Source organism: Brassica napus, chromosome C2 (genome assembly GCF_020379485.1).
Source record: "Brassica napus cultivar Da-Ae chromosome C2, Da-Ae, whole genome shotgun sequence".
In the NCBI taxonomy this organism is placed as follows: domain Eukaryota; kingdom Viridiplantae; phylum Streptophyta; class Magnoliopsida; order Brassicales; family Brassicaceae; genus Brassica; species Brassica napus.
Genome location: NC_063445.1, coordinates 19,653,881 through 19,725,684, shown reverse-complemented (window position 1 = coordinate 19,725,684; position 71,804 = coordinate 19,653,881). Strand labels below are relative to the sequence as shown.

At 32.1% G+C, this 71,804-nt stretch overlaps 6 protein-coding genes and 2 long non-coding RNA genes across 13 annotated transcripts; 2 read left to right on the top strand and 6 right to left on the bottom strand.

Moving 5' to 3' along the window:
- Positions 1–13,986: 13,986 nt before the first annotated feature.
- On the top strand, positions 13,987–15,006 carry LOC106435223. Its single transcript, XR_001286956.3, has 3 exons — positions 13,987–14,230; positions 14,333–14,436; positions 14,578–15,006. It is a non-coding gene; the product is annotated as an uncharacterized LOC106435223 (long non-coding RNA).
- A 44-nt stretch (positions 15,007–15,050) lies between these two features.
- Positions 15,051–17,297, bottom strand: LOC106435226 (NADH-cytochrome b5 reductase 2-like). Of its 2 annotated transcripts, XM_022696066.2 has the most exons (6): positions 16,296–17,297; positions 16,120–16,209; positions 15,942–16,029; positions 15,760–15,860; positions 15,603–15,666; positions 15,051–15,520 (listed from the first exon to the last, which is right to left on the bottom strand). In XM_022696066.2, the coding sequence occupies exons 3-6, from the start codon at positions 16,027–16,029 to the stop codon at positions 15,390–15,392; spliced, it is 384 nt and encodes a 127-aa protein (XP_022551787.1). In that variant the 5' UTR covers positions 16,120–16,209; positions 16,296–17,297; the 3' UTR covers positions 15,051–15,389. The 2 variants fall into 2 exon arrangements, with proteins under 2 accessions (XP_022551787.1, XP_048604158.1); XM_048748201.1 differs by lacking the exon at positions 16,296–17,297 and having other exon boundaries at positions 16,120–16,263.
- Positions 17,298–21,052: 3,755 nt separating this feature from the next.
- On the bottom strand, positions 21,053–23,983 carry LOC106435224. Of its 3 annotated transcripts, XR_007319992.1 has the most exons (5): positions 22,506–23,978; positions 22,293–22,393; positions 22,100–22,148; positions 21,732–22,023; positions 21,053–21,323 (listed from the first exon to the last, which is right to left on the bottom strand). It is a non-coding gene; the product is annotated as an uncharacterized LOC106435224 (long non-coding RNA). The 3 variants fall into 3 exon arrangements; XR_007319993.1 differs by having other exon boundaries at positions 22,293–22,507; XR_007319991.1 differs by having other exon boundaries at positions 21,732–22,393; positions 22,506–23,983.
- Positions 23,984–25,144: 1,161 nt separating this feature from the next.
- LOC111202579 lies at positions 25,145–28,997 on the bottom strand. Of its 2 annotated transcripts, XR_007319672.1 has the most exons (7): positions 27,319–28,997; positions 27,117–27,235; positions 26,948–27,031; positions 26,757–26,874; positions 26,523–26,683; positions 26,171–26,430; positions 25,145–26,100 (listed from the first exon to the last, which is right to left on the bottom strand). XR_007319672.1 is itself a non-coding variant. In XM_048748096.1 (6 exons), the coding sequence occupies exons 1-6, from the start codon at positions 27,379–27,381 to the stop codon at positions 26,388–26,390; spliced, it is 588 nt and encodes a 195-aa protein (XP_048604053.1). In that variant the 5' UTR covers positions 27,382–28,997; the 3' UTR covers positions 25,145–26,387. The 2 variants fall into 2 exon arrangements, 1 of the variants encoding a protein (XP_048604053.1); XM_048748096.1 differs by having other exon boundaries at positions 25,145–26,430.
- Positions 28,611–29,656, bottom strand: LOC111203079. Its single transcript, XM_048748816.1, has 6 exons — positions 29,652–29,656; positions 29,450–29,528; positions 29,199–29,376; positions 29,014–29,095; positions 28,831–28,939; positions 28,611–28,757 (listed from the first exon to the last, which is right to left on the bottom strand). The coding sequence occupies exons 1-6, from the start codon at positions 29,654–29,656 to the stop codon at positions 28,611–28,613; spliced, it is 600 nt and encodes a 199-aa protein (XP_048604773.1).
- Positions 29,657–39,134: 9,478 nt separating this feature from the next.
- On the bottom strand, positions 39,135–40,947 carry LOC106435228 (expansin-A1-like). 2 transcript variants are annotated; one of them, XM_013876096.3, is made up of 4 exons: positions 40,769–40,947; positions 40,199–40,661; positions 39,617–39,937; positions 39,135–39,389 (listed from the first exon to the last, which is right to left on the bottom strand). In XM_013876096.3, exons 2-3 carry the CDS (start codon positions 40,639–40,641, stop codon positions 39,631–39,633), a joined length of 750 nt encoding a protein of 249 aa, XP_013731550.1. In that variant the 5' UTR covers positions 40,642–40,661; positions 40,769–40,947; the 3' UTR covers positions 39,135–39,389; positions 39,617–39,630. The 2 variants fall into 2 exon arrangements, with proteins under 2 accessions (XP_013731550.1, XP_013731549.1); XM_013876095.3 differs by having other exon boundaries at positions 39,135–39,937.
- Positions 40,829–45,849, bottom strand: LOC106435225. The gene is made up of 5 exons (XM_048748557.1): positions 44,888–45,849; positions 44,573–44,787; positions 44,375–44,454; positions 44,149–44,276; positions 40,829–42,437 (listed from the first exon to the last, which is right to left on the bottom strand). The coding sequence occupies exons 2-5, from the start codon at positions 44,667–44,669 to the stop codon at positions 42,398–42,400; spliced, it is 345 nt and encodes a 114-aa protein (XP_048604514.1). The 5' UTR covers positions 44,670–44,787; positions 44,888–45,849; the 3' UTR covers positions 40,829–42,397.
- A 22,180-nt stretch (positions 45,850–68,029) lies between these two features.
- On the top strand, positions 68,030–70,628 carry LOC106435213. Its single transcript, XM_013876081.3, has 12 exons — positions 68,030–68,105; positions 68,255–68,333; positions 68,412–68,542; positions 68,621–68,704; positions 68,770–68,878; positions 68,952–69,094; positions 69,186–69,220; positions 69,313–69,465; positions 69,544–69,869; positions 69,958–70,176; positions 70,259–70,287; positions 70,375–70,628. The coding sequence occupies exons 1-11, from the start codon at positions 68,101–68,103 to the stop codon at positions 70,262–70,264; spliced, it is 1,290 nt and encodes a 429-aa protein (XP_013731535.1). The 5' UTR covers positions 68,030–68,100; the 3' UTR covers positions 70,265–70,287; positions 70,375–70,628.
- The last annotated feature ends 1,176 nt before the right edge of the window (positions 70,629–71,804 follow it).

The window sequence follows — 71,804 nt, the reverse complement described above, 5'->3', positions numbered from 1 at the left end:
CTTTAGAAAACATTTTTGCCTTAATAGCAGAGAGAATAAGGAAGTACTACTTTCTTTTTTGAAACAACAAGGAAGTACTACTTACCACAAAGGATTTAAACCAAAACATTTTTGTCAAAAGGCTTGAAACTGTAATACAACGGGTGCAACTGAATCATCAATATTTGGAATAGAATGATAATATCAGTTCCAAAAAAAAGATATCACCATTTGTTTTGAATAGAGTGGAATGATCATTCCATTAATTCTAAAAATAAACAGACAAACTACAAAAATAATTATTCCATAAAAAATGATAAAGAATGATTGGAATGAACCTATTCCATTTTTTCTCTACATTCAATTCATGGTATTCTATTAATTTTCATTCCATAAATTCCTAAACTTGTAAATCAGTTACAGCCAACATTTTACTCCTTAGGCCATGAATTTAAATATTTGTTGGAATCTCAACAACTCTTGATCTATAACAACAGAGAAGATCCATTGTTCACTGCTCCAACATCTCTATGACTTTCTGGAATATGCCTCATGGTGGACATGTTCGTTATGGTATGACTCAATACAACAGCTAGCCAGTGGTGGACCAGGATTGAATTTAACATGGGTCAAACTATGTACATGAAAAGGAAAAACAAGTAAAAAGAGTCACCATTTGATCCATGGTTTAGGGTAGGGGGGTCAAGTGCTGAACTTTACCAAGAGAGCTACTTATTTTTCTTTGTTTCTATGAACAAAATAATATTTATACAGATTTAAAGGGTGTCAGGTGACACCCCATTGCTCTACGTAGGTCCGTAATTGGGTTTTACCCTTGCTAATCGTTTGTATTTGGATATTCTTCTCATGTTAAGATCGTCTGCATAGTTTCAGTTAAGGTCTCACTTTTCCAAACTTATGCATCATATCGCAAACCACAGGGGAAGATGCTGTAACACCAGCAGCTTATGTCCACAGAATGCAAAAATCAGGCAGAGAATTAGTTTTAAAAATATCATCTTTTGGATATTTATGTGCTAAACATACGTTCATGCAGATGCAGAGTGAAATAGATGTAGATTTTGGAATGCATATGGAGCAACAGCTTGAGAATTTCTCATGGGTCCATAGAGATGAAAACATGAATGTTCCTCTAAAACAAGAAGGCCTACATATGCAGTTTGATCATACTTACAGGGACATAACTTGCTCGGCAAGTTCATCTCTTAAAAGTTACTCAGGACTCTTTGGTAAAAGCTCAAATATCAAAACACCAAAAATAGAAACAAGTAGCATCCCGGGGACATCTGCTGATCCAAGCTAGCAATTCAACAATCTCAGCTTCCTAAATGATCCAAAGCTTCAGCAGCTAGCTGAGTGGAATCTATTAGGAAGTCCTGCTGATTACTACGTTAGCCAGCATCTTATAGGCCTCAGTTTGGAGGAAACTTGGCTTCTTCTAAGACGCTAACTTATCATGTTAGCGTCTTTGATGATCCTCTGTTTTCACGGGTATAATTGCTTCGCAGATGTGTTATTGCAGGTCTTGTTTTGTTGACTGTTTCCGACATTTCTAAATATGCAGCGGCCAAATTATAAGCAGCTCGCAAAACACGAAGTGTTGATCCGAGAAGGCGGAAGAAGCTAGGGAAACGATAAAAATACTATATATATATATATATATATATACGATACTATATTAAGTTGCTTGTAACACCCGACATTCTCCAAAATGCATTATGAAAGTTTTGTTTTCTCTAAAAAAAAAAACAAATAAATCTTAACATAAAATTAATCAATATGTACTACCGATTGCAGAGTTGGAAAGCTTGAGTCCCAATACCGCTGCATAATCAATCACAGTGACTCATCAACCCCAATATATATAATAATTATAGAGATCACAGGGTAGAAAAACTTTAAAAAAATATCCAATCATGTCTTACAATTTCGGATAGGGCTCTCCATCACTATCACTATCGCTATCACTGTCGTTCATGACAGAGTCCATTTCAGCAGGAGGAAGCGTCCAGACCTTGGTCTTAACTCCACGAGCACTCACGAACGTGTCCTGCAAAAGACGATTTCAAGCATTTGGCAGAAACCAATCTTGGTTACAAAAAGGGATTTAATTAATGATAATTTTTAACCTCAATGAAGTTGAAACGAGGTTTGTTGGAGACAGGAGGAGCAATCTTCTTTCCAGATCTCATAACTCTCTTGGTGCTATCAGATCAACAAATAGAGAAACAGAGAAAACATGTCAAGCTACAACACCAACCATCTACAAACTAAAACACTCACAAAGGAGACACCATCAACCAAACTAAACATTCAGAGACAGACAGACGGAAGAAGGAGAAGGAACTAAGAGACGGAAGAAATCGTACCCCATGTTTCTCTACAAAGGAGACGATTAACGGCGAGTGGGTTATAAACCCTAAATCATTCGAACAACTTTTCGTATATATGATAATTAGGATAAGACCGGGTAAATTTATATGAAAATTATTTAAAAAATATCGTACGAAAAATAAAATTTATATTATTGATCGAATTAATATTTTTGGCCCTTCAACAATTTTTTAAAAACTTTTTTGTTAGCTACATAATTTGTTTACTAATGAACTGGTCCCATTTTTAAAATATTTTAGGTCAAAAAATTATTTATCACTTAAAAACTTAACGTTTATGCCGAACATTCTCATGCCTACTATTTGGTTACAATAAAACTATGTCAGCTCGGTTTTATATCATGATTTAGCAATTTAAAAGTTAATTATGGTTACATGTCAATCTTATCTATCTTCGATATTTTTCTCATTTTTGTGTCATTTTGGTTATTTGTTCGATATAAATACTAATTTTTGAATTTATTCTCATTTTTTTTTTTTTTTTTGGCCTGAGATTTAGAAAATGTTTAAGATTCAAAATTATTTAAGAGAAATATACTTAGGTTAAGATATGCGCCTTGTGTATTTATTTAATATTTTTGTGCATATTATGAAATAATAAAATAATAATTATATATTAAACAACTAAGAAATCAATTACTATTATGTAATAAATTGGCTTGCATATATAAATCAAATGACCACTCTTGTTTATTCGCAATCATTTTAGATTAAATAAATCAAAACAATCAATCTTATCTATCGTACATGATATATAATTAAATTTAAACGACATGAAGTATATATATATATATATATATATATATATATATTATCATAAGCACCTATTAAAATAAAATTATATGTTTATATGATTTTATTATCATTGTATCTTATTATAAAAAAAATTAAACATTGATCACAAAAGTTTATGTGGGACTTTTAATAGTTTTAGTAATTTATACCCGTTTTAAAAAATTAAAAATACAATATTTACCAAAAAATCTAATTTTTAATATATGATTAATGTAATTGTGTAATTTATTTTAATAATAAAAAGTTAAAAATAATAATAGAAAGTATACAAATTATTAACAAATCTTCATTATTTAAAATTATTAATTACTATATATATCATAATCACATTAGGTAATTTCATATGTTTTATTTAAGGAAATAATATATAATAAATTTCAATTTGATAAATGAATGGTCCACAATGGACATACTATATAATATACAAAATTCTCAATTGATTTTTAAGCCGCCACGTAAACAAATTAATATTCTAATTACGTAACAACTCAGCATGACACTTTTTTAATTTGTACAAACTACATGTTCTAAACTTTTTAAATGTTTCCCTATTAATATATAGGGGATGTTAAACCATTGATCATTAATTTTTAACATAATAATTTTAACAGTTTTAGTAATTTTGTCGTTTTAAAAAATTCAAAATATAACATATACGAAAAAATTATATTTTAATTTTATAGCTAATTTGATTGTTTAATTTATTTTAATAATATAAAATTAAATAAAAACAATGAATGAGATATAAATTGTTATCAAATCTTTATTATTTAGATACATTAATTGTCATATATATATTAGTCATATTTGGTAATTCCGTAGCTTTTAATTAAGGAAAGAAAAGAAAATAGTAATTGTACACTTTAATTAATTTTATGATTAATTTAATGAAATGTATAATATATATTTAATTGGACCAACATATTTTCTAAAGATTCTGAATTTCATTCTCGTGATGACACGTGGCTACACTTAAAAGTTGTAATGTTTCTCAATTAATATATAAGGGATTTTATCGATCCAGTCTCACTGTATTCTTCAATTTGATTTGGATTTTGAAAATTTTGAGACTATGCTTATAAGTTTCATTCTGGTTTTACTAATTTCCAGGCCAGATTCGGTCTGGTTCCTTCCGAATTCAGTTTAAATCGGATTATAACCAGTGTCTGAAATCATTCAAAATATATATTAAAAAACTTAAAAATTAACAAAAAAAAGTTACTCAAAATTTATAATTATTAAAAAATCTAATTAAAAACTTGTTAAACTACCTAAACTAATTCAAAATAACAAATAAAACAAACTACAAAATTCTTTAAATATTCTAAAATATTTAAATTACTTTAATATATATAGAAACATTATTTAACAAATTTTGGATATTTTCAGATCCTAAAATACCAAGCTCTTAAGTTTCGTTTGGATATTCTTATATAAATGGTTCGGATGGGATTTGATTATTTCGGTTCAAGTTAAAGTCAAGATTCAGTTTGGGGTAAAAACACTCAGAGCTACTTTTTAGTAAATAAGTATTCACAAATTAGGATATACTTGCATTGTTATGTAGAATTATATCGTAATATTTTTTTAATAACTATTTAATAATATAAACATGAGATCTTTTGAGGCTCCATAGAGCGTCCACATCAGCGAAAAAAAATTCTCCCAAAAGATGACACATTGCATTATTATTTAAAAAAAATAGAAAATAAATAATAAGTAAATTTACAATATAAGAAAAATAAATAATAAGTAAATAAATAATATAAGAAATAGAAACATTGCATTAAACAATAATAAGTAAATATACAATATAAGGAAAATAAATAATAAGTAAGTATACAATAAAGAAATAAAAAAAAACTAAATTAAAGATATATCTGAAAAATGTATAGTAGAATAAATAATAACTAAATACACAATATAAGAAATAGAAATATAATATTAAATATTTATCGTAATATTAGAATAAATAAATATAAAATATAAAAAAAATAAATAATAAGTAAATATAGTATATAAGAAATAAAAATATTACATTAGATATATATCGTAATATTATCATTGATATAAAAGCAACAAATTTAGAATAAATAAATATACAAAATAAGAAAAGATAAACATTAAGTAAATATACAATATAAAAATGGAAAAACTAAATTAAACATATATCTGAAAAATGTATACTTAAATAAATAATAAGTAAATATACAATATAAAAATATTACATTACAATAAGTAAATATAAAACATAAGAAAAATAAAGAATAAGTAAATATATAATATAAGAAATACAAAAAATACATTAAACATCTATCTGAAAAGTATATAATAAAATAAATAATAAGTAAATATATAATATAAGTAATAAAAATATTACATTAAACATCTATCGTAAAATTACAATTTGTTATAAAAGCAAAACTGTTAGATAAGTAAATATACAATAAATAAAGTAAATATACAATATAAGAAATGAAAAAACCTACAATAAACATCTATCTAAAAAATGTATAGTTTTACATTTTTATTATTTCCAGATATTTTAAAAGTAAATATACAATATAAGTCAAACAAGCATACAATATAAGAAATATAGATATTACTTCAAACCTATATCATAATATTATCATTTGATATAAAAGCAAGAAAATTAAAATAAGTAAATATAAGATATAACAAAAAATAAACAATAGGCAAAATACAATTAAGAAATTAAAAACTAAATTAAACATCTCTGTGAAAAAATGTTTAGAAAAATAAATAATAAGTAAATATACAATTAAAAAAATAGAAATATTACGTTAAACATCTATCATAATATTAAAATAAGTAAAAATACAATATAAGGAAAAATACACAATAAGTAAGTATACAATAGTAGAAATCTATACTAATAAAAAGGATCTTTTGAGGCTCCGTAGAGCGTCCACATCAGCGGAAAAAATTCTCCCGAAAGATGACACGTGGTATAAACTATAGTTTTATATTTTAAAATTACTAATTTTCGAAAATTATAAATTATATGTAAACATACAGTATAAAAAATGGAAAAACTACATTAAACATAGAGAAAAAGACAAAAATAGCACTAAATCAAGTTTATGTTCCCAAACTAGCACTCAAGGTCAAAAGTCACAAAAATAGCACTTAATGTTTTATCAAAAGTCACAAACTTAGGGTTTAAAGTTAAATGGTGGGGTTTAGGATTTAGGGTTTAGGGTTTAGGGTTTAGAGTTTAGGGTTTAGGGTTTAGATTTTAGGGTTTAGGGTTTAGGGTTTAGAGTTTAGGGTTTAGGGTTTAGAGTTTAGGGTTTATGGTTTAGGGTTTAGAGTTTTGGGTTTAGGGTTTAGGGTTTAGAGTTGAGAAATGAGGTTTTGGGGATAAGATTTCAAATTTTGAAAAATAAAAAAATTAAAATTTTCAAAAGATAAACTTTGAAAGATGCTATTTTGGTCATTTTAGTTTTTGAGTGCTATTTTTGTGATATAAACTTAGAAATGTGCTGTTTTGGAGATTTGCCCTTAAACATATGTAAAATTACATTTTTTCACTTAAAAAAAAGATGGTTTATCTCGATAATGTAACATTACCGTTTTATAAAAAAAACAAAAAACATTATATAAAATTTCGAAAATAATAAATATATGTAAACATACAACATAAAAAATGAAAATACTACATTAAACATATGTAAGATTACCATTTTACATTTTTATTTTTAAAAAATAATATGTAAACATACAACATAAAAAATAGAAAAACTACATTAAACATATGTAAGATTACAATTTTTCATTAAAAAAAAGACGGTTTATCTCCATAATGTAACATTACTATTTTGTAGAAAAAAAACATTATATATAATTTCGAAAATAATCTATACTAATAAAAGAAACCTTTTGAAGCTCCATAGAGCGTCCACATCAGCAAAAAAATTTCTCCCGAAAGATGACACGTGGCATAAAATATAGTTTTATATTTTAATATTACTAATTTCGAAAATAATAAATATATGTAAACATACAACATAAAAAATGAAAATACTACTTTAAACATATGTAAGATTATCATTTTACATTTTTATTTTTAAAAAATATAATGTAAACATATAACATAAAAAATGGAAAAACTACATTAAACATATGTAAGATTACCATTTTTCATTAAAAAAAACGGTTTATCTCCATAATGTAACATTACTATTTTGTAGAAAAAACATTATATATAATTTCAAAAATAATCTATACTAATAAAAGAAACCTTTTGAGGCTCCATAGAACGTCCACATCAGCAAAAAAACTTCTCCCGAAAGATGACATGTGGCATAAAATATAGTTTTACAACATAAAAAATGGAAATACTACATTAAACATATGTAAGATTACCAATTTACATTTTTATTTAAAAAAAATAAAATGTAAACATACAACATAAAAAAATGGAAAAACTACATTAAACATATGTAAAATTACCATTTTTCACTAAAAAAAGACGGCTTATCTCCATAATGTAACATTACTATTTTGTAGAAAAAAACATTATATATAATTTCGAAAATAATCTATACTAATAAAAGTGACCTTTTGAGGCTCCGTAGAGCGTCCACATCAGCATAAAAAACTTCTCCCGAAAGATGACACGTGGCATAAAATATAGTTTTTCATTTTAATATTACTAATTTTCAAAAATTATAAATAATATGTAAAAATACAGCATAAAAAATGGAAAAACTACATTAAACATATGTAAAATTACCATTTTTTCACTTAAAAAAAAGAAGGCTTATCTCCATAATGTAACGTTACCGTTTTATAAAAAAAAACAAAAAACATTATATATAATTTCGAAAATAATAAATATATGTAAACATACAACATAAAAAATGGAAATACTACATTAAACATATGTAAGATTACCATTTTACATTTTTATTTTTAAAAAATAATATGTAAACATACAACATAAAAAATGGAAAAACTACATTAAACATATGTAAGATTACCATTTTTCACTAAAAAAAAAGACGGCTTATCTCCATAATGTAACATTACTATTTTGTAAAAAAAACATTATATATAATATAAGTAAATACGCAATTTAAAAATGGAAAATTACATTAAGATTTAAAAATATATCTTAAAATTTAAAATATAGATATTACGTAAATAGAAGAATAACAAATGGAAATATAAAATTTAAAGAAAATGGAAAATGTACATTAAGATTTAAACATCTATCTTAAAATGTAAAATAGATATTAAGTAAATAAAAAGTACAAGAAATGGAAATACATATACAGGAAAATAAATAATAAGTAAATAATATAAATATATAATATATGAATTATATATATAATAATAAGTAAATACACAATTTTGTTTTAAAAATGGAAAAGGTTCTTTAAGCATTAAACATCTATCTTAAAATGTAAAATATATAATATAAGTAAATACACAATTTAAAAAAATGGAAAAAGTACATTGAGATTTAAATATCTATTTTAAAATATAAAATGTAGATATTACGTAAATAAAAAATATAAGAAATGGAAATAAACATTTTAAAAAATGGAAAAGTAAATTAAGATTTAAACATCTATCTTAAAATATACATCCATCTTAAAATGGTAGTAAATTATATAAAAATGGAAATACCAAATTAAACAAAAAAAATAAAAATGTATAGTTTTACATCAAGAAAGTCCCTATAAAATTCATTATTCTATCAACATCAACCTAACACTATCAAGGAAAACTTCAAAGCACTCAAGCAAAACAATGGTTCCACCATCAACTCTTGCCGTCCCAAAAACCTTTAATGACCTTGAAGGAGATTTTTTATAACAACGAACTTTTTGTTAGGTGGATTCATTGTTGGGAAACCCGCAACTTCCAAAAGCCAAACTTATTCACGGGAATTGAATTGTCTTTCATAGACTCAAAGGTATTCTTACTACTTTAAACATATCTAAGATTATCATTTTACATTTTTATTTTAAAAAAATAAAATGTAAACATACAACATAAAAAATGGAAAAACTACATTAAACATATGTAAGATTACCATTTTTCACTAAAAAAAGACTGCTTATCTCCATAATGTAACATTACTATTTTGTAGAAAAAAACATTATATATAATTTCGAAAATAATAAATAATATGTAAACATACAACATAGAAAATGAAAATACTACATTAAACATATGTAAGATTATCATTTTACATTTAAAAATAACAATAATATGGAAACATACAACATAAAAAAAAAAGGAAAAACTACATTAAACATATGTAATATTACCATTTTTCACTAAAAAAAACGGCTTATCTCCATAATATAGCATTACCATTTTATAAAAAAAAACATAAATATAACTATTTGACTATTTGTCCAAGTTCTTCTATTAAACATTGCCATTTTACATTAAAAATGGAAAAAACATTAAGATTTACACATCTATCATAAAATATAAAATATAGATATTAACTAAATATAAAGTATAAGAAAGTGAAATACTCAATATATAGAAAAATAAATAATAAGTAAATATTATAAATATATAAATATATGAATTATATATATAATAATAAGTAAATGCACAAATTTTAAAATATGGAAAGAGTGCATTAAATATTAAACAACTATCTTAAAATGTAAAATATAGATATTAAGTAAATAGAAAGTATAAGAAAAAAAAATACACAACTTAAAAACAATGGAAAATATTAATATTTAAACATTTATCTTAAAATGTAAAATATAGATATTACGCAAATAGAAAGTATAAGAAAAAGAAATACACAATTTAAAAAAATGGAAAAAGTACATTAGTATTTAAACATCTATCTTAAAATGTAAATCTATCTTAAAATATAAAATTATTAGTAAATAGAAAGTATAAGAAATAGAAATACACAATATAAAAAAATAAGTAAATATATAATATAAGTAAATACGCAATTTAAAAATGAAAAATTACATTAAGATTTAAAAATATATCTTAAAATTTAAAATATAGATATTACGTAAATAGAAAGAATAACAAATGGAAATATAAAATTTAAAGAAAATGGAAAATGTACATTAAGATTTAAACATCTATCTTAAAATGTAAAATAGATATTAAGTAAATAAAAAGTACAAGAAATCGAAATACATATACAGGAAAATAAATAATAAGTAAATAATGTAAATATATAATATATGAATTATATATATAATAATAAGTAAATACACAATTTTTTTTTAAAAAATGGAAAAAATTCATTAAGCATTAAACATCTATCTTAAAATGTAAAATATATAATATAAGTAAATACACAATTTAAAAAAATGGAAAAAGTACATTAAGATTTAAATATCTATTTTAAAATATAAAATATAGATATTACGTAAATAAAAATATAAGAAATGGAAATAAACATTTTTAAAAATAGAAAAAGTACATTAAGATTTAAACATCTATCTTAAAATGTACATCTATCTTAAAATAGTAGTAAATTATATAAAAATGGAAATACCACATTAAACAAAAATAAAATAAAAATGTATAGTTTTGCCTCAAGAAAGTCCCTATAAAATTCATTATTCCATCAACTTTAACCTCACACTATCAAGGAAAACTTCAAAGCACTCGAGCAAAAAAATGGTTCCACCATCAACTCTTGCCGTCCCAAAAACCTTTAATGACTTTGAAGGAGATTTTTTATAACAACAATTTTTTTGTTTGGTGGATTCATTGTTGAGAAACCCGCAACTTCCAAAAGCCAAACTTATTCATGGAAATTGAATTGCTTTTCATAGACTCAAAGGTATTCTTACAAATTTAAATTAATCTAATCCATAATTTTATTGTTAATATTCATACTAACTCTTTCATGATCAAACCATTACACTTAATAATCATTCAAGCGTTTATCCCGAAACACTTCTTTCCTCGCCGAATCAGGTATTGGTTCATGTTGGTTTAGTATTGTTTTTGGTTTATTAACCGGTTTAGGATGGTCTTATTGTTAATATAATTTAAGTTGGTTTAGCAGATATTATGCTTAAAATAACTTAAATTAAATAATAGTAATATTATGTTTAAAATATAATTTTAGAGAGTTTTCAAATATAGTTTACAGAACTTTATAGGTGATGAATTTAATTTATTAAATTCGTTTATTACTTAAAACTAAATTTTTTTAAAAACATACTGAGTTATAAATATCAATGTTGGATTGGTGAGTATAACATGAAGACAAAAATATAAATATTTCATTTTCAAGATAAGAAATTCAGCTTTTATTCAGTTACTCAATATATAATATCTTAAATTATTTTTTAAAAAATATACATAATTTATATATATATATTAATCTTCCAAACTTAAACTATTATATTATATATGAATAATGTTTTTAAATAAAAATAATTTCTGATTTAAAAAAAACAAAAAAAACAAATGGTTATTTTCAAATAATTGATGTAATTTACATTATACTATCATTTAACAAGTATTAGATACGTTTTGATATATCATTATTTTCTATTTCCAGAAAAAATAAAATTTTAAACATCAATATCGTCTAGGTTAAGTATACTAACAACACAAATTCAAACATCACAAAAAATATTTACATAAACATTATAATACAATAATTTAATCAAAAATTACAATTCAAAAAAATAATATTCAAAAAAATAGTTATATACTTAATATTTGAAAATCAAAGATATTTTTACTAAAATTGTACTTACCTGGCCAAGGAGATCGACCAACTTTTTACGGATCGATCGATTGTTGAGCATGTGGTCGATCCGAAAATACTCTGCAGTTTAATTAAATATCTAAAACATTTATTCTAACACTCAACAAATAGTTTTGCTAAATATGATAACTAGATAGCCAACAAAATTACAAAAAAATATTTAAATAGTAAAAAATATGTTAATTTAACGTGTTAAAATTTAAAAATAAATTTTAATTATGACATGTATCTAAACATTTATATAAATATATATCATAACCTAAATATAAATAATTTAACAACTTAAATTAGAAAAAAAATAAAAATCTCGGGCGTAGCCCGGGTTAATCCCTAGTAGATACTAATAAAAGAGACCTTTTGAGCTTCCGTAGAGGGTTCATTTCAGCGGAAAAAAAAGAGTAAATATTCAATATAGTAAATAGAAATATTAAATTATACATCTATCATAATATTAGCATTTGATATAAAAGCAAGAAAATTATAATAAGTAAATATGCAATATATAAAATGAAAAAAGTAAATTAAACATATATCTGAAAATGTATAGTTAAATAAATAATAAGTGAATATACAACATAAAAATATTACACTAAAAATTTATTATAATATAACAATAAGTAAATATAAAACATAAAAAAATAATAAGTAAATATACAATATAAGAAATACAAAAAATACAAAAAATACATTAAACATCTATCTGAAAATATATATTATAAAATGAATAATAAGTAAATATATAATATAAGAAATAGAAATATTACATCAAACATCTATCGTAATATTACAATTTGATATAAAAGAAAAACAATAAGATTAGTAAATATACAATATAAGAAATAGAAACACTACATTAAACATCTATTTGAAAAATTCATAGTTTTACATTTTTATTATTTTCAAATATTTTATAAGTAAATATACAATATAAGTAAAACAAGCATACAATATAAGAAATAAAAATATCACATTAAACCTCTATCATAATACTTTTATTTGGTATAAAAGGAAGAAAATTAAAATAAATAAATATACAATATAAGAAAAAATAAAAAATAGGTAAAATACAATTAAAAAATTAAAAAACTAAATTAAACATCTCTCTGAAAAAAATGTTTGGTAAAATGAATAATAAGTAAATATACAATTTAACAAATAGAAATATTATATTAAACACCTATCGTAATATTAGAATTAATAAATAAACAATATAAGGAAAAATACACAATAAGTAAATATACAATATTAAAACTGAAAAAAACTAAATTAAACATCAATCTGAAAAATGTATGGTAAAATAATTAATAATTAAGTATATTTTTTTCTACAACAATAATTAAGTATAAGAAATAAAAATATTACATTAAGCATATATCATAACATTAGAATAAAAAAAAGCAAATATACAATATAAGAAAAAATAAATAATAAGTAAATATACAATATAAGAAATAAAAACTAACATCAAATATCTATCTGAAAAATGTATTTTTTTTTACATTTTTATTATTTACAAATACTTTTATAAGTAAATATATACAATATAGGAAAAAATAAATAGTAAGTAAATATACAATATAAGAGATAGAAATGTTACATATTATAATAAGTAAAAATATGAGAAAAAATAAATAATTAGTAAATATAGTATATAAAAAATAAAAATATAACATTAAATATATATCATAATATTATCATTGATATAAAATCAAGAAATTTAGAAAAAATAAATATAGAAATATAAAAAAATGAAAAACTATATTAAACATCTATTTGAAAAATGTATAGTTTTCTTTTTTTTCTTAAAGAAATATATATTCACACAAACGTACAATTTAAAATTTTGATGTTGTTTAGAATACAATGTAAAAAAAACTATATAGTTAAAATTTGTAAATCAAAAGGTTAACTCCTAGTAACGTAAAGAAGAGCGTGATTCCCTTCTCGGGGCGCCACGTCATCAATTGGAGAGAAGAGAGCGGACACCTGTCCCACTAATTTAAACGTCGCGTTTCATTTAATTGTTTATTAACTTCGATAGGGATTTTATTTTTTTTCTGGGCTGGCTTCTGTGTAATTTGTTGGGGCTTTTTGTCCAATACCCCTTCTCGGTTAGGGTTTACTCCGTTTTCTCCTTCTTCACCGCTCAAGAACAACCATGTCGATTATGTCTTCCAAATCGACCTTCCATCATCTTAACCGGTTTTTCATCTTAAAACCCTCCATTACTCTCTCACAAACGATCTGTATTCAATGCGATTTCTGGATCTGCAAGGCGGTGGAGGTTTTCCTCCTTCGATAATCATCCTCTCATTCTTTAAAGCTAACCAGTAAATTAATTCTGTGAAATATGGTTAATGTTTCGGTCTTCCTCTCCGATTTGCAGACTAACCACTCCTTCTTCAGTGTTCAAGTTTGTTTGCTTCGTTTTTGTGAGGCTATGAATGTCGGCCAGGGTGGAGTGCTCCTACAGTCCTACTAAACTCTCAGGTATGTTATTTACATCCGCCTTTTGTTCATAAGAAGAGTCTTTCACCAGTTACTTCTTTAAACGTTTCCACCGTCCTGAATCCATATTACATAGTCAAAATTATTTTTGTCCATTTTTCTGCTGGTGGTTTAATTCTTTAGACGTTTCCACCGTCTTCAAGCGGTAGTACCAACAAAGTGTCTTCTACCAAGTCAGAAGAGGGGACATACATATGCCTCAGTTATGGTAAATATGTCCAAGGAACCATTCCCATGATGAGGACAAAGGAAGTTGATGTCTTAGAGCAAGTTCAGTCAAAAGATATTGCTAAAGCAGTCATAATCCATCAATTACACGGCCAGAGATTGTAGGCAAGTTCTACATGAGACTATCATTCCATTCTCTGAGTTTTTATATATTGTAATTTGTAACCAAAGCTGATAAGTGGGACCCCTCCAAAAATTAGAGAAAACGGTAGAAGTAATTAACAAAGGCAATCCCACATGATTCCAACGAATATGTAAAACTAGACCACCTCCATTGGTTAGAACCCTTAATGGATTCTTAAAATTAATTTAATAGTTAATTATGTATTTGATGGAGTTTAGAACCCATGTTAATGTAACTAGTTGTGTGAAGGTCCAATGGGAGAACCCCTATGAGGTTCTCAAATTTTTTTTTTAGAAACTGAATTATTAAATTTAAATATTACAAAACTTATAAATTATTGGATTTCATAACATTTAAACAAATATGACATAAAAACAAATGAAAAATAGAAATAAAAATTTATAATTAGAAATTTTAAACAAACATGAAAGAAACAAATTAAAGTAATGCATTAGAGATTTAGAAGAATTTTAAACACCATTGAAATATTTATTAACTTGTCAAATATTTATTAACTTGAAGTGTTCTTAGTTTTGCTTCAAACATTGACAATAATGCATTAGAGATTTAGAAGAAGTGATGATCAGGTATGTTCAAGATCAAGAAGAACAGAGGATAGGGGATTACCTGAATATCGGATGCAGGTGCAGGGCAATGAGCCTGGATCATATCCTTTGACACAAATCCAACACCACCATCCCATGTCTCCGGAGGCTAATCATCACCACACACAAAAAAGTTTAAACATGCAAGTTAAATTAGATAAACGCCTAAACATTTGGATTTGGTGGCTAACCTGGTTCAAAACATAGTAGATTTTGAATTGATCTGGATAATTGGCTGTAAGACTCCAATTCTTCCTGAAAAAAGAGTGTTCATTCACATAATATTTAGTTGTTTGAAAAGAGTCTATGAAAACATAAAGAGTCAGAAAGGTGAGAGACAGTTTATACCCTTAAGAGAATGTCATTGTATGTGACATTGGCGTAAATAAGAAGCACCTTTGTCTTGTCTGTTGGATTCTCAAGAATCGCTCTTGCTCTGTAACGTGCGTCTGAAACAATAATGAATAGCAGAAGCTATAGGAATAGATGTTAAGGCAAATAAGATCAATGAATCATTAGGAAAATAGTACCTCTAAGTTTTGAGACAGAAGCCTGAGCTGTATCAGAGATTGATGAATGACACCCAGGGAAGAAAAAGCCAAAGCTTAATCTTTTCATCTAAAGAGCAGCGAGGAATGATCATCATATATTCAGCTACAAACTTACAAGATTGACTAACTTCAGGATTGTGGTGTCTAGCTATTTTACCAGGGTTGTATAAACCTTGAGATGGATCCCAAGGTCCAAAAAATGAAAAGCACAAGATATGTTGCAACATCATTCTGCTCAGCTCTTGAACTGAACTCTCAAAAGTGACAAGAACAGGTTATTACACAGTGTCTCATTAAGTCAAACCAAAAAAAAAAAAGGCTCAAAGCTTTAACCTTGTATTAGAGGCATGATTGAGCTCAGCTTCACTAGGAAGAGACTGAAACCAAGAAACATGGTGTAGACCCCCCCCCCCCCCCCGTGGAAGTAGTAGATTATCAAAAATCAATACTTTTTACAAGGAAAAGACAAGAACTTTCTCCTCTCCTTCAAAGTGAATGCTTTTAGTATGAAGAAGAGCTTTACGATCAAACAGAAGACTTACAATTCTGAAAACATTGGTCCACATCGTTTTATAGGCTCAAAATCACTATGAAGCTCGGAATCGCGAAGGAAGCACGATTCCAATCACAAAGGCAAAGACTGCGAGATTGTCGGAGGAAGAGTGATCGGAAGATTTTTCTTCTTCTTCTATGATCTTCTCTCTCTCTCTCTCTCTCTCTCTCTCTCTCTCTCTCTCTCTCTCTCTCTCTCTCTCTCTCTCTCTCTCTCTCTCTCTCTCTCTCTCTCTATGGGATTCACAAGCTTCAAATCAATACAAAACCTCAAAGAATCTGAACCTTCAAGGTGAATTCATAGACAGATTTGGAGAAGGAGAGCAACGACGACAAAATTTTTGGGACAAAAAAGAAACCAGAGAGAGACGACCAATATTAAGAGGACACATATGGGGTTTTTAGCTATTCTAAAACTCCTTTGTTTAGCACCGGTTCTTTAGTTTTGTTTTATTTTTCATTTATTTTTTTGTTTTTTTTCTCTTACAACATCTCTAAAAACCTCCAACGGAGATGTTCTACGCTCCCCTTTCATTAATTAACCAGCTTATATGTGTGTCAGAACAAACTTTCTTAACCTTCACTGCAAGCATACCATCTCTCTCACAAGATGACTAATTAAGAAACCACCTCCTGCAACAAACGATCACTCACTCAAAGCTTCAAACACACTGAGCGTCAAAAGCTCGCCGCAAGGCAAGGTATGAGCAACTGACCTGTCCATCACGTCCCAAAAAAAGGAAACAAAAGTACTCATGCATATTATTGCTTTTCCTACAAATATAGGTTCTCCGGTTATTTGTAAATGATTGTCAAACACATTAAGTTAATTCAGGATGACAAAAAAAAAAGTTAATTAAGAACCCAGAGGAACGTGGCCTTGAAAATTATACGAGGATTATGGCACAATTCACCCTACTAAACAAAGGTATAAGAAAGAGACATTTTTACATAATTTATATGTTCAGTCTCAACCGTAATTCTAAATAATTTTATTCTATCATTATAGTAAGAAAAAAAATAAACAGAAAAAGTGTAAAAATAATTAAATAATTAAAAATAATTTTTAAATTAGTATGATAAACATATGATTGGTAGCCAAAAATAACAAAAACAAATAAGAAAGGTATGTTAATATTTTTAAAAAGGGATGTTAATATTACTTTCAATTGACGATAAACTAATTATTATTAAACATATATAATGTACTAGAAATTTTTCTATTGCTTTTTACTTACATCATTGCCACCTACTTCTCCAAACAAATGAAAATGATTTTATGATACTGATATAAAATCATTGTATCGGAATAAATGAAGAAAAAAAAGAATCTGCATACCAAACTTTTTAAAAGAAAAACTAAAACATAATAAAATACTGATATAAAAATAAAAATTATATACTTATACAGTCTGAATGAGAGATGTAATCTAAAACAACTTAACAAAACTAAAAACGGTTAAAAGGATCTATGCTTGCATATAAAAAAAATAGAATTTTGCTTTATTCAAATTACTTCAATAATTGTATTAATAAATTTAATTAAACACTTCTCTTACTGATTCCAACTTCTTTATGATTCACTAGTGATATTCCGGTGCTATGCGCCGGGTTCGTATGTTTTATTCTTACATGAATTTACAATTCATTTTATGGTCTTATTAAAGAAATTATGTTCAAAAATATGAAAATGAAAATATGTTAAAAGAAAATGATATTTTTTCCGGATTCATTTGATAGTGGTTAACGATCTAGTGTATTACTTTGTTTTAAAGTTACTTATTTCAAAGTGGAATAGCATAAGTAGTTGTGACTAATCGATTCAATAACACAGTAGAATCAAAAGCCGATAATCGTAACAAAGTTTATTTAGTTGGAATTTAAACATAAGGTAAAGTTGATGTTTTATTTAGATAACATATTTATACTGTTAAGTACCATGTGGACAGCATATAGAAAGAACGGCATTTGAAATTTTATTTTAAAGACTAATCTAAATTTAAACATGTGTAATGAAGTTTTGTTCATATATTCTTCTTATTTTTATATATAAGAATTAAGGATTGTTGTTTATTTTTAGAATCAAGGATTGTTGTTTATTTTTAGAATTAATCGTTTTACAATTTTTTATATTCTAAAGTAGTTTTGTTTCAATTGTCTGTCAAATATTTGTTCATAGATTGTCCATTATAATTATTGTAATCTTCTGGGGTATGTTTATTTGATTTATGGGAACTTAACCTCATCATCTTATGCGGTTAGTAATTTTTCTCAACAATAAAGTTGAAGTGGGACAATGTGTTTTTTGTCTAAGCATTTCTATTTTATTTATTGTGGATTTAGGCTTCATGAAATATAATGGGTGGCATTTGTTTAGTTTAAATGGTTGGTTGTATGTTTGGTTTGGTTCATTATTTCTCATAGTTTTGTCTCAATTACGTCATGATTTCTTGGATGTGTTGTGGTAATGTTTGTTTCAAAATTTATGTATGCTTATTTATTGGTATTCTATTAGTCAGAAAAAAGTTATTGGTATTCTATTATTATTATTTTTCTTTTGAGAACGAAAGTCTATTCTATTTCTTAAATTTGAGGTTGTTTGGTTAACCAGACCGGAATAAAACAACCAATAAAATAAAGTTTTCTGTGGAAATACTTTAGTGTCCTAGCTAAACATAATTTTAGATTAAATAATACTAGTATAATGTAATTTCTACAGAAATTCTGTATTTTTTTTAATATTATATATGCCTGATGAATTTTCATAGTTTTCTTGTAATAAAATAACACTACATAATAATAAACTGTTAAACCAGAAAATATCTAAAAAATAAAGATATGTTGGAGTTTTATGTCGCTATTATTATCTTGTTGAATTTGACTTAGCACTGCTCTCATCTAAAGTGTTTTTTACTGCTTTTATGTACTTTATTTCGCTAAATTTGTTCGTCTGATGTAAGTATGACGAGGTTCTTAAGCAAAAAAAAAAAGGTATGACAGAGGTTGGAGAAAAGAAAACTTCATATCACCATTATTAATCAAATATTTTTATCTTTAGGGTACTATGCGTCTTCTGCGCTTTATATTCTTCAACTATTGAGTCTTTGCAATTGATCTCCGGCCTTCCCCCAGTACTTTTTCTCATTAGATAGTATATTACCAAATTGCTAACCAAATCTGATTGCTTTCTCTGCAGGTACTTTCATTTCAGCATATGGAGACCATGTATTTAATGAGTGAAAGGGAAGTGAATGTCCAAAATATCAAAGAAAATGCATCGAATACTGTATGTTGGTTTGGTCATGTTGCAATCCCCCTTTACAGATGGTCGGTTTTGCACACTCGTATAACTACAATAGATCCTTCTTCTACATAACTACACTAATTAATCATGATTTCTAAAATGTAAATTGTATAAAAATGATAAATTAATTATAAAAATGTATATAAATATAAGGGACAGTCTGATTGGAACAAAAAAAATACAACAGTCTGGTTGTCTTTTCGGATGTAGCTCGTTATGTTAATATGTGATTCGTTATGTTTTTGTTTTCGAGAAATTTTATTTTTTGAGAAAAAATAAATAAATTCACATATTGACCTTTATGTCGTCATTATGGTATAATAACGATTAGCAATTTGCCAATTTGTTTGCGAGAAGAAAGAAATATTGTTCTCTCACTTTTGTCTTCATTATTAATGTGAACTTATGCATCCTTGCGGACTCTATCATATATTAAATTTGGTTTGATATTTGAATTTGATAAAATATGCAAGTGATTTTATGAACAAAATTGTTTTTAAGGTCAATATTACACGTTTTTGCATATGTAATACCTATCAGAAAATTGTAACAGTTAAATTAGACTGAAGAAAATGCATACAAAAAATTCAACAACTCTAAATTCAGCATTATCGAAAGATTTAGCCAACATTAGGATTTGAGGTTTCATATAAAGAAATCAATGAAATCTCTCTTTCTACAAAGTTAGGGATCCCTCTCATAATAATCAAACTCCGTTGACACAACCTCATGAATATAGAAAATGGAAATATCAAATATAAATTAGTACTGGAGAAAAAAAGGCTGATGTTTTCCACTCACTCAGATATAACAGAAAAATCTACTAATTAGTCCTATATTAATTGGCGTCAATTTAATATGAATATTCTCTTAACCAAGTAATGTAACCATTTATATGGTGTGTACCTCAATTTCATTGGCTTCTTCAAGTGTAAATTAGGAATCATATAATTGAAAGCGAGATCACTAAAATAAGAAAGTTATTCAAAACTGGAGTATACACACAAGAACGTGTATGGAATTATGTGGACTTAACGCCTCATCTGAAGTGTTAAAATTCACTTTTATTTGGCTGTTCTACACCAACGGTTTTCTTCCAAGACGCCCTACGTTCTATTCAGTCAAAAGAGGGTTCAAGGAAATCATGTAACCATGACTATGGAGTAAGAAAAAGCTAAAAAAGGTTGGTCTTTTCTCGCATATTTTGTCTCTTGAGGTTTGGATGTCAATCAAAAAGGAAATTAAATATATTCCTACAACCTGAAGTTACAATGATATTCATAAATTTACTCGGCCTAATATATAACAAAAAATCAAAAACTTTTAAACAAAACAGAAAAAATGGAATTTGATTTATTATATGACTTCTCTTCTTGATAATTCATGTGTGTTCAATACTTGTCACCCAAACTTTGACTCTGCATTTGCATTGCTCCCAAGGGTCTTAGGATCTCACTCAAATGCACCAATGAACAGCTTAAAAAGAATTTGGGAAGCTTTATTTCCTGATGACATGCAAGGAAAAATTCACCAATCAATATTGTAAAATGACGGGAAAATGAATTACAACGCGTGGAAGTGGTATCATGCACTTTCTCGATGTCTCAAGAACATAAGAATACATTGAAACAACAATATAGCTTCAAGCAACCCATTTCAAATGATAATTTAATTTGATTGTGCCTCTATGAAATATTCAAACAAAATCCATTAGCAACCAAAATCTTGCTACAACTGTTGTTTCGTCAGAAATTTTCTCTCATCACCGTGAAAATTGAAAAATGCATTTCATGTCCTAGATCAACATAACAAAGTGCTTTCACAAAGCATATAAAAGAATAGATTTAATAATAAATTTGAAAACCTGTGATGTAGCTGAAAATTCATATGCGAAACAAAAGCCAATGTCTTACCTTGTAGTTTGTCTATCTTGTTCTTTGGCGTGAATCTCTGGCCTCGTCTCCTCTTACTCAGACTCGAAAATCCTGGATCTTGCTCTTTCTTCTCCAGTCGATCTCTCACAGTCACCACCTCCTAACGCACATGTCCACAACTACTCTATGACAAGGAACAAAACAATAAAAACTCATCAGCTAATTGAAATTAATAAAGAAGAAGGAGGAAGTTCAAGCAATCAATAGAATCTGTCTCTGTATTGTAACTCCAATTGACGAAGGTATGGTGGTTGATGATCTTCAAGATCCCCTGGTTAAACAGATTGACAAACTACATATACATGATATTGAGAAGATGACAGTATGTAAAAGATACAAATACAAACCTTCAATTGACCAATGATACACATAAGTTTTTGTGGCCAGCCCCATCATCTTTGGTGTAATCCATTTCCAAAAAAGGGTACAACAAAACATGGGTAATTAACATCCAATCCAAACATAAAATCAAGACCAGCAAACCAGACTCAAAGTGTACAACAAATAATAGAATAACAAAAAGTTTGTTTCGATGCTCACCTGCTCAGTCATCTGATGTGGTTTCTGCTTATCAAAGGATTGGGACAACATCATTATATAATAGCTAAGCCGGTGCCGGCTTGGTTGTCTTCGGAGGTTACCTAGAAAGATGAAGAGGTCGATGGACAAGTGGGTTAACACGTTAATGGACGGATTTAAGGAGCAAATAAATGAAAACCAATGCAGTTATAGGGTTTTCGCAAGAGGCATCACCTGAAGAGAAGGGAAGCGGCGGCAGAGTTTGTTTGTCGATTTACTAAGATGATGCAACCTGCAACCCTATAGACATTGGGCCTGAACAATATAGCAGAAACACGATAGGCCCACGAAACAAAAGAAACAAACAATTCGTAAGTTAATATATGGAGCTGCCACGTGTCGTAATTCGCCCTCTTCTTCCTGGTGACGTAGACGCACGAGGAGAGAGACAAATTTGTTTTATTATTATAGATAGATATCTTATTTATTATAGTTTTTCGTCTTAGCAGTCAAAAAATATTTCATAAATGGGAGCGAAAGGAAATCTGTTGTGGTGAGGTTGCGAAGGGAATCTGTTATTAGGAAGAATTATGTCCCTACAAATGGTCGTATTACCCTGCTGTAGATACAGTTCCCATTTAAGTTATTGTTTTCTGTTTGGAATTCAGGTCGTGCTTGCTCAATGCTCACAACAGCAAAGCTATAAGATATATAGTCATGGATCCCATTGTTTGGCTTGAACGTGGGTTCGCTATATATTATACAGTAATAGTAGAAGTGTCGAACTATAAAAGCAACGTTAAGACTTATATCTCACTCTAATTATTATTGTTTGATAGCGCAAAAGGCATGACGTACGCATATCAGTTTTGTATTCAACCACCAGGATAAACCATAATGTATATTATATAGGAACAGATTCATGTGTTCAGCACAAAAGAGAATCCTCATGGATCATGTTAGTCTTTAATAAACATCGCATGTTTATTGGTGCAATCCCTTAGTGGGTGCTTAGTGAATTTTTAAATATTAAAGTTGAGTTGGGGTCAAAAAGAAAAGAACCAAACTATGAGGACTGGATGTGCAAAATAGCCAAAAGTAGCCACTGATGTTTCACGAGTCTTTCGAATGCGACGGCGAACTTGATTCCAACGATGAGCAGCACGACGGAGATGAACTGACGATGCCGAAACTGAGGTGGAGGAGAGCTGACGACGCCGATGATTCAGGGACTGTGCGGTGGAGGAGAGCTGAGACGTTGGGGATTGATGATTGGAGCATCGGAGAGGGGAGAAACAACCAACCATGGTCTCCAATCTCGAGATGCAGAGCGGCTTCATGGCGTCGAGGAGTCGTCGAGGTGTCCGCTGTTTCGCCACCGAGAGAAGAAAAAGGAAAAAAACGAAAAACGACACTGCTCCTCCAGCCAACCTGATTGTGCCACGTACCCACTAAGCAACGTGCCTTCGAGATCCGAATTAGACGACGTCCTTTGCTTAATTGTCTATTTTCCTTTTATTTTAATTGTATAATTTAGCTAAACAACCCTCCTACGCCGATAAACATGCTCTAATGGGCTGGTGGAAGTCAAACAAGCGACGTAATGGTATAACTAGACCCTGGTCCGCGGGCCAGCGCGGATATGAATTTTCAGTTTTTAATTATTTATTTTATTAAATGATGTATTTGTAATATTCGTTCATATTATATTCATTAAGTAAATATTTTTTTTTGCATCTTAAACTATCTATTTTTTTACGAATGTGTGATATCATATAAAAAAAAAAATGAGTATAGAGTTAATTAGATAATTTTAAAAACAGAAATTTTTCTTTCGTGTGCGATATCATATAAATAATGATCCGCCCAGTTAACAAAAATCATGATTATTTTATGTGTAATTTTTTTTATTTTGACAATTTCCTTAAAACTATATTAAATTTTACATATTTTCGTCAGAATATTTTTAATATCTTTACCTTTTTATTTGAAATGCAACTCAATATTTTTTTAACAATTATAACAAAATATTTAAAAAATATTTTTAGAATTTGTTTGAAAAATATTAAAATTACATTTTAAATTAAAATTATCCTAAAATATGATAAGTTTTGATGTAAACGAAAACTCAAATTATGTCAAAATAATGATATTCAATGATAATAACAATTTTAATTGATTATTTAAAAAAATACATTTACAAAAATATTGTTTGAAAGAAAATTCATTTATCTCTCAAATATAAAATAAAAATATTATAACTAAATAATAAAAAATATAAATAAAAACCATAAATTTAGCAAATGACAACTGAGTTATATTATACTAAATTTTTTTTTTCTAACAATTTATCAAATGACAAATGAGTTATGAGCAAATAATACCATATAATTTTTAAAAACATAGTCATTCTTAAATATTTTTTGAATAAATAATTATTTTTAAATTTAATCAACTGAAAATAATATCCGTACAATTGTGTGAGTCAAATTCTAGTTTTATTGATGCATGTTATATATTAGTGCTGCATGTTTTAGGTAACATTTTAATGATGCACGTTTTTAAAAATCTCCATTATTAAAATTATTGCACGTAAGGATAACTCATGAGTTTTTTTGGTTGATTAAATAACTTTATGTCCAAATTTATTTAAGGATATTTCATTAAGGTAACTGAAAAAGACAAACAATAAAATAAGAAATTTAAATTCATTTAAGCATATTTCATTAATGTAACTGAAAAGACAAGTAATAAAATTAGACAGTTTTATTCGTTTTAGGATATTTCATAAATGCAACTAAAAAAACAAGAAAAAAGGGAGTTTAATTAATGAAGTAAGAACATTTTTCAAATGGGTACTTCTCTTTTAATAATATAGATGGTGCGGTGTTTAGTAAAACACAAAATAATCAGAAATTAATGCATGCATAATGAGTGAATAGACACTATTTACTGCAAATAATAACTTCAAATACAAACGAAACACAATATCTAACCAACATATAATTACCCCGCGTATTACTTGATGTAAAAATCAATCTCTCAATTCTAATATAAAACATATATAAACACAATGTTGAGATATAGTGAAAGTTGTTATAAAATAGTATATAACTTACAATAATAAAATAAATAGTGACCGTTGTTATAAAAATAGTGAAAATTAATGTTTCACATATAATTAAATATAAATTAAACATTTAAAAAAAATCAAACTAATTGGTTTTAAGGGTAAAAAAGTATATGTTTTACAAGTATTGTGAACAAAAAATCTAAGGTTGTTGTATTTAATTAAATATGATTTTTTTTAAAATGCTAAAATAAAAATCTCAACTATAATTTTAATACTGATATGAAACTAATTGCACAATATAATAAAATAACAGAAATGAAATTAGTTAATTTATACAAAAACAAACTTAAAATATCTATACCGACATAATAAAATTAGAAAACAACTTCATTAATAATCCCAACAATTTTCATACAAAATTTAGTTAACTACAACAAAAGTGAATCTGAGTCTTTTATAGTAAACGAGTTCAACGGAAAAGAAATTACAAAATAACAAAACCGTACATAATTAAAATAAATAATTTAAACTAAAAAACAAATGTTAAAAGAGATTATAACAGTACAAATTCAGGATGGGGGATTCCATCACTATCACTGTTGTTCAAGGCAGATTCCATCTCGGTAGCAGGCAGCGTCCTGACCTTGGTTTTAACTCCAGGAGCACTCACAACGTGTCATGAGCGTTGCTTTCTCCTTTTTTCAGGAACCTGAGTAAGAATCCCTCAATCTCCGGTGGGGTTGCACCACCGTCTACCTGAAAACAAGATGATTATGTAAAAAATGTCTCTCGAATCAAAAATTAAGAGCTGCTAGAATGTGCAAACCTTGATATTGGCTTCCTGAATAAGCAGGTTGGCAGATGCAGAAAGACCATTCTTCGACAGGAGAGTTGCTATCGAACGAAACAGAAGTTCCTTCTGCTCCATAGAAGGAACAGCTCCAGCGTCATCTGAAATGCAGAAGACAAGAGCATTAGACGCTCTAAACGAAGTATCAAAGACTGCAGTATGCAAGAGAGAGAGAGGAGAGGAGCACACTCACTCACCGATTGCAGGGTTGGAGCGCTAGCTGAGTCCCAATGCCGCTGCATAATCAGTAGTCACCAGTGACTCATAAACCCCCAATATAAAAATAATCATAGAGATGGAAAAACAAAAATATCTAATCATGTCTTACAGTCTCTCAATGAGGAATCCATCAGACTCATCAGGAGATTCATACTCGTCCTCTTCGTTCAAGGCAGAGTCCATGACCGGTCCGTTCAAGACAGATTCCATCTCAGCAGGGGGAAGCCTCCATACCTTTGTCTTAACTCCACAAGGACTCACGAACGTTTCCTGCAAACAAAAGAAGATGATTTCAAGCATTTGAAAGAAACTAATCTTGGTTACAAAGGAGAGGATATTTAACCTGGATGAAGTTAAAACTAGGGACAGAAGGAGCACGGTTCTTGATAAGCTTGTGCGCCAATCTCTGCCTCCTCCTCCTCCTCCTCCTAAGGAGGTTGAGCTTGCAACGTCGGGTGTAACTGTGAGAATAATTTGTCAAATATATATTACTAAAGATGAACTAAGCACAAAGAGACAGCAGAAGAAACATACCCCACGGAAACCTTCATTCTGTTCTTGATATGATGTACGCTAGAGTTAGAGTGAACAGGCTCATGCGGTTTACAACCACAACCGCTGCATAATCAAAACAACAAGAATAATCAAATCAGATCAGATAAAAAAGATATAACAAAACAATTTTTTTTTCTTGTAGTCTTACAATTCCCTATGTAGGTATCCATCAGACTCATCACTATCTTCGTTCAAGACAGATTCCATCTCAGCTGGGGGAAGCCTCCATACCTTTGTCTTAACTCCACAAGGACTCACGAACGTTTCCTGCAAACAAAAGATTATTTAAGCATTTGGCAGAAACCAATCTTGGTTACAAAAAGGGATTTAATTAGTGATAAATTTTTAACCTCAATGAAGTTGAAACGAGGTTTGTTGGAGACAGGAGGAGCAATCTTCTTTCCAGATCTCATAACTCTCTTCTTGGTGCTATCAGAAAAAGAGAAACCATGTCAAACTTCAAACATCTAGAAAACTAAACCACGAACCCAAGATCTGCAAGCAAATCAACACGCACCAAAACTACAAACAAATCATCACGCACCAGCCAAAAGACACAAGGAAGAAGAAAAAGAAGACGATCAATTAAACTAAACAGGCAGAAGGAAGAAGGAGACGATCAACGAAACTAAACATTCAGAGACCGACGGAAGGAAGAAGGAACTACGAGACGGAAGAAACAGTACCCCATGTTTCTCTACCAAGGTGACGATCAATGCGTTTATAAACCCTAAATCATTCAAACAACTTCCCATTTATATGCTAATTTTACCGATCCAGGCCCATTAAACCTTCACTTTTGAACTTGCATAAAAGTCTCACTATATTCTTCATTTGGATTTTCAAAATTTTGGGAATATGCTTATAAGTTTCATTCGGGTTACTTCCAAATTCGGGTTTTTTTGTTCAACTCACGACATATAAAGGTTTCTGCTGTGTCACCAGCACATCGTAAATATTGTGACCCAACTAAAATGCCAACTAAAGACCCAGACCTAATTGTAGATGAAAGACTAATGGAAACTGGATTCAAAAGTTGAACAACCTGTGAAATAGGAAAGAGAGAGAGAGAGAGACAAAGGAAGAAACATAGTATGGAGAAGATAATAATAGCACTATTAACCCTAAAATTGCTTAACTTTGGGTGCTTAAAAAAAATTAATTTTTTTTTTGTCTAAATAAAAAAAAATATTAAAAAATGACCAATCGCGGGTCGTCACGTGTCCGTGAGTTCTGTAAACAGTGCAAGCAACAGCTGCTTGTGATGTCTAATTAAGCACTCCTTTTTCTTTTTATTCTTTTTTCCTTTTTTTTAATTAAAAAATGTTAAACATTCCTTAAACACCCATGGTTAATGGTGTTCTAACAAACACTAAAAATAATATTATAAAATACTTAAAGATAAATTATGTTGAAGTTTATAAATATCATCAGTTAAAACTATAATAGTATGAAAAAACTCTTTAACCAAACTTTTTAAAATAATTTAAATCATTAGGACTCTTCTAATTCAAAATTCTGTTTAGTTTTATAAATCATCATTAAATTTTTTAAAAAATCATCACAGTGACTCATCAACCCCAATACATAAGAGATCATCATGATAGGATAGAAAAACTTTTAAAAACTATCCAATCATGTCTTACAAATTCGGATAGAGCTCTAAATCATGAGATCCATCACTATCGCTATCGCTATCGCTATCACTGTCGTTCATGACATAGTCCATCTCAGCAGGAGGAAGCGTCCAGACCTTGGTCTTAACTCCACGAGCACTCACGAACATGTCCTGCAAAAGACAAAAAGATGATTTCAAGCATTTGAAAGAAACCAATCTTGGTGGATTTAATGATATTTTAAACCTGAATGAAGTTGAAACGAGGGACAGAAGGAGCAGACTTCTTGATAAGCTTGTGTTCCAATCTCTGCCCCCTCTTCCTAAGGAGGTTGGGCTTGCAACGTCTGGTGAAACTGTCATCAAACAAACGATGTCAAATATTATACTAAAGATGAACTAAGCACAAAGAGAGACAGAAGAAACATACCCCAACTTTCGACCAACTGAAATCTTCTGCTGTGCTCTCACAGTTAGAGAGAACGGATTCATGCGGGTTAACCCCAACACCGCTGCATAATCAATCAAACACCGAGAATAATCAGATAGAAAGGTATAACAAAGCAAATTTTTGTTTCTTGTACTCTTACAAATTCGGATAGGGCTCTCCATCACTATCACTATCACTATCACTATCACTATCACTATCACTATCACTGTCACTGTCACTGTCACTGTCACTGTCACTGTCACTGTCACTGTCACTGTCACTGTCGTTCATGACTGATTCCATTTCAGCAGCAGGAAGCGTACAGACCTTGGTTTTAACTCCACGAGCACTCACGAATATTTCCTGCAAACAAAAAAGACAAATTTCAAGCATTTGAAAGAAACCAACAACAAAAGGATTTAGTTATATTTTTAACCTCAATGAAGTTGAAACGAGGTTTGTTGGAGACAGGAGGAGCAATCTTCTTTCCAGATCTCATAACTCTCTTCTTGGTGCTATCAGATCAACAGATAGAGAAAAAGAAAAAACATGTCAAGCTACAACACCAACCATCTACAAACTAAAACACGATCAACCAAACTAAGGAAGAAGGAACTACGAGATGGAAGAAATAGTACCCCATGTTTCTCTACGAAGGAGACGATCAACGGCGAGTGGGTTTATAAACCCTAAATCATTCAAACAACTTCCCATTTATATGATAATTTTATCGATCCAGGCCCATTAAACCTTCACTTTTGAACTTGCATAAAAGTCTCACTATGTTCTTAACTTTGATTTGGATTTTCAAAATTTTGGGAATATGCTTATAAGTTCCATTCGGGTTTTACTAATTTTGAGGTCGATTCGGTTTGGTTACTTCCAAATTCAGTTGAGATCGGATCTGAATCGTTCAAAAATGTATTAAAAAACTTAAAAATCAACAAAAAAAACTTAAAAATTAACAAAAAAAACTATTCAAAATATATTATTATTTAAAAATCTAACTAAAAACTTGTTAAACTACCTAAACTAATTCAAAATAACAAATAATACAAACTACAAAAATCTGTAAATACTCTTAAATATCTAAATTACTTTAATATATATAGAAAAATTATTTAACTAGTTTTGGATATTTTCGGATCCTACTATAAATTTTGGTTCGGTTTGGATTATATCCAAACTCTAAAATACAAAACTCTTAAGTTTCGTTTGAATATTTTTATATAAATGGTTCGGATGGGGTATCGGTTATTTCGGTTTAGGTTAAATTCGGGATTCGGTTTGGGGTAAAAACACTCAGACCTAATTTTTAGTAAAAGAAGTATTCACAAATTATGATATACTTGCATTGTTACGTAAAATTATATCGCAATATTTTTAATAAATATTTAATAATATAATCATGGGATATTGATATATGATGTATATATAAAATAATAGCGTAAGTCAAACTATATCAATATTTTAGTAGATGGGTAGATTGTACACCTTCACAAATAATTCGGTTAAGATCTGCGCCTTACAGGGGGTTAGACGGTTCTTACGTTATAAATGTTACATATTTTTCATGAAATAAATTTTGTTACATAATAATATATTTATGCCCAAAATGAGCTAACTATTTTTTAAAAGTTTATAAATATAATCAAATTTCAAATGATGAAATAATTAAATATATGATAACTATGGATGAGATTTCTATATGTTTTATTAAAGTATATGGTGGTGAAATTAACCCAAAAAAAAATAATTACATAATTTTCAGCAGACCAACACTTAAGGTATGTACAACTATAACTAACGAAGCTGAAACATCTCAGGGCATCTCCATCCCCATTCCATTTTTTCTTCTAAAATAGAGTAAAAGTGAATATGGAGTAAGGAATGATCCAACCCAACTACATATCTCATTCCATAATGAAATTTACTTCATAAATGAAGTAATCCATTTTTTTGTTTGTTCATCACTCCATTGTGAAGTGTGAAATGGAGTAGGGTTGGAACAATTTTACTCCATTTTCGCTTTTACTCTATTTTCGCTTTTACTCTATTTTCGCTTTTACTCCATTTTGAAGAAAAAATGGAGTTTTACATTGGAGATGCTCTCATAACACAATTTGTTTTTCGCAACCGGGAACTTTCAGGTTCTAGGCGAGAAAATGAGGTTTCTGCAAGCATACTTATCAGAAATAGACACAAGACTAAGGTTCCAAGATCTTTTACATGCTTTCAGACAATGTTATTTCATTTTTGAGTTATAATATGGTTTTTCAGTATAGCTATTGGACCGAGGTTGAGAAGATTGGCAGCATAGATGATTTGCAGCAACTAGAAAATTCAGTAAGACAGTCTTTGTATCAAATCCGTGCTCATAAGGTATATCTTTCTCCTAAATAATTAGTTAAGGTCTCACTTTACCAAACTTATGCATCATATTGCGAATGACAAGAGAACATGGTTTTAAACAGTTCATATCATCTTTTGAATGTTTTATGTACTAAAGTATACGTTCATGCAGATACAGAGTGAAATAGATGTAGATTTTGGAATGGATAATGAGCAACAGCTTGAGAATTTCTCATGGGTTACAGATGAAAACATGAATGTTCCTCTAAAACAAGAAGACCCAAATATGCAGTTTTATCATACTTACAGGGACATAACTTGCTCAGCAAGTTCATCTCTTGAAAGTTACTCAGGAATCTTTGGTAAAAGCTCAAATATCAAAAACAGCAATTCAACAATCTCAGCTTCCTAAATGATCCAAAGCTTCAATAACTAGCTGAGTGGAATCTATTAGGAAGTCCCGCAGATTACTACGTTAGCCAGATCTTGGAAGCATCTTATAGGCCTCAGTTTGGAGGAAACTTGGCTTCTTCTGAGACGCTAACGGCTAACTTATCACGTTACCGTCTTTGATGATCCTCTGCTCCCACGGGTAAACAATGGTTTTGCTTATCATTATTTAATTTGCTTCATAGTCATGTCATAGCATGTCTTGTTTTGCTGACTGTTTCTTATCAGTGAACTTAGCTCTACCGAAGCTCAGGTTCAAACATCATCTCAAACTCCCGTCAAAACAAGACTTACTCAAGAAGAAAAGGGAAAAGCTAAGATGTATGAAGAAGACTTACCTTGTGCTGTTCTCCAGTCGAAGTGTGACAGCTCAGACTCAAGTGATCAACGGTCACAAAGAGTTAGTCTTTCCCAAAAGAAGCTTGACGACAAAACACTACTCAATACTGGTACGGATAGAGGGTTTTATCTAAAGCTGTCCAATGCATTCTCAGCCCTCGATTGTGAAGCTGATACTGGATGAAGCCATCTGTCTCAGCTTAGGGCTTTCACTTGCTTTCTCTTCTTTGTATAAATATGCAACTCTTGTAAGAGAACAGCCTCCATGCTGAAATAAACAAAAGATTGAAACTTTATCTTCTTTGTTCTGTGTGTGATATTGAGGTTTCTTATATGGTATCAGAGCCATGAAAACTCAACATCTAGAGGTCTATCATCCTCCGGCTCTTCGCATCACCAACAGTGTCACCATCACCTTGACTGAGAAGAACTACATCCTGGGAAAATCTTAGTTTGAAGCTTTTCTCAACGGTCAAGGTCTTCTCGGTTATGTTACCGGTCAGTCACCACAACCCGCTGCTACTCTCACCGTCACAGGCATCGATGGCGTTGCTATTAAAACCCCGAATCCTGACTCTACCAAATGGTTTCAAATGGATCAAGTGGTAAAGTCGTGGCTTTTAGGGTCTTTCTCTGAAGATATTCTCAGCCTTGTTGTTGACTGTCAAACGTCGCATGAGGTCTGGATCTCTTTGGCTCGTTACTACAACTGTTCTACATCCTCTCGTTTGTTCGAACTCCAAAGGAAGCTCCACACGATTCAAAAGCTCACCAAACCCATGGCTGAGTATCTTCAGGAGATAAAGTCGGTCTGTTCGCAGCTCTCTTCCATTGGTAGTCATGTTCCTGAACGTATGAAAGTCTTCGCTGCTCTTCATGGTCTTGGTCGTTACTATGAACCGATCAAAACTACCATCGAGAGTTCCATGGATGCTTCTCCTACTCCAACGTTTGAAGATATCATCCCTCGTCTGACCAGTTTTGACGACAGATTACAGAGCTACAACAACTCTTCTGACGTCTCCCCATATCTCGCCTTCTACTCTCAACATGGTCGTGGTCAGTACTCTCGCTTCAGAGGAAGGGGTCAAGGCAGAGGATCTTACTCTACTCGTGGGAGAGGCTTTCATCAGCACGTCAGCTCTCCTTCGGGTTCCTCTGTTTCTTCAGACGGTGAGAACAGGCCAACATGTCAGATCTGTGGTAAACCAGGGCATAATGCTCATCGTTTCTGGCATCGCTTCGACAACAGCTATCAACTAGATGATCTTCTTGCTGCACTCACAGCTCTCCGTATCACTGACATTACTAATCATGGCCATGAGTGGTTTCCGGATTCTGGCGCATCATCTCACGTCACCAACTCTCCTCACCATCTGCAACAGTCTCAGGTCTACACTGGATCTGATTCTGTTATGGTTGGTAATGGAGAGTACCTCCCTATCACGCACACTGGTTCCACCAGCTTGGCCTCCACGTCAGGTACGATTCCAGTCTCTGATGTCTTAGTGTGTCCTAAGATTGCTAAGTCTCTACTTTCTGTTTCTAAGATTACATCAGACTATCCTTGCTCTGTGGATTCTGATTGTGACAATGTACACATCTATGATAAGGCAATCGGCTTCTTCTTCAGGGGCCTCACACTAGTGGTCTCTACTCTCTGTGTTCGTCATCTCCTCAGGTCTTCTACTCTAACAGACAGATCAGTGCGAGTGATGAAGTGTGGCACCAGAGACTTGGCCATCCTAATCCGCTTGTTCTGCAACAACTCTCAGTCAATAAGGCAATCTTCATCAGTAAAATCTCCAAGACTATCTGTGAAGCATGCCATCTTGGAAAGAGCTCTAGATTACCTTTTTTTGATTCTAGTTTTGTAGCTACTAGACCTTTGGAAAGAGTTCACTGTGATTTATGGGGCCCTTCTCATGTTTCTTCTATCCAAGGCTTTCGTTTATATGTAGTATTCATTGATCACTACACTAGATTCTCTTGGTTCTATCCTTTAAGAAACAAATCAGACTTTTATGAAATCTTCTTAAAGTTTCAAGCTCTACCTCAAAACATTTGTCAAGAGAAAATATGTACCTTTCAGTGTGATGGTGGTGGTGAATTCATAAGTCACAAGTTTCTGCATCACCTAGAACTTCATGAAATTCAGCAACATATCTCTTGTCCTCACACTCCCCAACAAAACGGCTTGGCCGAACGAAAGCATCGTCAGCTAATAGAGCTCGGTCTTGCTCTTATGTTTCATGGGAAGATTCCACAAAAATATTGGGTAGAAGCATTCTTCACAGCAAATTTTCTCAGTAATCTGTTGCCTCACACTGCTCTTGCTGACTCCAAAAGTCCTTTTGACCTTCTTCATAATAGGAAACCAGATTACATATCACTTAGAGTCTTTGGTTGTGCTTGCTTTCCTATGCTACGTGACTACACTTCTTCCAAGCTGGATCCAAGATCTCCCAAATGCGTTTTCTTGGGCTATAATGAGAAGTTTAAGGGTTATCGTTGCTTGCTTCCCACTACTGGCCGAGTTTATATTTCTCGTCACATTATCTTTGATGAGACTTCGTTCCCTTTTGCCGACATCTACTCTCATCTCCACCCTGCTACCAAGTCTACAATCTTGAAAGCTTGTCAAGACAGCTTTGTTCAACGTCAAACAAAGCCCCCAGAGGTTCAAAAACCTGTCATGTTTAATTTGGAACCAATCAGCTTAATAAATGTTTCATCTCCTGTGGCTTCTTCTGTTAGCTCTACCAGCTCAAGCATCTTCTCCCCTGAAGACTTTCCTCCTCTGCCTTTGCGGTCTCAACAACAAGTCCCTCTTTCAGCTCCAATGCAGTCTGTTAGTACTATGTCTTGTGAAGAGCATCGTACTGGGTGTACGTCAGGCTCTGATCCTGTTTCTATAGGCAACATCGTTGCTTTTTCACATGATCGGTCAATACTACCTCAGGCTCAGTCAGCTCCTCCTTCTCATCCAATGATCACTTGATCTAAAGCTGGTATAATGAAGCCCAATCCTCGATATGCTCTTCTTACTCAGAAAGCGGCGTTTCCAACTCCTAAGACTGTCTCAGAAACTCTTCAACACCCGGGATGGAACAATGCAATGATAGAGGAATTTGATAACTGTCAAGCAACCAAAACTTGGTCTCTTGTACCTCGTACTCCTAGCATGAATGTACTAGGTTGCCTCTGGGTTTATAGAAACAAACTCAATGCGGACGGTACTTTCAAAAAACACAGAGTGAGAGTTGTTGCCAGAGGCAATGAACAAGCTGAAGGCATCGACTATCTTGAGACTTATAGTCCCGTAGTGCGCTCAGCGACAGTACGGACAGTGCTTCACATTGCTACAGTCATGAGATGGAACATCAAACAAATGGATGCTAAAAACGCATTTCTCCACGGTGATCTTGCTGAGACTGTCTACATGCATCAGCCAGCTGGTTTTGTTGACAAGAGCAAGCCTGATCATGTTTGTCTGCTCCACAAATCCGTATACGGTCTCAAGCAATCGCCTAGAGCGTGGTTCGACAAGTTCAGCTCGTATCTTCTTTAGTTTGGATTCATCTGCAGTATAAAGGATCCTTCTCTTTTCATCTACTCAAAAGACAAGGATGTGATTATGCTCCTTCTTTATGTCGATGATATGCTTATCACAGGCAATAGCTCTTCGGCTCTTGAGAGACTTCTAGCTGACCTCGACTCTCAGTTCCGAATGACTGATCTTGGCCCTATGCACTACTTTCTTGGCATTCAGGTCAATAATAACAAAGATGAACTGTTCTTGAGCCAACAGAGCTATGCTGAAGATATTCTAGCCGTTGCCTCTATGTCTGATTGCAAGCCAGTAGCCACTCCTTTGCCGCTGCAACTGAATCTCACCATTGAGAATGATATGAAGTTCACTAATCCAAAGTTCTTTCGCACTCTCGCAGGCAAGTTACAGTATCTGACTCTTACTAGACCTGACATTCAATTTGCTGTCAACTATGTTTGCCAGAAGATGCATTCACCTATGGTTTCAGACTTCAATTTGCTGAAACGGATCCTCCGGTACGTTAAAGGTACTACCTCAATGGGCATAAGCATCATCAAAGATACTGATTTCATGCTTCGCGCCTATAGCGACAGTGACTGGGGAGGTTGCTCAACTACTAAAAGATCAACCGGAGGATACTGCACATTTATTGGAAGCAATCTAATCTCCTGGTCCTCTCAGAAGCAACCTACTGTCTCAAGAAGTTCCACTGAGGCTGAGTATCGTTCTCTCTCTGAAACAGCTTGCGAGATTACATGGTTGTGTATCCTTCTTCGAGAACTTGGTGTTCCACTTCCTGATACACCAGAGCTCTATGGAGACAACCTTTCGTCTGTTCATCTCACTGCTAATCCTGCCTATCACAAACGAACAAAGCATTTTGCGCTTGATTATCATTTCGTCAGAGAGAGAGTCGCATTGAAAGCCTTGGTGGTCAAGCATATTCCGGCTCATCAACAAATTGCTGACATATTCACCAAGTCTCTTCCTACTGCTGCTTTTCAATCTCTTCGTTTCAAACTGGGTGTTGATGTTCCACCTACACCAAGTTTGAGGGGGGGATATCAGTGAACTTAGCTCTACCAAAGCTCAGGTTCAAACATCATCTCAAACTCCCGCCAAAACAAGACTTACTCAAGAAGAAAAGGGAAAAGCTAAGATGTATGAAGAAGACTTACCTTGTGCTGTTCTCCAGTCGAAGTGTGACAGCTCAGACTCAAGTGATCAACGGTCACAAAGAGTTAGTCTTTCTCAAAAGAAGCTTGACGACAAAACACTACTCAAGACTGGTACGGATAGAGCGTTTTGTCTAAAGCTGTCCAATGCATCCTCAGCCCTCGATTGTGAAGCTGATACTGGATGAAGCCATCTGTCTCATCTTAGGGCTTTCACTTGCTTTCTCTTCTTTGTATAAATATGCAACTCTTGTAAGAGAACAGCCTCCATGCTGAAATAAACAAAAGATTGAAACTTTATCTTCTTTGTTCTGTGTGTGATATTGAGGTTTCTTATATTTCTGACATATCTAAACATCCAGCCGCCAAACTTATAAGCAGCTCCGGAAAAACACGAAGCGTTGATCCGGGAAAACGCGCCTTTTATTTGAGCAGTCACGAGTAGGCCTGAGACTTATTATCCGAGATCCGGATTCGATTCCAGATCCGCTCTGGATCCGCTCCGAAAATAGGATATCCGGGGTGTCCGGATCCGAATCCGGATAGTAAAATCTTGGATCCGTGCAAGCCGAATTCGGATCCAGATATCTTAATTTTTAGGTCCTGATATCCGGATCCGGATCCGTATTTTTAAAATACATTAAATTTTTAAATTTTATTAATATTAATATTTGATATATTAATATTTATACATGAATTAATCTTATAATATTATATTTTAGTTTTTACAATATTATAAACATATATAAATATATTTATAAATATTTAATTTATGTATTATATTAAAAAAATTAATATTTTTTGTTAAAAAAATTATTTTTAATTATTTTGACGGATCCGGATCCGGATATCCGCGGATAATAGAATATCGAGACGGATATCCGAAACCCGGATATCCGGAAACCACGAATCCGGATCCGGATATTAAATCCACGGATCCGGATCCGGATCCGGATACCCTAAATTTCCCGGATATCCGGATCCGTCCCAGGGCTAGTCACGAGAATGCGGATGAAGCTAAGATTGATAAGTTACAGGGAAACCAAAAAAAAAAAAATCAACAAATATATATGATACCATATTAAGTTGCTTGTAACTTACGAGATTATCCAAAATGCATAATGAAAGTTTTATTTTTTTTATTCTTGTGTATTTTGTTGACCTACCTTGATAGTTGATACTCCTGCACATAACTTCTTTTGACGGTTATTCATATTGACCCTAAGCAATGTGATTTTAGGCGCTTACATCAGGGGTTTTTTTGGAAGACAAAGACGCAAGATGTGGCCTTTATCCGCAGAGACCGAGTATTCTATATCGTTCAACATGTTTAGAATTCGAATGGATATGCAAACTGCTTTTGGTGAACCGCATAATAAATCTATAAATATGTTCTTTGATAATCAAGATACGCTTCACATTGCAGCTAACTCCGTATTTCACAAACGAACTAAACATATCGAAAGAATTGTCACTATATCTAAAACTACATAGTTAAAGGTGAATTTACATCATACGTTCATACATCGGCACAAATGGTGACATATGTACAAAAGATTTTGATATACAAGCATTCAGATATCTTTGTGGCAAGTTGAATATTTATTATTTTCATGCGCCAATTTCAAAAAGACTATTATAACTTTTTGTAAATATTACATTTTACATGTATTTTTTATTTATATCTCAAACTTCGTAATTATTCTAAGATGTATATCTACTCTCATAAGTCACTTAATCAAGTGAGCCGTTCTATTCACATCTTTGACACCTCAGATGCATAAGCAATACAGGTATACTAAAAACTGGTCGGAAATAAGACCATCATTAACCCCACTCTTTTAAGTAGGGTTCTTAGTTTCGGCTAAGAGGCGGTTTTTAGTTTTTCTTATATTTTTACTAAGAAAAATTAAGACCCGTCTCTTAAATAAATGATATAAGAACCATCTTTTAGCCGGAAAATATAAAAAAAATATCAAATCATGAGTTAAGAACTCCGGCTAAGAGACCGGGATTAATGATGCCTTAATGTTTCTGATGGGTCAGTTATCTAGGTTAGTTTGAACAGTAGATGGATATATCGTGTCTTGTTCTATAAATATATTTTTTAATCAAAAAGAAAAGACAATTAAAAGAAATACTACTAAAGAATTTGATTTTCATAGCAAATGAAAATATATTAACTATGCTTTCACTTGCAGTTCAAGTGAATTATTTTATAGAATTTCCAATATATATGCTGGGCGTGAACATAATAAACAAATATATACCTATTATTTTTTCCACTCTATATAATACATATGGTGATTTACGACACACAAACTGAAAAATAACAATCTCAAATATTCCGTACTTTTAAAAATTGAAAATTTACAACATAGATGATGATGACTTAACGACGTTAATACAATCTACCAATTCTTGAAAGGTGAAACTCTCCCTCTCGCTTCAAGAGGGGATACAAACACGATAAATGTACTACTAGCGGGTGGTCCTTAATTCCACCTCTGCATCAATAAAACTTAGTATTAAAAAAAAACCTCACCAATAATAGAAAGGTTCGAAAAGGAAACGTCATCAAGGCTTTGTGGAAAATCAAGCACTCGAAGCACCACTTCTTTTTAGGTAAGAACGGACCAAATTACTAATATGGCCCCTCTCCAATCTTTCTACTACATACAACACCACACGAACCACTAGTTTTCACTTGGTCAAATGATATGAGAATTTTTACCAAATCACCCCTTCCTAGCGTATCTGTGCGCCGGTGAAGGTCTGGCCGAAGGACCAACGAGCGGAAGCGACGTTGTTAGAAACGATGGTTCGACCATCGCTGGTTGTGACTTTGAAAGAGAGAGCTTGTCCGTTTAGGTAAGAGTTACTCTGCCAGTTTTGTCCCCAGTTTCTCGACATGGCTTGCCATCCTGTTCTCGACCCTTTAACCCACGCCGAGTGAACATCTCCGGCTCCTCCCACATTAGTAATCAGAACAAGGTTGAAGTAAGAATGTCCATTGATAGTAAACCTTATGCCTCCCCTTCTCACGCAAGACACTCTGCAAAACCAAAAATCAAAAGCAGAGTAAGTTTCTAAACACCTCCTCTGTTTTCGAAAAGCAAAAAAAAAAAAAAACAGGGTAGCTCTGTTTTTTTAGTCTTGTATTCTGTTTAAACAGAGAAATTGAATAAAAGGGCACTCTACAAAACCGAGTAAGATTCTAAACACATCCTCTGTTTTGGAAGTGAAAGAAACAGAGCAGCTCTGTTTTTGTCCTCTGTTTCCGGTTTAAAACAGAGGATTTGAAGAAAAAGGTTACCTTCTGTAGGCGACGGGGACAATGCCAGCTTTGTGTTGAGCGATGCGTTGAAACACGGGCTGAGAGAGATCGAAATGCTGCTGAGGAGGATTACACCAACCTCCTGCGTTGTTCGGTAACGCGTTGTTAGGAGGGCAGAAGTTAGTCGCTGTGACGACGATTGAGCCAGGGAGACACCATTTTCCATCGTTTTGGCATCGTATCTCGAAGCAAGCACCGCAGCTTAATCCGTTGTTGAACAGAGCCGTGCTCAGCGCCGCCGTGTTGGTTCCATACCCTTGGCTATAAAGGTTTCCGTACCCACAAGCACCTCCCATTGTGCCGGAGGCATCACCACCACCGTAGAACGTGGCGTGTGCGTTTACCCAACCGCCACCGTATCCATTCACACGTGACGTCATTACTGCGAGAACAACCATAACCAAGAAGCTGACGAGACCCATCTTGTTATCTTTTTATAAACCTGCACATAGGTAGTAAGATTGATAAGTTTATACTATTATTCTAAAAGAAGATGAAAGTAGCTAAAACTAGTAATGGGCGTGTGTGTGAGACAGAGGAGATGATTACTTAGAGAAGCTTTGATCTTTCTTCCTTCCTTAAAGAGGTGATGATTATGAGAATCTGTTGTTTGGTTTAGAATTGGATACAACAGAGGAGGCGGGTGGTTCAATTTATAGAAAAACTTTAGTGAGTGAAATTTTACGTTTTTGCCACTAGTTAATCACCTACCATGCACTCATCTTTACTTTATCCTTTTCAATTCATCTTTATTACTCGCTCTCTTTTTTTATATTTGATGTTTCAGAAGAATTTTTTTTGTTCCAGACTATTTAACGTTTTGAAATTTATTAATAATTAATGCAAGATAACCAATGATATTATAGTTTCTATTTTGCTATTGGTTGAATTGTGGTAAGGTTAACACATATTTTTGTTTAGAAAATTAAATGTATCATAATCTGTACATAATAGGAATAATAGGAAAAACGTCAAATATAAAAAAACGGAGTGAATACTATTATATTTTCATCTTTATTTTCTTCTCAATTAAAAACAAGGCCAAGACTCATAATGCAATTTCTTTTTAGATTTTCCCATATATATATAATTTCTTTTTAGATTTTCCCATATATATATATATATATATTATAAATTGAGCTTATTAAATGTAATATTAATGAATGAAGTACACAATTAGAAGAATTACTTTATTATTGGGACCAAAAACCGTTGAAGTCTTAATATTTAATGGCATGAAAAAAACAAAGAGTCAAAGACACATGTAGGCCTGCAGGTTTGGGTCGGGTTGTTCGAAATGCAGATAGTTCGGTTCGACCAAAATCTTGCTGAATTGAATCGAATTTTTTTGGTTCGGTATGGTATTCACGTAGTTCGGTTTAAAGTTTTTTTACCAAAACTAACCAATTTTTTTGATTATATTTTGGTTAAAATTTGGTTAAATTCGGGCAATTCCGGTTAGTTAGTTTTATTCAATTAGTTTTTTCAAAGTTTTGATTAACTCGGTTAGTTTTGTTCAAAATGTGGTTAACAAAAAAAATTAGAAAACCAAACTAACCAATTATCGAACCAAGATATTTTTTTTTATAAACCTTTCAAATTGAACCGAATTCACAAGCTAACCGAAATTTTGGTTTGGTTTGGTTTGGTTCGGCAAGTTGGGTTCGATTTAAACCGCAGGTCCGCAGGCCTAGACACTGGTGAGCTACAAGAACTATTTTTCAGGCGCCTTCAAACAGTTATACACACAAATTTTTACTTGGAAATTATATATTAATTTTCCAATAAACAATTGAGGAAATTAACAATATCATATATTAGGTCGTCTAAAAATTGTATTTGGTACCCTTGATGCAAATAGTTGTGATTCAAAACTGGCTTGAATAATAAATGAAAGCAAAGAAAAGCAAGAAAATAAAATAAAGACAGAAATTTCAAGTTGGAATTCAAGTGAGCGAGAGTGGGCTGCTTTGAGTTAGATGTTACACAAGACGTATAGCTTTGTCTTTCGTTTATCTCAATCAATATTTCGATCTGTAACACTCGTAATTATATTCATCTTCAGAAATTATCAAAACTACGATCAACGCAGTCGTGTCTGTTTATGTGAAAAAACGTCGCTGATACATTAAATTTAATTACTTAATATTGACAAAAGAAAAAACTACATGTGTCCGGTTATGAAGTATCTAACTTGCAAGGAGCTTGCTCGGTGTTTCTGCGGAAGTATTTATTAGGGTTAGATTGAATCTAGATTTTGAGATGACATTTTACTTTGAGCATCGAGAAAATAGATGCAGATTTTAAATATAACAAGACTAGGATAATACATGCGCATCACGAGTTTATTTGAATTATATTATCGATAATTTTTTATATATTTGATTATTTTATTTAAACATATACAACATTTTTTGTTGTTGTTATATAATTTCTTTCTGATGGACCGGATCAATTTTTATTAAAAATTATGGAACTAAACTATAATTAATATAACATGGGTTGATCAGATTGAACATTAAACAAATTATGACACAAAAACTTTATTTTTTTTCGCCGAACACATTCTTGAAAAAAGTGAACAGTACTGTTTCCACATTTGAATTATTTTCACATTTATCTTCCATATGGTTTTCAAAGGTTTCAGATCAACCATCGAATTAGGATAATGTCATTTTAATGCTTTTAGTCGTACGCTTAAGGAAACCTACATTTTTGTAATTTAAAAGTCGTTTTAAGAAATTCAAAATATAACATATAAGAAAAAATCTAACATATAAGAAAAATATAACATGTAAAGTTTCCTCATTTTTGTATTTTAAAGTCGTTTTAAAAAATTTTAAATATAACATATAAGGTTTTAAATTTTTTTAAATATAACATACAATGTTTCATCATTTTTGTAATTTAAAGTCATTTTAAAAAATTCAAAATATAACATATAAGAAAAAATCTATTTTTTATTATATGTTTAATGTGATTGTTTAATTTTCTTAATAATATAAAATTAAACAAAAATGAAGAAGTATGCGAAAATTGTTATCAAATCTTTATTATTCATAGTCATCAACCATCGAATTAGGATAATGTCATTTTAATGCTTTTAGTCGTACGCTTAAGGAAACCTACATTTTTATAATTTAAAAGTCGTTTTAAGAAATTCAAAATATAACATATAAGAAAAAATCTAACATATAAGAAAAATATAACATGTAAGGTTTCCTCATTTTTGTATTTTAAAGTCAATATAACATATAAGGTTTCATCATTTTTGTAATTTAAAGTCATTTTAAAAAATTCAAAATATAACATATAAGAAAAAATCTATTTTTTATTATATGGTTAATGTGATTGTTTAATTTTTTTAATAATATAAAATTAAACAAATATGAAGAAGTATGCGAAAATTGTTATCAAATCTTTATTATTCATAGTCATTAATTGCCATATATATTAATCATATTAAGTAGTTCCGTAACTTTTATTTAAAGAAAGAATATACGCTTCTTATATTTTGGGTTAATATAATGTTCCGTAACAATTGGATTTGGACAAACATTTTTTTAATTGATTTTTAAGCTGCCAAATAAGATAAATTATCATCCTAAGTAAGTGATACCTAAACATAGTCTCTTTTTAATTATACCTAAACATAGTCTCTTTTGCTTTTTTGAGCTTTTCTTCATTATGATTTAAATATAAAGTACTAATTCGATTATTCGTAAAGCATTGTTTCAGAGCCGTAGCTTTCTAGTGAACAAAATAGCTGGCTCAGAGCCGTAGCTTTCAAATTAGTTATGAAAGGCGCAAGCTAAGCCGTCAAACAGACAAACACACACATTTACTTACATCCATGTAAGGTGCAATAGCAGCGTCATGGAACCCAATTTGCTAAGTTCCCGAATGTTAAGAGTAGAAATGAGATGTACCTGCTAAACTTCTCTGATGGTGCAGGCTCGGATGAAGATGGTAAGGCAAAGACAACCCCAAACAGCTTCAGGTCAGAAAGATTTGTTACTACTGAAACTGCTCCATCGCCAGATATCATCAAGTCAATCTGCACCAAGAAATCAAGTTGGGTAACGCTAAACCTCTAACAATAAAGATTGCAGCGGAATCAGCTATATCCAGCAAGCACGAAGATCAGATACATACTTCATTGCCAATCCCCTCTTTGCTATTTTTTTCTCCAAGAGCTACCCTCACTTCCTCACTTGAAGCAGCTTGTTTCAGTTCTTCATCGAGAATAAAACCAAATCTAGCACATGTTATGGCAGTAGAATAATCACAGAACCCAAATAAAAGATCTTAAATGGACATTGGTATGATAATAATGAAAAAAAAATGCAGTACCAAAGCGAATAGCAAGGATTCGCAAAGGATCATCCAGATAAGGACCGTGCACAGATAAGTACTTATCAAAAGCTTCGTCATGCCAATGAAATCTCATTGTTGTGATCTCACCATGTGAACAAAATTCCACATGAAGCCGTTACAGAGAGATTGTTGGAGTTGAAGCTTGACAACGATCTTACTTAGGGATTAACACATTTCCTCATGAGTACCACCTAAAATTTTGGGATTTGAGGTGCAAAAACGAAAGGAATTCACAAAAAAAAAAATTCTAATAACCAGAGTTGCAATCTAACTATTCCACAAAGATCACACCTTTCGATTAAGTAAAAGTATAGCTCTTGCCGCAAGGTGCCATCGATAGTATTAAAGATCCGAACCAGAGTATCCTTGGAGCTGGTCGTGGCCAACAAATGCCCATCGTGCGTGAGAGAGAATCAAGCTATCCTGGAATAGTGAGCCATGATGAACTTGGTCCGCTTAGAGGCGTAGAGCTTGATCCGAACTTTGTCCTTTCTGCAAACATTGATATACCATATGATACCAATACCATAGAACCAACACCCTGCGAGAGACGGCACAGAGCTTAGGGTTTGCCGTTTGCGATGGGCTCAATCCGATGCATCAACTTGCGGTCCATGAACGTCGGACCTGAAGGAGAATTCGCAGATACATCGGCTTCGGTGATCGTCCCGAATCATGCATGATCTACCGCCTAAAAATGCCAGTATATTGCATATGAAAAGAATTTCCATGACGGTGACCTCACCCCCACGATCCAAATCATGATGGAAAAATCTAGAAAAGTCAATATACAACCAAGTTTGATAGAAATCAAATTCCGATTAAGAGTTTTATAAATAAAATCAGAATGAGAAAAGCTAAGAGAATCCATAAATGAGAGTAAAGGGGAAACGAAGTGGAGGATGTATTGATTGATCGTGGATTAGATCATGAAACGGAAACGAAGAAGAGGAAGAGCAAAGGGTTTCAAGAATCGATCTAGCAAATTAGGGTTTGGAGAAATGAGGAAGGCAAGGTCAAGTCGGCGAGTATCAGGTAAGGGCTTCGACTTTTTATGGGCTTCCTGGCCCATTTGTATAACACGACGAATTTTAAAAAAAGGCAAAGCCCAACATAGACAAACCGGAGTTACCGTGGCAAAACGTTATAACATGATTGGGTGATTTTTTATGCTGACGTAGACAGTATATATAAGACTCATATCTATATTATTAAAAGAGAAATACCCATTTGAAAATGTCCCTACTTCATTAGTTAAACTTCCTATTTTTTGTTTGTCTTTTTCAATTACATTAATGAAATATCTTTAAATAAATTTAAATTACCTATTTAATTTCTTGTCTTTTCAGTTACATTAATGAAATATCCTTAAATGAATTTAAACTACCTATTTTATTGATTATCTTTTTCAGTTACATTAATGAAATATCTTTAAATGAATTTGAACGTAATGTCATTTAATTAACAAAAAAAACTCAGAAGTTATCTTTACGTGCATAATTTTAATAATGGAGATTTTTCAAAACGTGCATCATTAAAATGTTATCTAAAACTTGCAGCACTAATATATAACATGCATCAATAAAACTAGATTTTAACCCACATAATCGTAAGGGTATTATTTTTCAATTTATTAAATTTAAAAATTATTATTTATTCAAAAAATATTAAGAATTGATATGTTTTTTAAAAAAATTTATGGTATTTGCTCCTATCGGTAGTATAACTTTAAACAAAATTTTAGCATAATATAACTTATTTGTCGTTTTCTAAATTTATGGCTTTTATTTATAAATTTTATTATTTAATTATAATATTTTCATTTTATATTTGAAAGATGAATGAATATTTCTTTCTAACAATATTTTTTGTATATATATATTTTTTTAAAAAATCAATTTAAATTGTTATTATCATTGAATATAATTATTTTTGACATAATTTTAGTTTTCGTTTACATCAAAACTAATCCTATTTTAGGATAATTATAATTTAAAATGTTAATTTTCAGATTTTTCAAAAAACGTCTAAAAATATTTTCAAAGGTTTTGTTATAATTGTTTTTAAAAAATATTGAGTTGCATTTCAAATAAAAAGGTAAAGATATTTAAACATATTCTAATTAAAATATGTACAATTTAATATATTTTTTACGAAATGATTCAAATAAAAAAATCACACATGAAAGAAATCATGATTTCTGTTAACTGGACATGTCATTGTTTATATGATATCGCACACTAAAAAAAAAAATTATGTTTTTACAATTTTCTAATTAACTTTATATACTTAATTTTTTATATGATATCGCACATTCGTAAAAAAATAGATAGTTTAAGATGCAAAAAAATATTTATTTAGTGAACATAATATGATCAAATATTACAAATAGATCATTTAATAAATTAAATAATCAAAAACCGAAAATTCATATCCGCGCAGATCAGGGTCTAGTTCCCCTTTTATTACTTGTTTGATGTTAAATAAATAACATAACCCGTTGACTTTAATTAAAACCAAACTCTTTTTTTTTTTTTTTTTGTCAACTGATTTCATTAAAACCTCGTGGGGTAAATGGAGTACAGAAATGGCTTAAGGCCCAACACATTGACAAACATAATATAATACAAAACTTTCATAAACATGAGTGCTGGTTGATGAGTAACTGCGACGTGGCAATCTCCTGGTGCGTGTGGGTGACACGTATTCTGAGTCCACCATCCTTTTCTCCACCGCCTTTGACTCCTTCGCTGCTGTAGAGAAAATTCCGGCGACGTTCTTCACCTAAAACCACCGCAACGTCTTGAATCGCCAATATCTTGTACTCCAAAACACCTTTCACTCAAGCCGAGACCAAATAATCAGAGGGACCATGACTCACCGATGTTAAACCAGAGGAAACTTAGGTCAGACTGAAACATGATTCTTTGTCGGACCGTTTCTAACGCCGACTCTGCTGAATCTATTTCAACAGGACCTAATAAATCCATCAAACTCCCCTTCTTTTAGCAAAGATGCTTTACCATATGCCCAAATGGCAAGACTGAGATCGGTAAAGACTGATTCTTATAAAAAAGAAGTAAAGTTGCTTCGGTAAACAGGGTATCCGATCAAAAGTCGACGGAATTTATTATAAAGAACAGTGAAAGATGGAGATTATTTATGTTCAACCCATATCAAAGAAGAGAAAGATGGAATTGATAAACAGCTCTGATTTGGGTGAATTTTCCACATCAAAATCGCCTATGCGAAGAAGATATCGCCTATGCGAAAAAGATATCGCCATGGCGAAACAAAGAAATCGATCTCATAGATCGAGAAAAGTAGTTATAATATGATACACGACAAAAAAAACAAAAGAAGGGGGTGGCGACCGGTGGCAAATTGCTCACCGGCCACCGAAAGCAGTTTCAATTTCTTTTGTGTTTCTAGAGAGAAGTTGGAGCGTTTAGAGAGAGATAGTGGATGTTAACCTATTGAAACTAATTAAAACCAAACTCTACCATACAAAACCATCCGAACTCAGCCGATATATTATTAGATATAATAACTTTAATGTAACTAATGGGCCGATTTCATTAGACTAAAAGTTTAATTCCATCCAAATTAATGTGTCCATTACCTCGATTAATTTGATCATATGGCCCAAAGGTGTCTATATTTATGGTTTAAGCAAAACGTGTGTTTGATTAAATTAAAAAAAAAAAGGAAAACAACCAAATGTGTGCATATATTCTATACAAGTCTTAACATCAAAACAAAATTAAATTATAAGGAGTTTGTCTACATAACGTAAATTGTAAGGAAGAAGTATATTACAAATAAAAAATCAAAATGAAATAATCTAATCTAAAATAATTATTACGAAAATTTGACTAAATTATATCCGCGCGGATCAATATCTAATTATGAGTTACTCTTGGGTTCCTCCATAGGGTAAACTTCTAGATTCACCAACCAATATAATTTCATTATTTCAAATTCGATATCTTTTAGAAAATGAAACAAAATATTGTCAAGTTATATTATGTTTTTAAAATAAAAAGGTAAAAAATAGTAGTTACAGAAAAAAAAATTTCAAAACAAATATTTTTAACGTCGTCAGCAAAACACTAAACCCTAAATCCTAATCCCTAAGCCCTAAATCTGAAATCTTTGGGTAAATCCTAAACTTTTGGATAAATCATAAACTCTAAATCAAAAACACTAAACAGTAAAACCCTAAATCATAAACCTTAAACTCTTGAGTGTATTAGTGTTTAGTGTTTTTTATTTAGAGTTTAGGATTTATCCAAGTGTTTAGGGTTTACCTAAGGGTTTAGGTTTTAGGATTTCTGGTTTAAGGATTAGGATTTAGGGTTTAGTTTTTTCTGACGACGTTAAAATTTTTTTTTTTTGTAATTACTACTATTTTTTATTTATTTTTTATTTTTAAAATATAATATAACTTGACAATATTTTGTTTTCTTTTATAAAAGATATCGAATTTAAATAACACAATCCTATTGGTTGGTAAACCTAGAGGTTCACTCTATGGGTGAACCCAATAATAGTCAATAAAATATCATGTAAAATCAAAATAAAAGAAAAAAAATGAAAAAAACAAAGATACCCCCGCCGTTCTAAGCTACCGTAGTAACATCTATTGATAGATGAGCATAAGAAAGTTGACACGAATCCATCCTCTATTAATGTTGAATGGTTTTCATCTACGAGTGATTAGAGTAACGCCAACAATCTCCTCACTTTCCAAAATTTAAACATGTATTAAAACACATGTATGCATGCTTAGTATCAAATTATCAATCTATTCATTTGCTTGGAATTATGTACAAAAATTAAAATGTGGTTTATAGTGTCATTGTTCTATTTCTTTCTTCAAGTCTTGCATAGAAAATGTGTAAATAGATATGGGGGAAAACATAAGTGGGAGGAACTGAGTAAGTCTCTAACATCTGGTATGTTTAGCTAAATCGTCTACTGAGACAGGAAAACAAGTAATGATAGATAAACCCAATCCAGAGGTTCACCGAGAACCCGGAGATCGGAGAATCAAAGCCTAGAAGATGACCACAAAGGAAGAAGGATCAACCCGAAGAACAGAGATTCAATGGTGAATGATGGTGAACATGATGATAGAGAGAGTTAGGGTTTAAGAAGTTGTTTTAATGTTTGTTTTTTTTTTATTCCCGTAAAAGGGCAAAGCATACATATAAGTGTTTGTAATAAACCAAAACAGATAAACCGAAACTGATAAATGCAATTATTAAACCATATTGAAATACTAAACCGGACAGCTATATTCCTGTCACAATACTCCCTTCTTCAGAACATCCTTGTCTTCAAGGATGATAGCATGAGTACTTGGTCTGGAGGATGCTCCTTCCACTGGACAAGACATCTAGTGAAGGCTTTCTTGTGGGCTTTAACCTACTTCAGCGAGTTTCTATCATCTTGAACCATCACTTGTACAGGCTTGTAACACTGAAAACTGATGTAGAAAGCTTCTCCTTAACTTGTTAAATCACCATAACAGTTCGTGACAACTAGCAAAACCTGAGACATCTCAATAGTTCTGCCAACTTCAACATGCAGTGATACCACCACGTCTCTTGCTTGGTCAGTGATGCAACAGCTCAACATATCTTCATTTCTAGTACCAAGTGACCTATAGAAAAGTGACCTATAGAAAAATGAAGCAAAACAACAATTTTGGGGCTCGAACCCGCGGCCTCCAAAGCTTGGATAGGCGCACTAACCACTAGACTACATTACACTCACTGATTTCTTTTACGGATACTAATATATATATATATACCCTTATAATTAATCCCCGATTAATCTACGATTAAGTCCGATTTTTTCTTAACTCGCTAGGTCCGGATCGGCCGCACGCGTTACGCATAGCGCGTTCCCGAACATGGGTTATAATCAAATGTTGAGTTATGGTTAAAATATGGCTTTGTTATAACCAAGTCTACTAAAAAGCTTCTAGCAGGCTCAAGATTCATCATCCAAACTTAAATTGAACTTAGAAACCAAAAGAGAAACTAAAAAGATGAGTCTATAGATTAGGAATCAAGAGATAAATCAGTCGCATAAACATCATAGATCTAAAAACTCAAAAATCTGAGACATATCTATTGCATTGGTTGTCGTCTTCGATCGTGGTCGGTTAGAGAAGAAGCCTTCTCTCCTCCAGTGTCATGTATGATGATCCGACATCTTGCTACTCCCTCTTTCATTGGATTCGTCGTTTTGCAGAAGAAGAAAGAGTTAAAGAGAGAGAGAGAGAGATGAAGAAGTTAAGTCCCGTCAATTGTAAGAAAATGAGAATATGATTTTTGGCCTTTAGATTTCATTTAATCAATGACTATAAATTGTGATTCTTAAAAAGGAAATATTAACCAATGAGAAAAAAGGGTGAGGATAGACAAAAATATAATTTTGAACCCTTAGATTAAAATTAATCAATAATCATGAAAAAACAATGTATATTGTAATTTTAGTTCTTTTCAATTTTTTTTTAAAAAATTGCTTAAATTTAAAGAATGTAGTTACATGTTTAAATCAAATTTTAAAATAGAATTTAAAAATAAAAGATTTTTTTTAAATGATTAAAATTTGAGTTTAACTCTAAACTATAAACCAAAATTTTAAACCTAAACCTTAAACTTTAAATAATAAAAAATATCAGATTTAATGTTCAAAGATAAACTTTATAATTTTTATAACTTTATAATTCTGTAGTTTAGGATTTGAGATTTAGATTTAAGAAAAGATTAAAGTTAGAGTCTTGTAAGTAAGAATTGTATAAGTGATCGTAAGAGAACTTATATCTCAAGATCAAGTTAAAGTCTCAACTTGAAAATTCAAGAAACTATACAGATTCAGTTGATTTGTATTCTTTTGATATTGATGAGATGATCTTCAATATAAGTTTTTAAAGTACTTGAATTCAGTTTTCCGATTTTAGGGTATGTTTGAGTAATGACTGAGTTATTTAAACGACACGGCTGGGTTATATAAACATTTTCTGATTTTAGGGTATGTTTGAGGTATGACTGATTTATTTAAACGACATGGCTAGGTTATATAAACATTTTCTGATTTTAAGATATGTTTGAGGTATAGCTCAGTTATATAAACGACACGGCTAATATATATGATATACCATGGATTTTACCCATTATTAGCCATGATATAGGTGTTTTAAGATATATTTACTACTATATAGAGTATATTTAGAACTTTTACAGGTCCAAAGACGATTTGGAGGAAAGTGGTGATTTTGGTGTGTTTTGGAGCCTTTTAAGTGCAGAACTGCACATACGCGTCAGATGTCTAGCTATGTATGGAGACCTTCCCACCGTTAGATTGAGCCCATCTTGTGACACATAATAGAGCTCTGAGTAATATTTCAAATGCAACCGGTTTGAGGTCAATCAACATCTTATAGCAGAAGTTATGCTCATTTTACTGAAGAGTGGTCAGTCTGCCTCGCGAGAGGAAACTGCCGAGGAGATGAAGGACCGTCGATCGACGGTGCACCCTTGGTGTCGATCGACGGTGATCCCAGAAAACAAACCAAGCCTGTTTCGTGACCAATTTTGGCCCAGAAGTCAACACATATTACCAAAATACCCTTGAATGACCTGAAACCCTATTTTATTGTTTCTAAGCCATTGTTGACGGGTATGCTTCACACTATTCTAGAGAGAGAGAGAGCTTAGGCTTGGAGAGAGAGATCTGTACACCTTGAGATAGATATGTACACCTTGAGATAGATCTGTACACCTTGAGAGAGGGAAGATCTTGAACTCTCTTTGTTTCTTTACTCTATTATGTTTTTATTTATCTATTGCAGTATTATTCAGACCATCATAACCATGTCTCTTATGTATTTGTCTGAGTAGTCTTACTGTTAGATTTATGCTTCTCATACGGTTGATTTATGTATTACAAACTTGAGTTGTTACTAGGGTGTTTAAAATATAGTTCTTCATATAGTTGTTCTTAATGCTAAGTTTATGATTGATTACCCTTTAACTTAGATTTTAAGATTAATTGAGAACAAGCCATTGCTTGACTCAATACCTGAAACCAAACTAGTTTGATCTAACTGGCTGGATACACATGAGAGTTGGTCTATTAAGTTAGAGAACATTAATCAAATCCGTTCGTAAAGCTTTCTGGAAGAAGCATCGATCGACGCAACGATAGTTCTATCGATCGATATTTTGAAAGGTGTATCGATCGATATTATTTATGAATCATCGATCGACACTTTCTCGCGATTAACATACGATAGTTGAAATCCGAGATCCAGATTTGATTAACATCTCTTCAAGTTTACAAAAGAATTCACAACTAAACTAGTACACATACAAATCATAAAATAGACCATAAACAAAACTATTACACATGGAGCTAGATATCATTCCTCAACATAGATAAGCTTGCACTCCACTTGACATCATTCGTTTGTACCACCTTGGGCAGAAGACTTCGGAAGACTTACCAAAGATTTCGCAGAAAGTCTTCTAGCATAAAATACATTAGAAGACTTCCCAAGAAGTCTTCCGAGAGTCTTCCCAAGAAGTCTTCCGAGAGTCTTCCAAGAGTCTTATGAGAGTCTTCTGAGAGGCTTCCAAGAGTTTTCTGAGAAGTCTTCCAAAGTCTGACTCGGATCTGAAAAAATCTGCATTTTCAAAAGCATTCAAATGACTTTAAAACAGATAAAACTTCAAAAAAAATTATTTATGCTTAAATAATAAACAAAACAAACACATTAGGTTGAATCTATAACTTTTTAGAATCTAATATATAAAACACACAAAATACATATCCAAAATTTGTATCACTTTGGGCAGAAGACTTCAGAAAGCTTCCTGAAGATTCGTGGGGAGTTTTATAACATAAAATGCATCAGAAGATTTCTCAAGAAGTATTCCGAGAGTTTTCTGAGAAGTTTTTCAAAGTCTGATTCAGATCTGAAAAATCTGCATATTCAAAAACATTCAAATGACTTCAAGATAGAAAAAACTTCAAAAATAATTATTTATGCTTAAATAATAAACAAAACAATCAAATTTGGTTGAATCTATAACTTTTTAGAATCTAATATATAAACACACACAAAATAAATATCCAAAATTTGTACCACTTTGGGCAGAAGACTTCGGAAGACTTCCTGAAGACTTCGTGGGAAGTCTTCTAACATAAAATGCATTAGAAGACTTTCCTAAAGTATTTCGAGAAGTTTTCCAAAAGTCTTCTGAGAAGTCTTTCAAAATATGTCTCAGATTTGAAAAACCTACAAATTCAAAAACATTCAAATGGCTTCAAAACAAATAAAAACTTCAAAGATATAATTTTATGCGTAAATAATAAACAAAATAGTCAAATTAAGTTGAATCTATAGCATTTTAGAATCTAATATATAAAAGACAAAATAATACATATCCAAAATTTATAGATGCTGTTGTAATTTCACTAGTTTTTTTATAGACTATGGATTTGACCCATTTTCATCCATAGTTTATAGGTGTTTTTTACTAATAGTTATTATCTTATAGAATCTATTTATTATATTTATAAGATCAAGAGTGTTTTGGAGATTAGTGATGATTTTGGAGCATTTTGGAGATATTTGGAGCAAGCACCCGAGATGACCATCGAGACCGACAATCGTTCGATATTGGAGAGTTAGAATCGATCGATACGCATAACTTGGTATCGATCGACAGCGAAGCGCGCAGAAAACCCGTTTGGTCACAGCTGACTTGAAGCCCAAGACTTCACCATTTTACAAGATTACCCCTGACGAGTTTTACCCTAATTATATAAGCTTTGCCGCCATGTTAGAGGCAAAGGGGGTGCTTTTATTGTTATACTATTTTCACAGCAAAGGTTTTTAGGATTTTGATAGATTAGAGAGAAGATCCAAAGTTATAATTTGTGATAGGAACTCCATTGATATATATTTACTATTTTAATGAAGTTTTTATACTTAACTGCTGTTATGAATTGCAGCCATGTCTGAGTAGTTCCATTGTTAGATTTTAGGGTTTAAATAGGTTATGAGGGATTAGCCCCAACTATAGATTGTTGAGTTGTGATAATCATCTTTAGGATTTTTCATTAATGCATGTGTTTAGATTAGCTACCTAGAACCTGTCCTTGGATTGATTGATAAAAGCGAAAGCTTAATTCTCATCCTGAAAACATTCTAATAGAACTATGTTTCTTGCTATGAGCAAGGCGAAAGCTGATCTAGTGAGCTTAGTACGCCTTCATTCAACCTGCGCATAAAGCTTGACTTCTGGGACCCAGATGGCTACGCAAGAGCAATAGACGGACGTACAATGACTACCATTCATGTTCAAAAAGACTTCTGGAAAAAGCTTCAAGAGATGAGCCAAGCTACATATGTCTTCCTGAGCATGCTAACTTATTCACACAGACCAAGCTGGTACCAGAGATCTACACAAAAGATGAGATCAATGAGAGGAACAAATAAGCTTTCCAGATGAAGCTTGATGGTTTCCACTATCCATTAAATGATAGTATCAATTGACTAACAACTTGCATAGAGGAGATGAAACAAGACATAGCCAGAATTCAGAACGTGATCGACAGACGCCAACCACAATCGATCGACAGCAGACTACCAAATCGATCGACAGGCACTATCACACATCGATCGAAAACCGCTTGACAGCATCGATCGATACCAATTCGCCACGCCCACATACGATGAAGTCTCAACCAGATTTCCACACCAGAGAAGAGATAGATAAGCTGGTATAAGGGATCTATAGAGCTCTGGAAACCACAGAGGAGAGGCTTGATGAGAGATGTGATGACATCTATTTCCCAATGGATCTTAGCATTAGTGCTTTGACCTCCAAGGTTGAAGCTATACAAAAGGAGTTGGTGGAGATTCAGAGTTACATTGCCCGTCGACCAGAAGCAACGATATCGATCGACAGACGCAACAACAAATCGATCGACATTCACAATCAAACATCGATCGACACTGATAAAAACCGAGGCCGGCTAGTACCAATGGTGTCATCCGACATTTCCAACACACCTTACCAAAGAGAGGAGATCTCAGCTGACACTTACACCGCACTTACCAGACATCAGTTCAACCTTGAGAGTCTTGGTGAAAAGATTGCAGAGGATTGAAAACACAACTGCAGCAATGAAAGATAAATGGCGCAGAGGAGATGAAGCAATGAGAGGCTTCACTGGTACATGGTTCAACAAGCGCAAAGAAGAGATGGATATTTGTTTTCCAGCAAGTCCCAGTTCTCAACATTACTAGCCAAAACACCTCCAAAGTCAAGCTAAATGACTATAATAAAGCGCCGAGTGGGAGGCAACCCACTATTAGGTAATATTTATTAAGTTATTGGTATACTATTGATTTTGGTTTTTAATTATTGCATGATAAAAAAAAAAGAACCGAGTAAACGATTGCCATCTGTATCAACCGACACGAACCTGTCGACATCGTTCGACGTTGTCTAACCTGCATCGACCGATATCAATATCCATAAATCGGTCGACATTCATTCCGGTCTGGTATATCGTTCTTACTTGTTACATTGAGTCCTTATGATTTATTTCTAACCATAGCTCCGACTGAATTTACACTGGGGACAGTTTAATTTAAGTTTAGGGGGAGGTTTACTGATATTTATTTACTTATTAGTCTTATTAAAATGTTTTCAAATTAAGTATTAAGTCAAGGAGGGGATTATGAACTTTTAGATTTTGCTAGATATCTAACCACTCTTTAGCACCATTCTAGATTTACTGATTGCAGATAGTACTAAAGATACTAAAGTGGATCAACCTGTCAACTATCCACTCTTGCTAAGATTGTTTTGAAGGAACCAAAGCTGACCTCCAACACTAAACTTGACACAACTGCTTGTCTTGGGGCTTGGTATGCATGGGATCGGATTCTTCAAACAAGTCTGGAAGGTAAAGCCTTGTGTGTATAGATTTATCACCCTTTCTCTCTCTATTTTCAAAATATAGATTTAAAATATATATATATATTATAATTGAGATTTATTAGGAAGGAATTCGAACAGAACTTGGTGGCTACAACCATTAAGGCTTGCTTCATAAGAATTTCACAGGTCAAGGATTAGAACATGACTTGGTGGCTACAACCATTAAGGCTTGCTTCACAAATAATCCTAGGATATAGGTCAAAAAGAAGTGAACATGACTTGGTGGCAGCCACCATTAAAGCTTGATTCATGGAAGTCTGTCCAATCTTGGTTAATGATCTTGCATATAAGCAGATTTTGACCAAGAGAGAGTAGAGAGAGAGGATAAGAACTAATGTTTACCTGTAGGTCCAGATACTTGTTTGAGAATCCTTGCATCCTGTGATCGATACTCCCAAGGTAAAGCCTTCACTTTTATTTTATGCTAAGAAATGAGGTTGGTATAGGGGAATGAAAAACAAGATTTGCTAAGTTGTTGGCTAGATGAATTTGGTTGCTAAGCTAGGATATGGTATAATGTGCTTTTGTGATTAGGATTTCTTATATGTGGATAGCAATATTATAGAGGTGATGATTCTAAGTTTTAAATCATGTTAGTCCCTGCTGTTTTAAATCATGTGAGTCCCTGCTGTTTTTAAAACACTTTTCAGAGAGACTGCCTGTTTGTTTTGCTTGAGGACAAGCAAAAGGGTAAGTCTAGGGGAGTTGATAGACTATGGATTTGACCCATTTTCATCCATAGTTTATAGGTGTTTTTACTAATAATTATTATATTATAGAATCTATTTATTATATTTATAAGATCATGAGTGTTTTGAAGATAAGTGATGATTTTAGAGCATTTTGGAGATATTTGGAGCAAGCACCCGAGATGACCATCGAGACCGACAATGGGTCGATATTGGAGAGTTAGAATCGATCGATACGCATAACTTGGTATCGATCGACAACGAAGCGCGCAGAAAGCCCGTTTGGTCACAGCCGACTTGAAGCCCAAGACTTCACCATTTTACAAGATTACCCCTGACGAGTTTTACCCTAATTATATAAGCTTTGCCGCCATGTTAGAGGCAAAGGGGGTGCTTTTATTGTTTTACTATTTTCACAGCAAAATTTTTTAGGATTTTGATAGGTTGGAGAGAAGATCCAAAGTTATAATTTGTGATTGGAACTCTATTGATATCTATTTACTATTCTAATGAAGTTTTTATACTTAACTGCTGTTATGAATTGCTTAGCCATGTCTGAGTTGTTCCATTGTTAGATTTTAGGGTTTAAATAGGTTAGGAGAGATTAGCCCCAACTATAGATTGCTGAGTTGTGATAATCATCTTTAAGATTGTTCATTAATGCATGTGTCTAGATTAGCTACCTAGAACCTGCCCTTGGATTGATTGATAAAAGCGAAAGCTTAATTCTCATCCTGAAAACATTCTAATATAACTATGTTTCTTGCTATGAGCAAGGCGAGAGCTGATCTAGTGAGCTTAGTAAGCCTTCATTCAACCTGCGCATAAAGCTTGACTAGAGCGCGTCGATCGATATCACACTTGAATAATCGATCGACGGTGCAAAAGGTGTATCGATCGATATCCCATTGGATTAATCGATCGACACTTTCTGTTGATCAATATAACGAGAGTTGAGATCATAGATCTAGTTAATAGACAAGTCAATACATGCGAATGCTGATTGACTAGTTGATCAAAGTAGTTGAGCTTTACATTATCATGCATGCAACTCATTAGGCATATGTAGGATTATAATCTCAATTTTCCTGAATAACAACCCTAAGTCTAAGTATTCCTTTTTAAGCACCAAAACCTCAAACTTGCTATTGAACAAACACTTGTTCAATATAAAACTGCAATTTACATTTAAAACTCTAAAAACAATCTTACTTAACAAATCATATTAGAATCCTTAGGTTCCCTAGCTCCCTGTGAATTCAATCCCTAAGTACTACAACTCGACCTCTTATTTGAGAGAGTATAAATCACTCCTTAGGGTAATTTGAATGGTATCAAATTTGGCGCCGTTGCCGAGGAGCTTTGATCGCCTATTTTTCTAATTTTTGTTAAGTTTCTGACATAAATTTTTCTTGGATTTTTAGGTACTTTCCCAGCAGTACCAGAAGCAACAAGAAAACTAAACTGCTATTCTCACCTGATTCTGCGAGTTTGGAACGCTCGATCCGCAAGGAAGTGCGTTCCTTATCGACCGACAACAAAACCTCTGTGTCGCTCGATTTTGCTCAACCACCGTCGACCCAGAAACCAGTTCCGTCGACCGATTCTCGCTCACCCATGTCGACCGACAACATAAACCTTCCGTCGACCGACATCATCCACCCGACATCGATCAACATTCCATCTCGGACATCGATCGATACAGAGCTATAATATTATGCTAAAATAATAAACAAAATAGTCACATTACGTTGAATCTATAGTATTTTAGAATCTAATATATTAAATACATAATAATACACATCCAATTTATAGATGTTGTTGTAATTTCACTAGTTTTTTTGGTTATTTTTGCATTTGATTGAATTTGAGGTAAACTTTTGCATTCAAAATCAAGTTTTGAGTCATTTTTGGTAATTTCTTTTAATAATAGACACTAAAAATAATATTATAAAATATTTAAAGATAAACTCTGTTGAAGTTTCATCAGTTAAAACTATAATAGTATGAAAAAACTCTTTAGCCAAACTTTTTAAAATAATTAAAATCATTAGGACTCTTCTAATTCAAAATTCCGTTTAGTTTTAAAAATCTGTTGTGTATTAATAATTATAAAGACAAAGCTTTGTGGTTTTTGTATGTGAAAACTAGAGATGAATATTTATTATTGAACTTTATTATGTGATCAAAAGTGACGAGAGGAAGAGAGTAAGAGCCGAACTCTTTCATTTTATTTTCTTGTACACAAACGAACAATATATATAGGGAGGTAAGGTCGGCTAATGTTCAGATATTTATTTAGTTAATAATATAATATGTCTAGTGGATAATCATTATCCAAACTAAAACATATCTTATAACACTCCTCCTTGATTATCCATCTAGCATTACGTAGTGCCTCGTTAAAAACCTAGTCACGGAAAAATCCATTGGGACAAAAACCATGACAAAGAAAAAAGAGTACACTGCCATACTCCCCCTGAAAATAATGGAACAAGCTTTCTCGTCACATGTCACGCAAATGCCGCATTCCGATACCATAAACTTGTTTTTAGAATTTTGTAGTCGGAAGAGCTTTTGTGAACAAGTCAGCCGGATTGTCGCATGGCCGTACATACTCGATGTCTACCTCTTTATTTTTCTCGAGCTCCCTTATGTACGAAACAAATCTTGGAGTGATATGCTTTGTTCTGTCGCTCTTAATGTAGCCTTCCTTGAGTTGAGCAACACAAGCCGAATTGTCTTCAAATATTTTCGTTGGCTCTTTCTCGTTGACTATTCCGCTTGATTCTTGTATGTGTTGACTCATTGACCTAAGCCACACACATTCTCGACATGCTTCGTGAAACGCAATAGTTTCTGCATGATTCGAAGATGTCGCAACCAATGTTTGTTTCTGGGACCGCCAAAAGATCGCGGTTCCACCAATTGTAAAACCATATTCGGTTTACATTCGACTTTATAAATAGCATGTATCTGCAAAACCATACCAAACTCGGGTTTTCTAGGATAAATCAATCCTAAAACAATACGTACCTTGGAGAGAACGAATATGTTCTAGACGCCGTTCTAATTTCCATAAATAAGAAATGAACTATATCTCACAAAAACATTAGTGTCTAAAATTATATTTAATTAAATACAACTCGCAAGACATATAAGCTCACATATGCTTTATTATCATTAGCATCTCCAAAGTACTTATTTATATAAGATCTTACCAGGATCTTTTAAACATCTCTTTCAACATCGAGAGATCTATTTATCATTGGAGTACTCAAAGGAGTCGCTTTATTCATACAAAAGCGTTTCAATAACCTTTTTGTATGATTTGATTGATGCACAATTATTCTTTCTCGAAGATGCTCTATCTGGAGCCCAAGACAAAACTTTGTCTTTCCGAGATCTTTCATTTCGAACTCCTCTTTCATATGAGTTCGAGCATCATCAACCTCCTTTTGAGTTCCAATTATGTTCAAGTCATCTACATATACAGCTATGATCACAAAGCCAGATGACGATTTCTTTATAAAAACGCATGGACATATCGCATCATTCACATATCCTTTACTCAAAAGATATTCACTTAAGCGATTGTACCATCTGCGTCCGGATTGCTATAATCCGTAAAGTGATCGCTGTAACTTGACAGAACAAATCTCCCTGGATTTTTCTTTCAATGCCCCTGGCATTTTCAATCCTTCAGGGAGTATCATATATATATTGTTATCCAACTATCCATATAAATATGCAGTTACAACATCTATGAGATGCATTTAAAGATTTTTAGACGCCGTTAGGCTCATCAAAAAAATCTAAACGTAATAGCATCCATTTCCGGGGAATACGTTTCCTCAAATCAATTCCCGGTCTCTGAGAAAAACCTTGGGCAATTAATCAGGCTTTATATCATGTTACTTTTCTCACGACTACCCACTTATACCCAACAAGATTTATATTCTCAGGTGTTATGACTATAGGTCCAAAGACATTCCTTTTATTTAGGGAGAATAATTCAATTCGAATGGCCTTATGCCACTTCTCCCAATCATGTCTTTTAACATTCCAAAATGGACCTTGGATCGGGATCATCATTTTCATGATAGATAACTTTGGACACAGAAAAGGAGAACATTCCATCAACATCTTTTATCTATTACTTTCCATCAAGGGCGTAGTTGATGGAAATCTCATACTTTTCTGTTTCCTTCTCGTCATCTGGATCCATATCTTTATTTGGTTCTTCTTGAACCTTTTCATCTATGTCTTCTTTCAGACATTTTCAGTACCAGGTTCTTCTAGAACCTTTCCACTTATGCCTTCTTTCAGACATCTTTCAATATCAGGTTCTTCTGGAACCTTTCCACTTATGTCTTCTTTCAGACATCTTTTAATATCAGGTTCTTCTGGAACCTTTCCACGTATGTCTTCTTTCAGACATCTTTCAATATTAGGTTCTTTCCGAACCTTTCTGCTTTGCTCAACAATTTTTTTTCCGGGGATTTTTATCTTTAGAACCCGAAAGTCTCCCCCTCTTTAACTGAACCCTAGGCTCATTCATTTTGTTACCATCAGTTTGTCTTTAGGAACATCAACTCTTGATGGTACTTTTTCAGCGGGTATATCACGTTGTATCTGTGAACACATTTGGTAATTGGTTTGCCAAATTATGCAAATGCATAATTTCTTGAATTTCCAGCTCTCTTTGATTCATAGGGGGGATCAAGGTGTAACAACGACTATGTACACCATGTAATCTCTTTAGGAATTTTTCTAATTCCTCCCCCTAAAGTTGGAAATTCATCCTCATTAAATGGCAATCGGCGAATCGTGCCATAAACATATCACCAGTTACCGGTTCAAGATACCTTATATACAGCTGGTTCTAACTCTTTCAGAGTTTTATACATTCCCGAGAGCATCTTTGACTCTCCAGGGACTTCTAAATATCAAGATGCGACTTTTCCTGCCAGACATATCAATATATTGCATCTAGTTTAAATTTTCTCCAGTGACCTTGGAACAAGCCATTTTTCATACCTCAAGGTCATCTTTCATTTCATTCTCTGGAGAAATATATATCTTGGACTTTTGGTCCAAAAATCTCTCATTTTTCTAACGAGCTTTATATCGAATTGATGGCCAATCAATTCACTCTAACCTCATACATAGAGGTAGATTCATAATCCTTATTTATGTAGCGCTTTTTCATTTTATTGTCGACAATCCATTTTCTCTTTGGTTCCATCTTTTTATCCGTACTGATATGGTTAATCGAGATCTCTTTATCATCATTAATGATTTATCCAGGTACCTGACTATTATATTAACCATATCAACGGTCTCATCATGAGATTCATCCTCTATTTATATTTTTGCTCATTTATTCATCCTCTATTTATATTTTTGCTCATTTTCGAGGACTCTTTGGGACCAAAATGGTTTATCACGTCTTCAGCGTGCCATAGACTCATATATCATCCTTTTAGGACACTATTTTCTTATTGGAGCATTTTCAGCTGGAATATGAGATTTCATTATTTCATCAAAATGTCTGGCAGGCATTTTGTAAATGGATTATCCTACTTTTCATTGTAATCCATTTCACATATCTCATTCTATCAGCTTATCATATGCTTCTAGCAAACTTGCGAGCATATTTCTAATTATCCATATACTTTATCCCTCTGGATTGTATATGTCTTTATTACATGCACAACTGCATGTTTACACCCGATCATGGGGATCATCTTACTTGAATTTACTTTATCAAGTTTGTTTTCGAGTGGCGAACATAATTTTCTCAATGTTCCACTCATTAGGATTCTTTAATTCTCCCCCTCGAGATGATGACACTCCATGTCTAAAATCTCGTACTGAATTCCACTCTAGAACCAATAACATATTCAGTTTTCCCATTTGGGATGAATTATGTTTCAAATCCTTTAGAGTGAGATTTTAATTTGGGGTCTGCTTAAAGAAATCACATATAGTGAACTTGTTTGATGATTCATCACCCATGACGGTTTCTTTTATTTTCTTGACATGCTAAGAAAAACTTATGGTTTTTTCAACATTTCACAATAATGTCAATAACATTATTGGAGATGGCTATATATCATTAAACTTCAGGTTTACCACTCATTTATAATTTTGCCATATTTTCTTTATGCATGTCTTTTCATCATATGCTCTTCTAGAGCCAATAATATGTTTATATTACTAGATACTATACTTATTTAGTTTGAGAGAGGAGAGATATTTGTTACCTTTAGTAGTCATGACGATGACCCAATACCTGTCAGGTATATTTATCTTCATCGTGAATCTCAAAATCTTATTCAGGAAGATAATTCTCATATCACATCGATATCTTATTTTCATTTTCTGGACCAACCAGAAAATCTGAATCATCAAGATGAGTATTCAAAATATGAAAAATGGTCCGGGCTCATAAGAGACGAAGTTTAATATACTTCCTTTCTCTTTTTCTTTTTGATAGATCGGCTAAATATTTGGCGTACGACAACTACGTACCCAATTTTCTTTCTGGCCGTATCTATAGCAAACCTTTTATGTTTGCCGTTTATCACCCGACCACTTTCATTTTTCGTGGAAGTTCTAATTATTCTCATAGGGACGGAATCTTCTTCCTCGTCCTCTTCCACGACCATGATAGCGGCTTCTACCGCATCCAATTCCTCGTCCTTTTCTAGTCGGACCGACTTGATGGTTTAGTATCATGATTTCATTTTTTTTTTTTTTTAGTTTTCGCGGAGGATTTATATCAACTCCGACTATTTAGTGAATCCTTTCTTTCAAGGATTTATTTATAAGATCTTTTAGATCTTTTCTCATGATACACCTCATCTTATAAACCATCATTGAATTGGTGTAAATATCATGGCTTTATCTTTTTCTCATCCGATATAGTTTATATCGATGCTTTCTAAAAGCTCATTTTCTTTCTAGTGCATATTTGCACCCACTTCCCAAATCTTATAATTATTTCTCGTAATATCAAGGGCATTTAGTTTGAGCTTTGTCAAATTTATCATGATAACCGTATCCGTAGAATAATAATATATAAAGACGGAAATTTAAATGCATAAATTAAAAGCATAAATTAAATTGCCAAAATTTAAAGAGCAATAAATAAAATTGGAGGCTTAGCCTACCACATGATCCGAGGAGTCTTAGACTACCATATTGATCATTTTTCAAAGTCCGAGGAGACATGGTTTACCATTTTGACTTTTACTTTTTTCAAGGTCCGAGGAGACTTAGTCTACCATTTTTGACCCTTTTTTTTATTCACGGAGGCAACGCCTACCACGTGATCTCTGATCGTGAAGGCATAGCCTACCATAACGATCAGTCGGGAAAGGCAGTGCCTATCATCCCGATAAATAGACGGAGAAGGCCTAGCCTTTCACTCCGAAATAATAATAAAATTTAAATAAATTAAGTACATTAAAACACATAAATTTAAACATTACCTCGACTGGTTTAAGAATTTTTGGATTGATAAACCTCATTTGGTCAGAGCTTCGCGTTGATTGTTGTGTATTAATAATTATAAAGACAAAGCTTTGTGGTTTTTGTATGTGAAAACTAGAGATGAATATTTATTATTGAATTTTATTATGTGATCAAAAGTGACGAGAGGAAGAGAGTAAGAGCTGAACTCTTTCATTTTATTTTTTTGTACACAAACGAACAATATATATAGGGAGGTAAGGTCGGCTAATGTTCAGATATTTATTTAGTTAATAATATAATATGTCTAGTGGATAATCATTATCCAAACTAAAACTTATTTTATAACAAAATCATCATTAAACTTATCTTATAGAGATTTATTAGGAAGGAATTCGAACAGAATTTGGTGGCTACAACCATTAAGGCTTGCTTCATAAGAATTTTATAGTTAAAGAATTAGAACATGACTTGGTGGCTACAACCATTAAAGCTTGTTTTACAAATAATCCTAGGATATATGTCAAAAAGAAGTGAACATGACTTGGTGGCAACCACCATTAAAGCTTGATTCACGGAAGTTTGTCCAATCTTGGTTAATGATCTTGCATATAAACAGATTTTGACCAAGAGAGAAAATTAGTGGAGAGAGAGGATATGAACTAATGTTTACCTGTAGATCTAGATACTTGTTTGAGAATCTTTGCATCATGTGATCGATACTCCCAAGGTAAAGCCTTCACTTTTATTTTATACTAAGAAATGAGGTTGGTAGAGGGGAATGAAAAACAAGATTTGCTAAGTTGTTGGCTAGATGAATTTGGTTGCTAAGCTAGGATATGGTATAATGTGCTTTTGTGATTAGGATTTCTTATATGTGGATAGCAATATTATAGAGGTGATGATTCTAAGTTTTAAATCATGTTAGTCCCTGTTGTTTTAAATCATGTGAGTCCCTGCTGTTTTTAAAACCTTTTTCGGAGAGACTGTCTGTTTGTTTTGCTTGAGGATAAGCAAAAGGGTAAGTCTAGGGGAGTTGATAGACTATGGATTTGACCCATTTTCATCCATAGTTTATAGGTGTTTTTACTAATAATTATTATATTATAGAATCTATTTATTATATTTATAAGATCATGAGTGTTTTGGAGATAAGTGATGATTTTAGAGCATTTTGGAGATATTTGGAGCAAGCACCCGAGATGACCATCGAGACCGACAATCGGTCGATATTGGAGAGTTAGAATCGATCGATACGCATAACTTGGTATCGATCGACAACGAAGCGCGCAGAAAGCCCGTTTGGTCATAGCCGACTTGAAGCCCAAGACTTCACCATTTTACAAGATTACCCCTGACGAGTTTTACCCTAATTATATAAGCTTTGCCGCCATGTTAGAGGCAAAGGGGTGCTTTTATTGTTTTACTATTTTCACAGCAAAAGTTTTTAGGATTTTGATAGATTGGAGAGAAGATCCAAAGTTATAATTTGTGATTGGAACTCTATTGATATCTATTTACTATTCTAATGAAGTTTTTATACTTAACTGCTGTTATGAATTGCTTAGCCATGTTTGAGTAGTTACATTGTTAGATTTTAGGGTTTAAATAGGTTAGGAAGGATTAGCCCCAACTATAGATTGCTGAGTTGTGATAATCATCTTTAAGATTGTTCATTAATGCATGTGTCTAGATTAGCTACCTAGAACCTGCCCTTGGATTGATTGATAAAAGCGAAAGCTTAATTCTCATCTTGAAAACATTCTAATAGAACTATGTTTCTTGCTATGAGAAAGGCGAGAGCTGATCTAGTGAGCTTAGTAAGCCTTCATTCAACCTGCGCATAAAGCTTGACTAGAGCGCGTCGATCGATATCACACTTGAATAATCGATCGACGGTGCAAAAGGTGTATCGATCGATATCCCATTGGATTAATCGATCGACACTTTCTGTTGATCAATATAACGAGAGTTGAGATCATAGATCTAGTTAATAGACAAGTCAATACATGCGAATGCTGATTAACTAGTTGATCAAAGTAGTTGAGCTTTACATTATCATGCATGCAACTCATTAGGTATATGTAGGATTATAATCTCAATTTTTCTGAATAACAACCCTAAGTCTAAGTATTCTTTTTTAAGCACCAAAACCCCAAACCTGCTATTGAACAAACACTTGTTCAATATAAAACTGCAATTTACATTTAAAACTCTGAAAACAATCTTACTTAACAAATCATATTAGAATCCTTAGGTTCCCTAGCTCCCTGTGAATTCAATCCCTAAGTACTACAATTCGACCTCTTATTTGAGAGAGTATAAATCACTTCTTAGGGTAATTTGAATGGTATCAAATTTGGCGCCGTTGCCGGGGAGCTTTGATCGCCTATTTTTCTAATTTTTGTTAAGTTTCTGAAATAATTTTTTCTTGGATTTTTAGGTACATGCCCAACAGTACCAGAAGCAACAAGAAAACTCAACTGCTATTCTCACCAGATTCTGCGAGTTTGGAACGCTCGATCCGCAAGGAAGCGCGTTCCTTATCGACCGACAACAACACCTCTGTGTCGCTCGATTTTGCTCAACCACCGTCGACCCAGAAACCAGTTCCGTCGACCGATTCTCGCTCACCCATGTCGACCGACAACATAAACCTTCCGTCGACCGACATCATCCACCCGACATCGATCGACATTCTATCTCGGACATCGATCGATACTGAGCTATAATATTATGCTTAAATAATAAACAAAATAGTCACATTAAGTTGAATCTATAGTATTTTAGAATCTAATATATAAAACACATAATAATACATATCCAAAATTTATAGATGTTGTTGTAATTTCACTAGTTTTTGGGGTTATTTTTGCATTTGATTGAATTTGAGGTAAACTTTTGCATTCAAAATCAGGTTTTGAGTCATTTTAGGCAATTTCTCCTAATAATAGACACTAAAAATAATATTATAAAATATTTAAAGATAAACTCTGTTGAAGTTTCATCAGTTAAAACTATAATAGTATGAAAAAACTCTTTAGCCAAACTTTTTAAAATAATTAAAATCATTAGGACTCTTCTAATTCAAAATTCCGTTTAGTTTTAAAAATCATCATTAAAATTTATTTTTAAATCACAAACTAATAACAGCCAAGGCTTTAGTTAAGCCCAAAAGGTAATGTGTGGTGGGCCTGGATCCATGAAATTATCATATAAATGGGAAGCTGTTGAATGATCTAGGGATGCAACGGTCGTTGAAAAACCCATTCGCCGTTGATCGTCTCCTTGGTAGAGAAACATGGGGTACGATTTCTTCAGTCTCGTAGTTCCTTCTACTTCTTCCTTCCGTCTGTCTCTGAATGTTTACTTTGGTTGATCGTGTTTTAGTTTGTAGATGGTTGGTGTTGTAGCTTGACATGTTTTTTCTTTTTCTCTATCTGTTGATCTGATAGCACCAAGAAGAGAGTTATGAGATCTGGAAAGAAGATTGCTCATCCTGTCTCCAACAAACCTCGTTTCAACTTCATTGAGGTTAAAAATATAACTAAATTCTTTTGTTGGTTTCTTTCAAATGCTGAAATCGTCTTTTATCTTTTTTTTTGTTTGCAGGAAACGTTCGTGAGTGCTCGTGGAGTTAAAACCAAGATCTGGACGCTTCCTGCTGCTGAAATGGAATCAGTCATGAACGACAGTGATAGTGATAGTGCTAGTGATAGTGATGGAGAGCCCTATCCGAATTTGTAAGAATACAAGAAACAAAAATTTGCTTTGTTATACCTTTCTATCTGATTATTCTCGGTGTTTGATTGATTATGCAGCGGTGTTGGGGTTAACCCGCATGAATCCGTTCTCTCTAACTGTGATAGAGCACAGCAGAAGATTTCAGTTGGTCGAAACTTGGGGTATGTCTCTCTTTGTGCTTAGTTCATCTTTAGTATAATACTTGACACCGTTTGTTTGATGACAGTTTCACCAGACGTTGCAAGCTCAACCTCCTTAGGAAGAGGGGGCAGAGATTGGAACACAAGCTTATCAAGAAGCCTGCTCCTTCTGTCCCTCGTTTCAACTTCATTCAGGTTTAAAATATCATTAAATCCACCAAGATTGGTTTCTGTTAAATGCTTGAAATCATCTTTTTGTCTTTTGCAGGATACGTTCGTGAGTGCTCGTGGAGTTAAGACCAAGGTCTGGACCCTTCCTCCTGCTGAGATGGACTCTGTCATGAACGACAGTGATAGCGATAGCGATAGTGATAGTGATGGATCTCATGATTTACATCTCTATCCGAATTTGTAAGACATGATTGGATAGTTTTTAAAAGTTTTTCTATCCTATCATGATGATCTCTTATGTATTGGGGTTGATGAGTCACTGATTATGCAGCGGCATTGGGACTCAGCCCTCCAACCCTGCAACCGGTGAGTGAGCGTGCTCCTCTCTCTTTTACATACTGCAGTCTTTGACACTTCGTTTAGAGCCTCTAATGCTCTCTTTTCCTCTGGCATTTCAGGTGAAGCTGGAGCTGCTCCTTCTAAGGAGCAGACTTATTCGTTAGCATCTTGCATCGAAGAGATTACAAAACATGTGGAGCTTTTGAAACAGGGGCTATTGTTTTCTTGGATAACAAAAACGGGAGCTCTTCCTCACTATACCCAATCAGCTGGTATAGTATGTTGTACTTTACTTAATAATTTTGTTTGCTTTTGCAAGTTATTCACGAAATTTGTATGTTGTTTTGCAGGTGAATGTTGGGCTGCGGCCCTTTCAACAGGCCATGCTTATTACATGGCTGCTAATAAGATAGATGGAGAAAGAGTAACCATCGAACTCCTCCTCGATGGTGTTTCTAAGGAGCATCTAATGGGTTCAGGTGGAATTGATCGACTCGAAAGCGCAAGGGACTTTATGGTCACTAACGGCTATGTCACGGACATGATTGTCCATAGGCGTCCTTCAGTTTCTGAGGAGTTTGCTGGTTATGAGATCCTGCTTGAGAAGCTGCTAGCCAGAGGCCCTATGGTTGTTGTGTTCGATATTCTTCCACGGTACAAAGATTATGATGGAAAAGTAAGTAATTTAGTTAAATGTTTCAATATATTTTGAATTTGTTAGGTATAAAATAATATTTAACATCAAATATTTAAAATATTTTTAGAGTATATTCATTCCCGATGAGACGGAATGTCGGGTATCTGTGCTTGAGAGATGTAAGCAGCACAGCGTTGTTGTCACCGGATGTGGGGTTGGGTTGGTCGAAGGAAAGCCGACTGAGTTCTGGCAAACCCATGATTCCCAGAAACCTCCATGGGGAGTGGACGGTTTTGGCCAGTTGGCTCGTCGGAATGGTCTGATCGTAGCAGCGGTTGAGTTTAAGGTATAAACCAACAAATATTTTTTACTAGAATAATTACTTAAATATTTATATACGTTTGTTTTGTGTGTGTGTGTGTGCTTAGTTCTGATCAGTACCGCCAGAAGATCACAAGTAAGTTAGTTAAAACTAATTTTTTGTTCTATTAAGATGTTTTTTTATTTCTTCTCTTAATCCCATCATCCTATCCTATTGATACAGGTAAAAGGAGGATGATAGAAGCTTTGAAGCTCTTGAAACTTTTTATATTTTGTCCTAATCAACTTTGGGTTATAAATAACTCGTGTTCTGTCGTCGTTTCTCTTAAGATTCTAAGGCTTTTGATGTGTTAAAACTGTTGCTTCTTTTTTCCGGTTTAGACTCTCGTACCTTATGATACACTCCCTCTGATAGATTTAAATATAAGATGTTTAAAGTTTTACTCAAAAACAATAAATATACTATTTTAATTGTTATTTTTTTATTATATCAATAAAATTTCACCACTCATAATTTTACTTTTCAATTTATGTTTAAAATTTAAAAATAAATGCATTAATTATATCTCAAACATCGTACATTTGTATACAAGATAAAAATATAGAACATTTTACATTCGTATCTGGAGGGAGTATGTTACTCTTTCTGTATCACTTTTTTGCATAAATATTAAGAAAATACAAAATTTTATGTAATTTATCTTGATCATATAAAATAACATTAAATACAACTAATTCAACCATAAGAAAAAGATGTACTATTTTGTAGTTGGTCACAAGTTTCAAATGACATTAAATTTTATCTTGAATTATGAGAATATCACTTATTATGAAACGAAAAAAAAAGGTTATACATCACTTAAAGTGATACGGGGGGAGTATCGATTTTCAGCTTCTTTTTTTCTTATGTGTCGGCGTGCTAAGATGTTTATTTTGTCTTTTTATTCCTACTAGAGATTTTTCCCGGACTACGCCCGGGTTTATTCAAATAATGTTGTATTTAATATGATAATATCTATATTAAAATATATTACTTCTATGTAATAAAAATATAAATAGTAAATTGAATTAGAAATGACTAAAACTTACAATTTTTTTTCTATTTTTAATATATTTGAGATGGTGAGCAAATGTGAAACGAATAAAGAATTTGTGAAACCTTAGTTATTATCCAAAATATCTTCTGTTACATATTTAGGTTATTAAAATATATATTATTAATCTCCATATCGCATATTTCTTTGTCATATGTATTATTTGTACCATATTGATGTTTTTTTTATATTTTATTTAATCTCCTATAATATATTTTGTCAGCAATTAATATTACTATAGTATTTGTTTACTTATAAAAAAACTTATAAACAAAAAAAAAACTTATAAACAAAAAAATATCTGTCAAAAAAAGGAAACTGTCAAAAAAAAAACTTATAAACAAAAAAATATCTTACCATGTAGCTATAGTTAAAATATTATTCTGGATTAAAACTCAGTGTAAATGATAATCAAAATATTCTCAAAATATTTTCACAATTTATTTAAATTTTATTATTATATATTAGTTGGTTTAAATATTACTATTTAAAAAAAATACAATCAGGTTATTACGTTGTTATTAAAAATGAATATTAATATACCAATTAGGAGAATTTC

Coding starts and splice junctions, on each gene's coding strand:
- LOC106435228 (XM_013876095.3), bottom strand. CDS start 40,641: ATGGGTCTCGTCAGCTTCTTGGTTATGGTTGTTCTCGCAGTAATGACG. Junction 39,938..40,198: donor GTCCCCGTCGCCTACAGAAG/GTAACCTTTTTC, acceptor TTGGTTTTGCAG/AGTGTCTTGCGTGAGAAGGG.
- LOC106435213 (XM_013876081.3), top strand. Junction 68,543..68,620: donor GGAGAGCCCTATCCGAATTT/GTAAGAATACAA, acceptor TTGATTATGCAG/CGGTGTTGGGGTTAACCCGC. Junction 68,705..68,769: donor TCAGTTGGTCGAAACTTGGG/GTATGTCTCTCT, acceptor GTTTGATGACAG/TTTCACCAGACGTTGCAAGC.
- LOC106435225 (XM_048748557.1), bottom strand. CDS start 44,669: ATGAGATTTCATTGGCATGACGAAGCTTTTGATAAGTACTTATCTGTG. Junction 44,277..44,374: donor AAGAGGGGATTGGCAATGAA/GTATGTATCTGA, acceptor TTCTTGGTGCAG/ATTGACTTGATGATATCTGG. Junction 42,438..44,148: donor CCATCAGAGAAGTTTAGCAG/GTACATCTCATT, acceptor ATACTTCCGCAG/AAACACCGAGCAAGCTCCTT.
- LOC111202579 (XM_048748096.1), bottom strand. CDS start 27,381: ATGAGATCTGGAAAGAAGATTGCTCCTCCTGTCTCCAACAAACCTCGT. Junction 26,684..26,756: donor CTAGTTTTAACTTCATCCAG/GTTAAATATCCT, acceptor TTTTGTTTGCAG/GAAACGTTCGTGAGTCCTTG. Junction 26,431..26,522: donor GGATTCCTCATTGAGAGACT/GTAAGACATGAT, acceptor CTGATTATGCAG/CGGCATTGGGACTCAGCTAG.
- LOC111203079 (XM_048748816.1), bottom strand. Junction 29,377..29,449: donor CTCGTTTCAACTTCATTGAG/GTTAAAAATATA, acceptor TTTTGTTTGCAG/GAAATATTCGTGAGTGCTCG. Junction 28,758..28,830: donor CTCGTTTCAACTTCATTCAG/GTTTAAAATATC, acceptor TGTCTTTTGCAG/GACATGTTCGTGAGTGCTCG.
- LOC106435226 (XM_022696066.2), bottom strand. CDS start 16,029: ATGAAAAGATTAAGCTTTGGCTTTTTCTTCCCTGGGTGTCATTCATCA. Junction 15,861..15,941: donor TTCTGTCTCAAAACTTAGAG/GTACTATTTTCC, acceptor TTATTGTTTCAG/ACGCACGTTACAGAGCAAGA. Junction 15,521..15,602: donor TCTACTATGTTTTGAACCAG/GTTAGCCACCAA, acceptor GGTGATGATTAG/CCTCCGGAGACATGGGATGG.